Source organism: Cenococcum geophilum (assembly GCF_001692895.1).
Source record: "Cenococcum geophilum 1.58 unplaced genomic scaffold K441scaffold_90, whole genome shotgun sequence".
NCBI classification, from domain to species: domain Eukaryota; kingdom Fungi; phylum Ascomycota; class Dothideomycetes; order Gloniales; family Gloniaceae; genus Cenococcum; species Cenococcum geophilum.
This window is the reverse complement of record NW_027137648.1, coordinates 1,857-73,945: the sequence shown is the minus strand read 5'-3', so window position 1 is coordinate 73,945 and position 72,089 is coordinate 1,857. Positions and strand designations below refer to the sequence as shown.

Genomic DNA, 72,089 nt, shown 5'->3' with positions numbered 1-72,089 from the left:
GGTGTGTAATATTAATAGGAAGGGTTTCTATGGTCTTCTGGAGCTTATAAAAGCTCTATTGGGCTTATTTTAAGGGTTTCTTTGGCAGGTAATTGCATCGTATGGGTTTGTATAGTATAACAATAAAATATAGTATAAGGTTAAGTGGATAGGCTATAATAAGACTACTTAGGAGCCACTATAGAATTTAAAGAACGCTATAGGAAAGGTATAAGAGTATTAGAAAAGAACGGGTTAAGTAATATTAAAAAGGAGTTAAAGATAAAGGGATTATTTAAAGGTAATAAACGAGCTAGATTATCTAAGGGATCTACTACTAGTATATAAACTATTTCCGCCTCTTCTTAATTATAATCCTTTTTAGCCTTTTTAGCCTTAAGTTTAAATAGACCTTACTCTACTAAATATAACTCCTTTAAGCGCACCTTTTACAAACCTTTACTAGATGGCTTAGACGAGTATAAATATCTAGTTAAGCCTTTAGGGCCCGAGACGCCTTATTAAAACAACGTTAAACTTTAGTAAGGACCTTGGCTAGCTTACTCTTTAGTTTTTTAGCCGCTACTAATATATAAGATCCTAAAGTAAATTAAATAAGGAACTAGACAGTTATAAGGCATAATAAGACGTGTATACTTAGCGTTAGAGATAGATTAAATATTATAAAATAATCGCATATTCGCTTACGTATACTTAGTATATAAAGAAGGTTAGCAATTAAATAGAGCCGTAATTATAATATATACTAACTTCTTCTCCATATAACAAGAATAGGACAGCATAACTTTACTAAGTAAAAGGATAAATATTACTAGCTAATTATAATAATTAAACATAGAGGATTTAATAGGAGGTATTAGGAATAATAAAGGTTATTAAATTAAAAATAAGAATACTATACCTCTAATAGATAACTTAGAGATAGGAGAAATCTTTAAGGACGAAGATAAAGAGGAGGGGGATAGTATTATAGACCTTATATTAACAGTAGTAGCACTACTAAGGAGAGATACGTATAGGTTAGTTAAGATAGTATAGGAGGCGCTAGAACCGATTAAGCTATAGGATAAAGGGTAGCTGAGTTACGTGGCTAGTTACGTTATAAGTTCGGAACGTAGAAACGCGACATACTAATGTACTAACGTACTAACGTACTAAACCTTTACTATAGGGAGGAGTTATATATTTAAGGACACATAGTCTCTATAGATAGTTTCTCTTCTTTATAGTAAATCTTAGAATATAATTAAAGTTAATCTGTTAGGCAACCACTCTACTAGTTATATTATCGTTATTAACTTCTTATTTACCTATATACCCAGCCTATTAATAAGTCTACTGTAGTTCCTGCTATAAGGCTTTATTATAATTAACTTATATAAAGGGGATCGGTAATAGACTATATAATGTAGTTTTAGATACTAGTAGTATAAACTAAGTGAAACTAAGGGGCGTTAATAGCTTAGTATAGAAGGGGACTAAAGGCTAAAGTTTAAGCAATTATAATACTAATGGACAACTTAAGTAATATAAGAGAGCTAATTAAATAAGCTATTAAGGTGGATAACTAGCTGTACTAAAGCGATAAATTTAGTAGAATATAATAGGGACTAATATATATAAGAAAGACATAGCAGTAAGTATTTAAGCTATAGTATAGCGTAAAGCTAATAGACCTAAGTAGTACTAAGGAAACTAAAAAATAAGATAAGCAACTATAGAAACCTAGGGAGTAAGGATTAAGTAATTAAAGACCTAAGGAGTAGAGGCCAAACTAGGGATCTTAGTAGTAGAAGACGTTTAGGCGGACTCTATAGTAAGAAAAGTAGTATATAAACTATGGGAAATAGGATTATTTTACCAGAGACTATAAAAGCGGTTAGTATAACTATATAGTAAAGGGAACTAGACTAGTAGATAATAAATATACGTATAAAGGGATAATAATATACTATAAGGAATAAAAGAATATCTAATTAAAAGTTTCGCGTTTTGTTATAATAACGCATATTAAGTTTATAAAGGCGCTAAGTATAGCGTAAGCTATTAGCTATAAGAGCCCGAGTTAAGAGGACTCTAGGGTATAAGAGAGTTAGATAAAGATAAAGATTAACTCTATAAACTAGATTAGGATAAAGACGGTATATTTAGCTAATAGTTAGCAGAGAAAGTTCTCGCGTAATAGCTCTACTAAGTAATAGAATTTAAGGATTAAGATAATCGGACTATTAGTAGCAATGACAAAGAAATAAAGGCAGCTTATTAGGAGTATATAGACCTTAAGGACGCAATAATAGAGGTAGAGAAAATATACTATAGAGTGATTAATAGCGGGAGCTAAGACTCTGCTAGATATAATATTTATTACTTCGCAAGACGTAAGAGAAGTAGGATAGTAAGCCACTTTAGCACTTAATAAAGGCAAAAGGCCATAAGCTTAAAATTCTTAAAGATAAAAGATAGGACTTAAGATTTTAAGGAACGGATAAGAGTATAAGCTAGCTATTTATAAGGATAGATTAAGGCGGAAACCCGGGAAGACTAAGCTCCTATAATATAGAAAGGAACTCTAATACTAGGTAAATAAAGTATTTAGCCTTAGAGTCGAGCAACTAATACTAAAATAATAAAATTTGAGGATTTAATAAATCTAATAGCTAGATGCGAACTAGGAAAAAACTAAAAAAGATTTAAAAATTAAATTAAAATGTAGTAAGAGTAAAGAGGTTACTAGGGATTTAAGATACTAGGTAGACTAAGGGACAGAATACTTATATAAAAAATTACTAATAGGCCTAGAGTAGGCACGCCATAAGTAAAATGGCTCAAAGAACTAGAATAAGGAGAGGATTTAGGAATTCTAACTAGATTTAAAAAACGGTATATAAAAGCCTGTTATAATGTAGCAATAATAAGATACTTCTTTATAGATGGGCCGTATACGCTTATAGAATTCTACTAAAAGTAGTACGAGTAGCGGAATAATAATAACTAGGAAGACTTTTACTTATAGCTAAACTAAAGAGTTATTTAAGACTAAGCAATTACCGAAAAACGTATAAATTATATCAAAGGGGCATTAATTATAACGTTAAGAAACTTAGAAGAATAATTAGAGGACTAGAGATATAAAAAATAGATTTTAGTACATATAAATAAAAAACTAATGTTTAGGTTAAATAGACAGAAGTTTAAACCTAAGGATAAAAACAAGCTAAGAGTTAACCTAAGGCATTTAGTATATTATATATTGGTATAGATTATATATATAGATAATATATACGACATATATAGGAATCTAAAAGAAAAGAATTATAAGTACCCTATAAGAATATATTAGGCGCTAGGAGAGCAATAGTATAGAAATACTAAGTATATACACGGCTGGCATCTAGTAGAAGTTTAGGAGTTAAATAACTTAATACTTTAACTAGGAAGATTCCTTATAGAAAATGCTTAAACAGATAACAGGAGTGGGAAGGCCTAGAGAATATATATTTATAGTATATTAAGGACAAGAAACGGGCTAGGTATTAGCTATAAAAAAATAAGCTAAGTATAATAGGATTTAGCAGCTAATAGTTAGGAAAAGGCAAGGCCTATAAAACTAAAGGGAGCTTATATAATTACAGCACCTATTGTACCAAACGCGTGCTTACGCGTTCGGTACACCAGGTACGCGTTTACGCGTTTAGTGCACCAACCACTCGCTTACGCGTCTGGTGCACTTATAAAGCACTAACTAATTAGGGGGGAGGTGCATCAGTATATAGACCACGTAGTCTGCTTTATACAATTAACAGTTACTATCCAAACAAGCATATAATACTACATGTATTTCGTGCCCATGGATACGACTTACTTATGCTATTAAGTTAGTACAAACACTAATTAGCAAGCGCGCACAGATTAGCAATTACTTAATACCTCCCCCCAAGCAATATACACGACAGCGACCACCTGTTTAGACTCCTAGTACAACCTACTAAAAGGTTAGAAGTTAGGGATTATAGACTTATCTCTAACTCTATATACTTATTTAAGTCTTAGTACGGTTTACCGGAAGTTATAAATGCGAATACAGACCTATACGGAACCCCTATTCTTAACCCCCTTAAACCTTAAACCTCTTTAGACCTTTTGCGGAAACCCCTTACCCTCCTATAAACCATTACGGACCTATTAATCGATTTTACGGACTATTATAAGACCTCCCCCACCTGTTATAAGCTGCTACCACCTGCTATGCACTATACTACACTATAGTATAGCAGATATTAGCAAGCAAGTCAGTAAAGGTTAAAAGAAGTAGAGATAAGGAGTTAACGTTACGTCTATAAACGACGTTAATAACTATATTAGTTTTAAAATCCTTAAATACAAATACTTTAAGCTTATAAATGACGACCTATAGGAGTAATACTAGAAAGACTTTGCGGACTTTATGGAAGCTATTCTTAAGGCCTATAACCCTATTACTATCCGTAAACTATAAACCCTTTTATATAACCAAGGTGTATAGGTTAAAAGGAATAAATAAGTTACTATTATATAGTCCTTGTACAACATAATATATAAAAAGGACTAAACGGAATAGACTAAAGAGGAAATCCTAAACCAGTTCTAAGAAACTAAGGAACTCTTTACTTCTTCTAAACTTAATATAATCGCTAGCCTTATACCTAACCTACTTAACTAAATTCGTCCTATAAACCTAAGCGGCTTTAGACTTAACCTTATTGGCTAAAATATACCCTACTCTTAAGTTACGGATTATAACACCCCTATAAACTAAAATACGGACTAAATTACCCCCGCTATTTAAGTCATAGATCCGTAAGCTATATATCCGCAAGCTATAGATCTATAAGTTATAGATCCATAACTTACCTAAGTAAAGACTTATGGTAAGGAGCTAGCTAACCTAGCTAAGCTCTATACCAACGAATCTAAGTACAGCGGTAAAAATGATAATTTTAACTTTAAACTAACTATCTTTACGGACCTCTGCCAGAAGGCTAATATTTCTAAATAAGAGTTCAGCTAAGCCTACTCTACTATGCTGCGCGGCCTAGTACTTAACCACTACTATACCAACCTTAAAAGTAACCCCCTTAGTATTCCCTTTAATAAGCTATATAAAGCTACCCGTAACTACTTTAAAGGACCAGAATATAGGCGTAATATCCTTACCTAATAGAATGCGACTAAGCTATAGACCGTAATTAATAAGAACACCGAAAAATCAACTATAGAGTGTCTGTAAATTCTTATTAAAGACCTCCGGCACCTATAGCACGGCCTTAACGCTAAGCTTTAAACAGACGACTTCCTATATAATAAACTTATTACGGCTTACCAGGAAGTAGAGCCCTATAAGTACGCCTATTATAAGCCTATAGACACCTTAGCTGGCCTTATTAATAACCTACGCTCCTCTATTATAACGTATAAAGTCTTAAACCTACTAGGTAGCACTTAAGCCTTCGCCACAGATATTTAATATCCGTAGATAAACTTAGACGTCCACTTTACGGACCGCCGTTACTACTAGCAGCACCTATACTAACCAAGTCCCACCCGTAACCCCCGCAGTAACTCCCGTATAAAAGTATACCCCTATAGATAAATAAGCTAGAAATGCTTTGTATGTGGTAAGGAAGGATATTAGTCTATAAGGTATACCTAGGAAGAACATAACAGGTCTAAGAAGAGATTTAATAAATAGATTAGCCAGTTTATCTTAAAATATAAAAGAGAGGAAGAAGAGGAGCCCCCTAATAAGTTAATAGAAGCCCTTATAATTAACTTTAACCTAAACAACTAGGAATAGGAGACCCTAGAGATATTCCTAACTACTTTTAGACCTTTTACGGACAGCTAAGCCTTTAATATTACGACCGTATTAGCCGACTGTTCCTTTATACACTTAGTTACGCCTAAAAACTATTCCGTAAGTACCCCTATTATAAATATTATAGATTATAAGCAGGACCTATTTATATATATTACTATAGAACACTATACCCCCAAGGAATTCTATGGTGTTATAATCGATATAGGCGCCTCTAAGAAGTCTACTGTAGGCTATGGACAATACCTCGTATATAGGACCACCGCAAATAACAATATGGATATTAATATTACGTAAACTAGGGCCATAAACGTCTAATTCGGTATTAGCTTAACTGCATTAATTAAATTAGTTACAGTTAAGACCCTAATTAGCCTAGTTAACTTCCATATAGTAAAAGCAGACACCCCTTTCTTACTTTACCTTATAAACATAGATAGGTTATAGGTTTACTATAACAATATTACGGACACCTTAATTGGCCCCGCAACTGCCCTAGGAAGTAAGTATATTACCCTACTAATTATACGACGATTTAGATACCCGTTTCTTATATAGGGAGAGACTTTACAAACCTATATTTAGGAATCTTTTAACTATAACCCGTGCTACCTTACTAATACGGAGATCTACTATCTATACCGCCGTTTCGGCCACCTATTAGCCGAAAAGCTATATAGAGTCCTTAAACGCTCTAAACACAACAACGTTAACAGGAAGGCAGTTAATTACCTAACTAAATACTGCTCCTTTTGCTAGAAATACGGACGTTCCCTAGGCTGATTTAAGTTTACCCTTTATAAGGACCTTAACTTTAACCACTTAGTATACGTAAACATTATGTATATTAATGGCAGCCCAGTATTATATATAATTAACGAGGTAATCCACTACTAAGCCGCCTGTTAGTTGCAAAATATATCCGCAAAGTACACTTAGGATATTTTACGGACCTACTAGATTAACACGTACGTTAGACCTCCTAAGTATATCACCTATAACGCTAGTAGGAACTTCATTAGTAAGGAATTCCAGTAGTATGCTATAGCTATGGCTATATTAACAAAAGCTATTCTAGTTAAGGCGTATTAGTCTATTAGGCTTATTAAGCGAGCTTACCTAGCTTTATAGAGAGCTTATTAGATTATTATAGACGAGTATAAGGATATCTAAAAGGAACTAGCTTTATAGATGGCCGTAAAAGCCGTTAATAACACCGCTAGCCCTAACGGACTAGTACCCACCCTCTTGGTTTACGGAGCCTACCTAAGGATAAGCAACCTAGGCTCCCCTACCCTATTTATTATAGAACGAGCAGCTATAATATAGAAGGCAATAGCCAAAATAGTTAAATTACGGGCTAAATAAACTATTAATAATGCCTTATACTACCGCAACGGACCTAATACAACCTTAGTACACAACCTCCTACTTAACTCTAAAGTCCTTATATAGCGTAAAAGCGGTAGTTAGAATAGACCTTACTATCTACTAGCCATAGAAAACGAGACGTGCTGCGTATAGCTTCCTAGTGGGCTAACTAGCTTTAGAAGCACGTCTATAAAACCCTACTTTCGGCCTAAAAATACCTATAACATTAAGCCAAACGAACTAAAAGCAACCGCCGAACTAGATAAACTAGAAACGACTACCGAATTAAATAAACTGGAGGCACCCTTGCCTACCCCAGAGGTCCCCTAAAAACCCACTAAACCTACTAAACCTGCCGTAAAGCGTAGCCGAGGACGCCCCTATAAAAATCCTATAATGGAGAACCACCTAACCTCCGCAGGCACATCTGTAAAGTAATCTCCGCCTATAGATATATTAGTTTTAGTATAGGAAACCCCTTTTACGGATTTATGGCGTAAAGAGATTAACGGACTACTTAAAAAGGGTATCTTTGCAATTATAACGGAGAGAGATGTTTTATAAGGCGTCCGTATATTTAACTTACGCTTTATTAACGAGATTAAGCACCCTAGTACTAACAAAGCCTTTAAGAAATTAAGGCTTATTATATAAGCTTATAACGACTAGGGAAAGGACCTAGTCCTTATATAATCGCCTATAATTTAATAGGTTAGTTAACGGATTATACTCGCACTTATGCCTGGACTACAGTAAACTAAATCTATAGCCCTTTACTTACGGGATATCTTATAAGCCTATATACAGTCTAATACCTACCTAAGTAGGGATATCTTTATACAACCACCCTATAAGCTTAACCTATAACTAGGAATAATTTTATAGGTTATAAAACCTCTTTATAAAGTACCAGAAGCCAGAAACTATTGGTTTAAGATATACTACTAGCACCACATTAGTAAACTTAAAATGGAATAGTTAACCTACAACCCCTGCCTCCTATATAGCCTATTAAACGGCCTTAGTATTATTAAACTCTAAATAAACGATACCCTCTTCTTAGTAGACCGGACATTTACGGACGCTAAAGAGACTAAACTATAAGAAGCTAAGTTCCTAGTAAAGCCGCAAGAGTAGTTAACTAAGTAGACTCTAATTAAGTTTAACAGAGGCTTAATTATATAAAAGGGCAACTTAATTTAGCTAACCTAGGAACGCCAAGCTTAAAACCTAAAGCTTATTATAGTAAAGCCTACGGACCTTACTAGTTCCTATAGAGAGACCTATAAGACCGTAAATATAAAGGACTAATATGCTGTATAGTGTGTAAGAGGCGCCTATATTACTATAGTCTGCCAACCCAAATCTACCTATAACTTATCCTTTGCGGCCCAGGCAGTAGATCTATAAGAAGAAAATATTAAGCAGCTTAATAAGCGTATTTAGTGGTAAATTAATAATATAGTAAGGGAACTTACTTTCATACTACTAGACCTAAGTTTCCTTAGCTTACTAGCATTTACGGACGCCTCCTTTACCAATAATAAAGACCTATTATTATAAATTGGCTTTATAATTGTACTTACGGACCGTAATTAGGACATAAATATACTGCATTAGTCTTTAATTAAGTGCAAATAAGTAACCCGTAGTGTACTAGCTTCTAAACTATATATACTAGCTTATAGATTTAATATAGCAGCCGCAATTAAATTAACGGTCTAGAAGATTCTATAACTAAAGTAGTTACCCCTAGTTTTATATACTAATTTAAAGTCCCTTTATAGCTGCCTAGTTAAACTAGGTATAATATAAGAGAAGAGGCTTATGGTCGACCTAATATACTTATGTTAGGCCTATAAACGACATAAGATTATAAAGGTTAAATGGATCAGCAGTAGAGATAACCTAGCGGACGCTACAATTAAGGCAAAGCCGTATTAAGCCCTTAAAACCCTAATTAATACAAATAAGCTTAACCTAAAAGTTATAAAATGGGTAGAACGGGACTAACGGAGTACCTATGGTACGCCTACGGCCCGTTAAAAGGCCGTACGGCTTATTATACGGCCTATTCTACGGACCGTAAGCTATTAAGTAGAAAAACGGTGGAAAGCTATAATAGAACTTAGTGGACTTATATAACCTGCTAAATTCTGCTATATTCTGCTATAGTAGTTAAATTAACTAATTACGATTTTCCATACTAGGTATAAAAAATTGCCATTGCACTAGCGCCTTAGCGGCCCTTAAAATCTGACTTACGGCTCGTCTACTGCCTATTAAAAGGCTGTACGGTTTATTTTACGGACCGTAAGCAGGACTTACGGCTAGCTTAAGGTACCGTTTAGAAGGCAGCCTAAACGGCACCTCGGGGGAGATTTCCTATATATTTTCCTTTATATTCTATGGTTTTATTAAAGTAATTACGGAGGCTGTACACAGGTGGTTTTATTTTTTAAGTACTGCTAGTGTATAATTATAGCACCTGTTGTACCAAACGCGTGTTTATACGTTTGGTACACTAGGTACGCGTTTACGCGTTTAGTGCACCAACTACTCACTTACGCGTCTGGTACACTTATGAAGCACTAACTAATTAGGGGGGAGGTGCATTAGTATATAAACCACGTAGTCTGCTTTATACAATCGACAGTCACCATCTAAACAAGCATACGATACTACATGTATTTCGTGCCCGTGGATACGACTCACTTATACTATTAAGTTAGTACGAACAGAGCTAGTAGTAGAGCCTTAAACCCTTAAAGGAATTTAAAAACAATACCTAAACTTATAAGTTAATTGGCAAGATTAGTAATTTAAAGCATTAATAGATAGTAGAGTAATAAGGAACTATATCTTACTAATAGTAATAAAACGGATAGGATTACCTTATAGACAAAAGGAGTAACCTTATCTATTAGTTATAATTTTAGGAGACTTAATAGCCTATAGAGAAGGTATTATTAACCTTAAAACGGGACTTATTTAGATAACTATTAAAGAAAGACTAATTGTCGGGAATGAGGCAAGTTGCCATCACGTGTCGCCGCGGCACTAGCGTGGCGAGGAGCCTTACGTTCCTTGCCCTTCCTCATTCCAATTAATAAGCTTTATTAACCAATATCACTGTAACCCTACTCGAGTAGTCGTTATTAGTGAGTTACCCTATGTAACCAATACTAATTAGTGGTTAAATATATAGTTAACCACAGAGCAGCTAGGTTTTCGAACAGAAGAGATAGTCTCGTGTAGGGGTGCTATATATGCTTATATGGAATAGATCCCGGCGATACTATGCTACCTTAGACTTACGGAAAACTAGTAATAGAAGTGTTACTAAGTACTAGGAAATACTAAGTTGCGTCTATTATATAGAATAACCGCGTTTATAAAGATTTGGTCGAGTACTTTAGGTTAAAAGTATTACTAAACCTAGGGTCCTAAGTTAACGTCTAAAACGCGTTAAATAACATCTTAAATTACCTACCTCTTAACAGCAAACCTATAAGATCCTACAAAACCGAAAATCCTACCTACCTTTAACGTATAACACCCCGTCAATTCTATACCTATTATAGTATTAACCTACCTAAAGATATAAAATAAAGCTATAATTAACCTTGCAAACGCTAATAAATAAGACTTAAATGGATTTTTATTATACCGTATAGTATATTATAAGGACAGTAAATATAATAATACCGCGCTATAGGAATATATAAAGGAGGACTTTATTAGATAGATAAAGGAAATATAGGCCCCTATAAATAAGGATATTATATAGGACTTCTATAACTTTCTTTAGGAGAATAGAGTATTTATCCCTAAGGACGGGGATACTATTAGAGATAATATTTAGGAGTAGGTTATTAACGTAAAAGAAGAGCATAAATGGACTCTATAAGAGATTAAGCACTAACTACGCACTATAAGGAAGCTTAACTTATAATGGAACCTAAGTAATATACCTCTAGAGACGAACCTACCTCCGCCTTTAACTTCTCTGTATCTAATTTAACCTATAATCTTAATGTTAGATATTATACCCTAATAAGAGCAGGTATAGGATCCTATTACTTTATAATTTAATAACCTTTGGACTCTACTAACTAGACCTACGTCCCTACTACAGCCTATAATGTAACCCCTACCTCCTTTATCTTAATCTTAAATTAGAGGCAGTTTAAAATTGCTTATAAAGCTTACAAAGCTCTATTTAGATTAGGAAAAGAAGTTTAGTGGGGAATTATATAATATTCTTAATTCGAAACTATATATCTTCTATAACTATTACTAGAAGGTAGGAATAGAGTCTAATTAATACTATAACGCCTATTCCGTTATGCTTAAGGGCCGAGCTAGTACCTTCTATTATAATTATTTAGCAGAAAAAGGATATAATTTTAACCGTATAATATATAAGTTAAGATACTACTTTAAAATAGAAGAGAATAAGTAGCAGTATATATTAGAATGGAGAGAGACTACCTTTTTAAGGATTATTGCTATAAACCCAGGTGTCCCCTCGGCTTAATTGTCTTTAAAAGCTCTTTAATTAACTTTAGATAATTTAGCGTAGATTATCCAAATTATATTAAGAGGACTTTAGCCTATATAATTAAGTCATTAGCGTATATTAAGGTGTTAAAGAATATAACCTTGCTCTCTTTAATCCTGTAAATACTTATAAAGGAGTATATACTTAATTAAGATCTTTTATTAGCACCGCTCTACGCTCTTAAAAAGTATAGCAATTTAACGCCTAACTCTAACCTACTTTAATTAACCCGCCTAACTAATATAATTATAACTGGACTAATTAAACATATAGTGGCCGGGGTAGGTAATATAGTAGAGGGTATAATTAATAACTATAAGGTAAAGGTGGAGGCCCTTATAGAGGTTTATTTCAAAGTAATTACTAAAAGAAGTGCTACGTTTATAAGAAACCAAATTACTAGTTAACTAGGCATTCTTTTAATAAGCAAAAGGAGGTATATAATAAGTTTCGCCAGAGTATAAAAAACGTTAGAAATTATAAAGTTACTACGGCCTACTTTTAAAGCTTTCTAGTTTAATATAAAGGCGTAAAAGATTTTAAGGGTGAGGTTAATAAGGCTAAACAGCTCCTTATGGATATAGAAATTAAGGAGTACTTACCCAACTAATACTGTCGGTTTCACAGGGGGGTGGCCTATTAAGAGTATACTCTTGTTCTAATGGTTTGCAAATAGGTATCAAAAGCAGAGGATCGTAAGGATTGCAGTGCTTAAGTAGGGGGCTGATGAGTCACCATAAGGGTGACTAATTAGATACACGCGACCGCGCAATATACATTCCAACACTGGCAGTTCTTTCTTTGTGCGTAGAACAGCCATCCTAAGACATACAACCACGTAACCCTTGTACATACACTCCAACATAACCTCTGTCCATACATTCCGACACTAGCAGTTCTTTCTTTATNCTTGTGGCGCTATAGNAAGGCAGTAGAAGTNGATCAGCTGTAGGTAGGGCAGNAAAGGTAGGTTTGTTTACTGCGGGCAGAGCAGTAAGGTATNNGTATAGCTGCNGGTGGAGCAGCAAGTTATCNGTCGGCTGCGGGTAAGGCAGCNAGGGTAGGTCTGCTGCAGGCGGAGTAGTAACGGTCGAATGGGGGTTAGCTGCAGGCGGAGCAGCTAGAGGTCTGTTTGGGTGGTAGTACGGTACCAGCGGCGGTAGTGGTAGTGGTCAAGCATAGAGCTTGTCTATCAGTCGGTCGGTTAATCGTAGGCGTACAGGCACGATCATTTGGTCGGTAGATCGCAGGCATATCGGCGCTATCGTAGGTCAATGGATCGCAGGCGTATCGGCGCGATCGGTATCGTAATAGCAGGCATAGCGGCGCTATCAGTTTGTCGATGGTATATGGCAGTACGGTGCCATTATTGAGGGTTCGTAGCTGCCGCAAGGCGCCGGCAGATTCGAGAGGGTAGAGGATAGGAAGCGCGCTGGCGTTATAGGCGCGCTATTGACGTGATTTTCGACGTGGCAGAGCCGCTAGGGTTGTGGCAGAGTGTCAAGAATATAGGAATAGCGTGCTGGCAGAACCTTGAGAGTCTTTGACTTATTTGTAGCCGTTATCGCCGTAATCATCGCTATAGCCATCGTCATCCCAATCCTCGCCTTCTGATTGGCCATCGTCTTTGTTGTCGTCGTTGACTTCGTAGCTAAAATCAGGTTGTTCGTGGCTCTTAGAGGTCTCTTGTTGTTCTTGTTTGTTTGAAGGCCAAGACCAGTTATTATCGTCGTTGTATTAGACTGATTGTTAAGAGGCTTAAGGCTAAACTTAAGGCTGAATGAAGGGAGGTTGAATCGAGTATTGAGATTGTTGCAAAGGTCGGCCGTATGCGTCTGTATTTGGAGGTCGCAGAGAAGGTGGGATAGGTAGACCCATACGCATCTAATCTTCTAGCGTTCCTAGAGGATTCGGAGGTTAAGGCCGTAGCTGAACGTATTAAGATTGCAGGGAAGCTTAATACTGCGATTGAAGTTGCGAATATTGTTAAAGATGCGGGAAAGCTTAATTTGCAGAATTTAGAGGAGGTTTATTTGGAGGTGCTTGATTTATAGGCTGAGGCTCTAGATATAAGGTAGGTTCCTTTAGTAGTTTCTTCTCTAGGCAAGCTTGTAAAGCGTCTGCACAAGAGAGACCTCTCCTTAGTATATTAACAGGTACTCCATAGCTAACCAGAAGGTTGCGGAGATCTCGTAGAGTGACTTGGTGAGCTAACTTAAACGTATTAACAGTATATCCCTTAAATCCTTCTTGAAATCTCTTCCAAATATTATCTTATGAAGCACCCTTGAGCGCTTGTATCTGCCGCTTAATATAATTGTCGACTTCGGAGGCTTGCATCTTGTGTAAGGTTCGTAGGTCGCGGGTAAAGGGGGGGGGGGAAAGTACGCTGGCGTTTGGGACGCGCTATTGACGTAGTTTTTGATAGGTTCAGTAAAGAAGTCAAAGTTTAACGTTGCGTAAGAGTAGGAGGTAGTTGCGTAGGAAGTAAGGGGTAGTTAAGGAACGCGTAGTCTTCTTTGTGTTTATGTAAGGAAGTAAAGGTAGTAAGCTTACGGTAAGCGTAATGGACGTAGAATTAAGGGTGGGTAAGGCTGTTAATTCCTTAAATATCTTTTAGATTCTTTGCTCGTGTAAGGAGGAAAGAAAATATCTAATATTCCTTAGCATAAGGTAGTTCCGTAAGTTCGTGTAAGGAAGTCGCAGAGGCCTTATCTCTTCTGAAAAGACCTTATCAATCTATAGTGTAACCTGTAAGGTTAACCATTGATTAATGTCGGTTTCATAGGGGGGTGGCCTATTAAGAGTATACTCTTATTCTGATGGTTTGTAAATAGGTATCGAAAGCAGAGGATCATAAGGATCGCAGTGCTTAAGTAGGGGGCTGATGAGTCACTATAAGGGTGACTAATCAGATACACGCGACCGCGTAATATACATTCTAACAAATACTTTACTAAGTATAGTAAGGTAGATAGCATATAAACCGTTACTATTCTTAATAACTAATCTACGCTCTATTTTACTATAAAGTTAGATATCTTTAATAAGCTAANGGAGAGTTCTANATTCTCCTTTAATAATAGATACTCGGCAAACGTCTTTTATAGTATTATGCTAGATACTAGAGCCGCAGAAGTATCTATAGTAGGAGAACCTTAAGTTTAAGCCCTTTAGCAGCTTAATAGCTCTGTTTAGATTAACTATTTAACAGCAGGCCAATATATGATTTATTTTAGTAAGGGTACTGCGATCTTTCTTAGCACAATTAGGGTCTAAACCCCCTTAGGGTATATTACCTTTTATGTCATTTCTATAAATACCCTATTTCTATTTTGTATTAGAGATATAGATAAATTAGGCGTTAAGCTTAATAACCTTAAGGATATACTTATTTAGGGAGATAATTAGGTGCCCGTCGTGCGTAAATAGGGTTACCCTTAGTTGCTCCTTTATTAACTAGAAAAGAGTATTACTTAGAGCTACCTAACTAAGTTAGAGTTACGTTAACTATACCATTATTTTAGCCACCTATTTGTTTATTAATTGCTTAGGGTTCTTTAGTAAGTAGGCTATAAAGTTAAGGTTAAGGCAATTAAGTATCTTATAAAGTACTACTATTACTACTAAATAAACCAGAAGTCCCCTAGCCGATTTAAGTTTACCCTTAAAGATAACTATAACTTTAACTTTTGTATTATTGTTAACATTATATATCTTAGCGGCAAGCCAGTACTCTAAGTTATTAACTTCTTAACCTCCTTCTAAGCCGCATGATTCTTAAAGGATATATTAGCTAAGAACGCATAAGATACCCTTTAATTATGCTAGATTAATGTCTACCTAGGACCCCCTAATTAAATCGTCTATAATGCAGAAAAGAACTTCTTATTTATAGAGTTTTAATAATAAATAAAGGCAATAGCAATTAAGGTTAAGGAAGTCCCTATTAAGGCATATAATAGCGTTAGAAAAGTAGAGCGATATTATACGCTATTATACCGCGTATATAAGATTATCTCTTTAGAACTAGAGGATATTAGCGAAGAACTTACCTTATAAATAGCTATTAAAGCTATTAATAATTCCGCTAGCCCGGATAAACTCGTACTTATATTACTAGTCTTTAGCGCCTACCCTTAAATAACTAATAATTCTCTACTATCTCCCTCCGTTATATAATAAGCTAAGGCTATTTATAAGGTAACGAAGGAGGTATAATATCTTTACGCTATACGCTAGGTTAATAACGCACTAGAAATAAGAAATAGCCTAAATACCTTAACTACGCTTAATCTGCCACTCTAGTCTAAGGTACGCATATAGCGTAAAAAGGGAGGGTAGTTAGGCCCATATTAACTTATTATAATTAATAGTTAAACTTATACTATTTAGATGCCTTACAGACCTACTTAATTCCGTTTAACTATTATTAAGCCTTACTATAAAGATAATAGTTTTAAGCCTTTATAGGATACCCTAAAAGAGGCCCTAGAGGAGAATTACGATTAATATACTTTAGAAGGCGACTACAATTCTAATATAATTATAGTAGATGCGCTATAACTATAACGCAGTAGAGGTCGCCTAAAGGGATTATAAAATCGCTAATATCTTATTAATTTTAAAGAGCAATTTATTACCGCTATTAAGAATAGAGTTAAGCTATTAATGGCCTTTATAACAGCTAAGGAAAAGGCTAACTTTAAACTTATAAAACAGCTTTAAAAGAAAGGTCGTATTATAACTCTAGGAGCTCCTTTCTAAGTATCTAATAAGTAGAAGATCGATGGTCTTATTATAAGAGAAGTCTTTAAATTTAAGAAGTATAACCCTACTAAGTTTAATAAAGTTCGCATCTTTAAGTTAAGGATAATTAATAAAATTAAGGGCAAAGCTACTAACGCCCTATTTAAGAAATTAAGGCTTATTATCTAAGGTTATAATAATAATAGTAAAGAGATAATTCTTATATAATCTCCTATAATTTAATAAGCTAGTTAGCGAGTTATTATTATATTAGCTTCCTCCTTAATAAAAAATAAAATAGCGGTTTATTTATAAGATATTACTTAAGCCTATACCCAATTAGAGACGCACCTTTAGCGCTTAATATTAGCATACCTTCTAGAGCAAATTCGCTACCAGTATCCTAAAGATATAATTATAGTTGTGCTTAAGCCATTATATAGAATCGTAGAGGTAGGAACTTATTGGTGGGCTACCTATAGCAAGCACCATAAAAAGAAGCTTTTAATAACTACTTCTATATTTAATCCCTGCTTCCTTATTATAACCATAAAAACCCTATTTAGAATTATTAGTATATAAACTAATAATATAATTATTTTAGGAGACAACTAATTCTTAGCTCTTAAAGAGGATAAGCTAGTAAAGGTAAATCTTATAGTAAAGCCGAAGGAAAAGCTTAATTTAATAACACTATTACTTTTTAGTAGATATATCCTCTCCCTAAATAAAGATTCTATTGCTTTACGCCAGAAGGGTTAAGGTAAGAAGATTAACGTTATTAATATTAATTCCCTAAAGTAAGGATATATGGAGCAACGCGCTTACGGAGCTTATATTACTTCTATCTATTAACCTAAGGCTTTATTTAATCTCTCCGTTACTACCTAATACTAAGAACTAACTAAGGATAACGTTCTTATTCTAAATAAACGTTTTTTTTAATAAATAAACTATCTTAATCGGGGACTACTTTATATGCCTATTAATCTTCCTACTGCCAAGCTCTTTATATTTATTAATAGATTATTTATAAATAATAAAGATTTTAGCTCCTAGTTAGGATATAAGATTATTATTATAAACGAATTTATAGGAGAGAATAACTTTATAATCTATGGTAATCTTATCTATTAGAGCTTAACTAAGAGTAAGCGCGTTACCTAAAGTGTTTTAGCGTTAGAGATATATAGAATAGTTAGCGGAGTTAATATAGCAATTGCAATTAAAACTACCCTAAAGATAATTATAGATTAACTCAAACTTCCCGTTATCCCTATAATTATATACACTAACTTATATTCCCTCTACGAGTATTTAGTTAAGCTTAGTACCATAAAGGAGAAGCGCCTTATAATTAATATTATGGCACTTTAGTAATCCTATAAGCGTTAAGAACTCTTTAAGATTTAATAGATTAATAGCTAAGATAACCCGGTAAATGTAATAATAAAGGCAAACCTAAATAAGGTACTAGAGACGTTTGTTAATATAAATACTCTATATATATAAGTTAAAGGTTAGATTAAAAGGGAGTCCCTAGAAATTTCTTAGTTATATAAGGTCTTAAGATGTTTAGGAACTTTAACTAGCGGTTAAAGTTATCTAATTAGTTAGATTCTCTTACCAAGACTTTTTAGAAGGGGGGATTTTATAGACCCTAACTTAACCTAGCCAATTAGGATTTTCTATCCCCGGGATGGAAAATTGCTATTGGCTCGCTTATTACTAGCGCCTTAGCGGCCCTCTAAATAAGATACCTACCTATAACTCCTAAGCAAGAGAGCTACGTGCTAAGAGGCAAATTTTGGGACAGTGAGACTTATATTATAATGGCAATAGTAAGTAAGGAGGATTTATATTTATTACGATAGTCAAGCAGTATTTATCTATAGATGGCAATTATAAAAGAAGAGTTGCTAGTGTCGGGAATGAGGTAAGTTGCCATTATGTGTCGCCGCGGCACTAGCGTGGCGAGGAGCCTTACGTTCCTCGCCCTTCCTTATTCCAATTAATAAGCTTTATTAACTAACATCACTGTAACCCTACTCGAGTAGTCGTTATTAGTGAGTCACCCTGTGTGACCAACACTAATTAAGATATCTTTTAATATCCTACTATTATAACAGGATAAGGCAGTATTAAGCATACCTTAGTTATAAGAATATAATTTAAAAATTAATTAGGTTATAGGTTAGGTTAATATTAAAGACACTTAATAATATAAAAGGTATATAACAACTAAGTTAGTATAGTACTAGGTTAGAGTAAACTATAAAAAAAACTAAAAAAAGGTTAAGTTATATACTAAAGAGATACCGTAAATATAGTAAGAAGCTATAGAGCCTAAAAAGTAAAAAACTATTAGAGTATATAGTATAGGACTATAAGATAGAATTAGAACTAGAAATAAGTCTAAAGTTCTTTTTAATCTATAAGCTAACTAAAGAGGAGTTAAGGGCACTTAAGGAGTTTATTTAGGAAAACTTACAAATGGGATATATTAGACTATTATAGTTATTAATAGGATATATAGTATTATTCGTACTAAAGAAGAATGGGAAGCTTAGACTGTATATTAATTATAAATAGTTAAACAGTATTACCAGAGAGAATAGATATCCTTTACCCTTAATTAGTAAAATCTAGAATTAAATAAGTAACGCGTAAATCTTTATAAAGATAGATCTAAGATAGGCATACTATTAGATTAGGATTAAGGAAGGCAAAAAATAAAAGGTAGCCTTTAGGTTAAAGAAAGGACTATATAAGCTATTAATTATGCAATTCGGACTTATAAACGTACTAATAATATTCTAGAAGTGAATTAATAGTGTATTAAAAGAATACCTTAATAAGTTTGTTATATTATATCTTAATAACATTATTATCTATTTAATAAGTAAAAAAGAGTATAAAGAATATAATAAATGGTTTTTAAAGAGACTATAAAAAGAATAGATGCTAGTAGTAATTAAGAAATACAAGTTCTTTACAAGGAAGACTAATTTTATTAGATTTTATTATTAAACTAGGTTATATTAGTATAGACCTAAGGAAGATTAAAGCTATAGTAAGTTAGGAGGAACTAGAGAATATAATATAGTTAAGGTTATTCCTAGGGTTTTATAACTACTATAGGAGGTTTATAGCATAATAGTTAATAAGTATTAAACCATTTACTAGGCTTATAAAGAAAGAGGAACTATAGGTATAGAGAGATAAGTAGAAAAGGCTGTTTTAAAAACTTAAGGAAAAGTTTACCTAAGAGCTAATCTTTAAGATCTACTAACTAGGATTAGAAACGGTTATTAAAAACGGACGTATTAGACTTTATATTAGGAGTATACTTACTATAAAAGTACGAGAATACATAGCACCTAGTGGCATACTATAGTTAAAAAAAAATAACACTACTAGAGTTAAACTATAATATCTATAATAAGGAGTTATTAGGAATAGTTATAGCACTTAAAATATAGAGAGCATTCTTATAAGGCATAGAGAAACTATTTATAGTTAAGATAGATTATAAGAACTTAACGGGGTTCCTAATAATAAAGGAGCTTAATCACAGATAGGTTAGATAGGCAGAAATGCTTATAAAATACTATTTTAAGATTTAGCACACTAAGGGAACTAAAAATGTAAGAGTAGGTGCATTTAGTAGAAAAGCTAAACTATAGAATAATAAAAAAAACCATTAGGAGCAATACTACGGAGAGATAAGAATGGATTAATTAGATATAATTACCTAAAACTTATAGTAACTTAGGAATACGAGTTACTAAAAAGCAATTAAACTAAAAGAATTTAAGAAGCGTAATCTAAGGATCTAGAAGTAGATTAGTATAAAAACTAGGAAGTAATATATATCCTAAAGGGAATAGTAGAAGAGTTTATTAAGGATTTCTATAGGGGAATAATATAAGGATACAACGGAGCTATAGGCTTAGTATTAAGACTCTAGGAGGAGTATATTATATATAAAATCTAAGGCTTAGTAAGAAAAGTTATAAAGAAGTATCTAGATTGCTAAAGGAATAAGCTAATAAGGTATAAGCTATATAGGAAGCTATAGCCTATTAAAACACTAGAACGACTATAGGAGACAATATTATAGGACTTTATTATAAAGTTACTAAAGTTAAGAAACCCTATTACCGGATAGGACTATAACATAATCTTTATAATAGTGGATAAATTTACTAAGTAGGGCTATTTTATAGCATATACGGAAGAAATCTTAGTAGAAGATATTGCTAAAATCTATATTAAAGAAGTATTTATAAGATATAGAGCACTAAGTAAAATTATATTAGATAGAGATTTAAGATTTATAATAGTATTTTAGGAGGTATTCTTAGCAGAATAAGAAGTTTGCGTAGTAATATTAATAGTATACTATTTACAGGTAGACGGGTAGACATATAGAATAATTAGGTATTATTATTACTAGTTATATAGTTTATATATATTGTAACACTATAAGAAGGTATAGAGATGTTACTATTTTAGGTAAATTATGGATATAAGCCTAAAATATCGTTATTACTATAATAAGAAAAGAAAATAAGTAAAACAGTAAAATAAAGAATAGAAACTCTAATAAATCTTTATAAGGACCTCTATTTTATAATAAAGTTAGTATAAAAAAAGATAGAAAAGTACTATAATACTAGGAGATCTAAGGGACCAGATTTTAAGAAGGGGGATAAAGTATAGCTATTATATAAAAAAATTTATAAGTTAACGACTAAGTAAAAAGTTAGATTATATTAGACTAGGGCTATTTAAAATCGCAGTAAAAATTTTAGAAGTTATATATAGACTTAACTTACTAGTAAAGATAAAAATCTACTCTATATAATATATTATAATGCTAAAGCTAGCATATAGAGACGTAGAGCTATTAGTTTATAAAGTAGATATATATAAAAGATAAAAAGAAGATAAATAGTAGGTTTTAAAAATTATTAATAATAAGGACATTAATAATAAAATATAGTATAAAGTTAAGTAGGTAGGCTATAATAAGACTACTTAGGAACTACTATAGAACTTAAAAAACGCTATAGGAAAGGTATAGGAGTATTAAAAGAAAATGGGTTAGGTAATATTAAGAAGGAGCTAAAGATAAAGGGATTAGTTAAGAGTAATAAACGAGCTAGGTTATTTAAGGGATCCACTACTAGCATATAAGCTGTTTTTGCCTCTTTTTAATTAGAATTTATTTTAGCCTCCTTAGCCTTAAGCTTAAAGAGACCTTACTTTACTAAACGTAACTTCTTAGAATATACCTTCTTATAACCCTTTATAAGACGGGTTAACTAAGTATAAGTATCTATTTAAACTTTAAGAGCCTAAAATACCTTATTAAAATAACGTTAAACTTTAATAAGGGCCTTAGCTAGTTTACTCTTTAGTCTTTTAGCTGCTACTAATACGCGGGACTTTAAGGCAAATTAAATAAGAAACTAAACAGTTATATAGGATTATAAGATATATACACTTAGCGTTAAAAACAAATTAAATATTATAGAATAATTATATATTCGCTCGCGTATACTTAGTATAGAAAAAAGGTTAGTAACTATTGGGAATAAAGGCAAGTAGTTACCATATAAGGCAAATTGCCATTACGGGTGGCAAGTTGCCGTTACGTGCAGCAAGTTGCCGTTACGTGTCGCCGCGGCAGTAGCGTGGCGAGGAGCCTTAAGCTCCTCGCCCTCCCTAATATATATAAAAACAACAATTATTATACTATCTACGAACCGTAGCTATATAATATCCCCTTATATAACTAACACTAATTAGTAGTTAACTTTACTGTTATACTATAGAACAGCTAGGTATTCCACTAAAAAGAGACGAGCCACTATACTAGTGCTACTCGTGCTAGAGGAAGCTGTCTTTTAAGGTTAGAACTGGTCCTAAACCTTAAATAGAACTCTTTTATAAATCTAAGGATTTAAAGGCTAGAACTAGTCCTAAGCCTTTCTAAGATTATAAATTCTTGCGTCTATTATATAGAACAATACGCTTTATAAGTCTTCGCGATTTAAGGCTAGAACTAGTCCTAAGCCCTATAACCGTAAATATATATTATAAACGCGTACTAAATAATAAACGCGTACTAAATAATAAATATATATTATAAACGCGTACTAAATGACAATCCCTATATTAATAATACTTCCTTTCCTCTAAAAATATGGCTACGCCTACCTTAAATAACTAGAAAGACTCCTTACTACTAGGGGTAGCTAAGCACGTAAAACTTATTAATGAAGATTAGAATAAATTCGCCTTTAATATAATAACTTATACCGCAAAATAAGTTAACGGCTTTCTCCTATACTATATTATATTTTACTAAAATAGATGCTATACCAACTTATAACTATAGGAGTATTTTAGGGAGGATTTCATAGGATAGACTGCTGATACCTAGGTACTTAGCAACGTTAATATTATTAGGACTTTTAAGACTTCCTCTATAGGAATAGGGTATATATTACTAAGAACGGTAACCTAATTACTAGTAATATTTAGGCCGTTATTATTAGTATAGAAGAACTAATATAGACGGAAGCTAAGATTATACGTTAACTATAGAAACCTAAAAACAACCTATATTCCTTAGAAGGTAACTTTAATTCGTATTAAAACCCCTAGAATGCTAACCCCCTACCTAGAGCTACTCTCCCACCTAGAGGTGCTCTCCTACTTAAAGTTACTCTACCTTTACCTCCTCTACTCTAGCCAACTGGTAAGCCCTTACTATAAAAAGTTATAAATCTAATAAAGGTATATTCGGACGAAGAGAAGAAGTTTAGAGGAGAATTATATAATATGCTTAAAGCAAAACTATAGGTCTTTTATAACTGTTATAATAAGGTTAAAATTTAATACTACTAGTACTATTACGCTTTCTCTATTATATTAAAGGAATAGGCGGCAATATTCTATTATAACCATATTACGGGTAAAAACTATAACTTTAATATAATGCTTTAGCTTATTAGAGCCTACTTTAAAACTAATAAGAATCGCTAACTTTATATATTTAAATAGCGGGAGACTATATTCTAGAGAGTTATTACTTCTAACCTAATAAAGACTTATTTAGAGTGCCTTTAACTACTTTTTAATAAACTCTAGAAAATCTAACGTAGCTTTACCAAAACTTACTAAAATAAGAATAGCCTAAGGGACTAGGTTATCTTAGCATGCCGTAGCGTTCCTAAGTGTAACTTAGCGCTATATAAACCTATAGATACGTTTAAAGGAGTATATACTAAGCTACGCTCTACTATAGGTACTATAATATAAATATAAGAATCTTAATAGTTCTATACTGAAAACCCTACCTAACTAAGTATTCCTAACTAATATAATTATAACTAGACTAATTAAATATATAGTGGCCGTGGTAGGGAATATAGAAGAGGGTATAATTAATGTTGACTATAAGGTAATTATAAAGGTCCTTATAAAGGTTTATTTTAAAGTAATTACTAAAAGAAATGCTACGTTTATAAGAAGCTAAATTACTAGTTAACTAGACACTCCCTTAATAAGTGAAAAAAGGTATATAATAAGTTCTATTAGAGTATAAGAAATATTAGAAATTATAAGGTTACTATAGCCTACTTTTAAAGCTTCCTAGTTTAATATAAAGGCGTAAAAGACCTTAAGGGTAAGGTTAATAAGACTAAATAGCTCCTTATAAATATAGAAATTAAGAACTACTTACCTAACCAATACTTTACTAAGTATGGTAAGGTAAATGGCATATAAACTATTACTATCCTTAATAACTAATCTACGCTCCATTCTATTATAAAGTTAAATATCTTTAATAAGCTAAAGAAGAGCTCTATATTTTCCTTTAATAATAAATACTTAGCAAACGTCTTTTATAGTATTATACCGGATACTAGAGCTATAGGAGTATTTATAGTAGGAGAACCTTAAGTTTAAGCCCTTTAGCAGCTTAATAGCTCTGTTTAGATTAACTATTTAACGGTAGGCTAGTATACGATTTATTTTAGTAAAGGTACTACAATCTCTCTCGGCACAATTAGGGTTTAAACCCCCTTAGGGTATATTAGTTTTCACATTGTTCCTATAAACACTCCGTTTCTATTTTGCATTAAAGATATAGATAAGTTAGGCGTTAGGCTTAACAACCTTAAGAATATACTTATTTAGGGAGATAATTAGGTGCCTATTATATATAAGTAGGGTTACCCCTAGTTGCTCCTTTATTAACTAGAAAAGAGTATTACTTAAAGCCACTTAACTAAGTTAGAATTACGCCAATTATACCGTCGTTTTAGCTACCTATCTATTTATTAATTACTTAGGGTTCTTTAGCAAGTAGGCTATAAAGTTAAGATTAAGGTAATTAAGTATCTTATAAAGTATTACTATTACTACTAAATAAACTAGAAGTCCCCTAGCCAATTTAAGTTTACCCTTAAGGATAACTACAACTTTAACTTCTATATTATTATTAACGTTATATATCTTAGCGGCAAGCCAGTGCTCTAAGTTATTAATTTCTTAACCTCCTTTTAAGCCACGCGTTTCTTAAAAGATATATTAGCCAGAAACGCATAGGAGACCCTTTAGTTATACTAAATTAATATCTATTTAGGACCCCCTAATTAAATTATCCATAATATAAGAAAGAACTTCTTATCTATAAAGTTTTAATAATAGATAAAGATAATAGCAATTAAGGTTAAGGAAGTCCCTATTAAGGTATATAATAATATTAGAAAAGTAGAACAATATTACGCGCCATTACGCCGCGTATATAAGATTATCTCTTTAAAACTAAAGAATACTAGTAAAGAACTTACCTTATAAATGGCTATTAAAGCTATTAATAATTCCGCTAGCCCGGATAGACTTATACCTATATTACTAGTCTTTAGCGCCTACCCTTAAATAACTAATAATTCTCTACTATCTCCCTCTATTATATAATAAGCTGAGGCTATTTATAAGGCAATAAAGGAGGTGCGACGTCTCTACGCTATACGCTAGGTTAACGATGCACTAGGAATAAGAAATAGCCCAAATACCTTAACTACGCTCAATCTGCCACTCCAGTCTAAGGTACGCATATGGCGTAAAAAAGGAGGATAGTTAAGCCTATACCAACTTATTATAATTAATAGTTAAACTTATACGATTTAGATGCCTTATAGACCTACTTAATTCTATTTAACTATTATTAAGCCTTACTATAAAGATAACAATTCCAAGCCTTTATAGGATGCCCTAGAAGATACTCTAGAAAAAAACTATAATTAATATACTCTAGAAGGCGACTATAATCCTAATATAATTATAGTAGATGTACCATAACTATAACGCGGTAGAGGTCGCCTAAAGGGATTACAAAATCGCTAATATCTTATTAATTTTAAAAAATAATTTATTGCTGCCATTAAGAATAGAGTTAAGTTATTAATAGCCTTTATAATAGCTAAGGAGAAGGCTAACTTTAAACTCGTAAAATAGCTCTAAAAGGAAAGTTATATTATAACTTTAGGAGTTCCTTTCTAAGCATTTAATAAGTAGGAGATTAATGGTTTTATTATAAGAGGAGTTTTTAAATTCAAGAAGTATAACTGTCGGAACGTTAATCATGTAACGTGGTCACGAGACCACGTAGCGAGGTTAGCTAACCTGACCTTAGAGCAACCCCTTACTTCTAGACAACAACCAACTACTAACTTCAACACCGCATACGTACCACTATAAGTAATATTCGTGTACGTTAATAAAGCGAGTATACCGATACTAATCAGTAGACATATAGATTAGGAAATACGCAATAGCAAAGCTTAAAACCACGCATTGGCTTAACTGCTAACGCGTTAAATCGTAGAGCTATCGCCCTATTTTAGTTAAAGGAGAAAACTACGTTACCCTTAAAGCTCAAAACCACGTATTAGCTTAACTGCTAACGTGTTAAATCGCCTAGAGAACCATATCTTTACTTAAAGAGAGCTATATTATCCTTAAAGCTTAAAACCATATATTAGCTTGCTAATGCGTTAGATCGCCTAGAGGACCCTTAAAGCTTAAAACTACGTATTAACTTAACTGTTAACGCGTTAGATCACCTAGAGGACCGTATCTTTACTAAGAATTATCTATAGTATCTAAGAACTGTAGATTTGTTAATAGGACACGTATATACCTTTACACCCTCACCTTAAACCTAACAACTACCCTTACACCTACCCTTATACACCAAAACACGACAGTATGGAAATTAACTAGAAGAAAAGAATTACTAAATACGGCTACGGAATCAACTTAGAAACGGCTACAGATAATAACCTAACAGAGTATATAGAGACCAAGATATACCTATATATATAATTTAACCTTATAGACTTTACATTATAGACAGTATTTTAGGAAGACTTTAAGAACTTTATGCCGGAGACCTTTAAATAAGTATAATCTAATACTAGAATAGGAATCCGTTAATACCTAGTTAAAAAAGGAGTATATATTATTAAGTAAGATAAAAGATACTCCCTTGGTAAGGTGCTAACGGACGTTATTAATAAAGAAGAGTTTTATAAATAGACAGATAAGGAGCTTATCGCGGCCCTTATAGAGGTAAAGCTAATAATTACAACAACTCTGTAAGACTAACTTAATTCGACCTTAGACAAGCTTGCTATACCTCTAGCCCCACTACTACTACTAGCTATTCCACTAACTCCACCAGCTATTCCAGCTACTGTACCACTAGCTACTCTAGTTACGGCACCGCTAGCTACTCTAATTACTACCCCTGCTACCCCCGCTACCCCTCCTAGTTCTTAATCCTCTAATTACAACTAAATCTACGCTCTTATTAACTAACTGCTATAGCTAAGAGAGCAGCAACTGCAGCAGCTATAGCAACTGCAGCAGCTATATATATATACACTACCTAAACTAGCCGTGCCTAGTGTGGAGTAAGGACCTAGATACAGTAAGAAGGTGGCTATAATTATAAAGATCTACACAGATAACCAAAAGTACGATAGAGTTAATAACAGCTTTAACTTTAAGCTAACCATCTTCTATAATATCTGTAAGAGATCTGGCTTACCACTAAAAGGCTATATAGTGGCATTCCCTAGCATGCTAAAAGGGCTTACTTAGGACCACTACTATAACAGTAACCTTAAGTTAAGACCTTTTACGGAAGCCTATAACCACATATAATAATTCTTTAAAGGGCTAGAATACTACCGCAAAAACCTTACAAAGTAGAATAGTATAACCCTCTAAGGAGTTATAGACGAGAACCCTAATAGGTTAATCTATTAGAACTTCTAACTACTTATAGATAAGCTGCTAAAGTAACGTTATAGACTATACCTAAACTTCCGTATAAACCGCATTTTTATAAATAAGCTGGTTACTGCTTACTAGGGAGTACCAGTATACCGTATTACTGTCTCTAACCCTTTAAAAGACCTCTCTTAATTAATTAGTAAGCTATAATCCTCCATTATTACATAGGAAAAAGAATACCCCCTATAGGCCTGAATAAGATTGTCTTACTAAGCCTTTTTTACGGATTAACGTTACTACTAAAATGACCAAAATTAAGACCGAAACACCAATCGCTATGGCAGTAATCACCCCTATAGAACTAACGGCAGACTAAAGGCCAAGTGCTACGTCTGTAAGAGGGAGGACTGCCGTTTATAGAAATATATAAAGGAGGAGCGTAATTAGTCTAGAGACGACTATAAGAGACGTTTTATTAATATTAAGGGCCGTAATAAGGGCAACTTTAATAACCACTTTAAACAATACGTTGCCGCCTATAAAAGAGATAAAGAGGATAACTTAGACTTTAAAGCCTATATATATAACGCTAACAACTTTAGGAGCGATGCTGGAGAACCTAACGACAGTTCTACCTACATTACTACCTTTAGAACGCTTACTATAGAGAAAGCAACCTCTATAAGCATAGAGCTAGCTAATAAGGCTTATACGTACCTGCTTATAGCTTTAATACTTACCATAGAGTCTACTACGGAGCCTTATATGGAGACCGACCTATTTACCTATAGTACGGCTATAGCCATAGCGTCACGGTATACCTTAACGGTTTTTATAGAAATTATAATTAATATAGGTGCTTCGCGCAAGTCTATAGCTGGCTATAATTAATTCTAAGCTTTATAGGCCGTAGATAAGTTTATAAGTCTTAACACGTTAACTAAGGGCTAAGTGACTATCTAATTTAGGATTAGAGCCTCTACGTCTATCGGAACTATAGACGTTAACAGCCCCATAGGCAAGGTATAATTCCATATCGTTAAAGCAGATACTCCCTTTCTACTTTACTTAGCAGATATAGATAGACTCTATATTAAATACGATAACCTAAAGAACGTCATTATTACTCGCACCAAAAAGGTGCTAGTGGTTAGACGATTTGGCCACCCATTTCTCTTATAGAGCTTCTCCTTACAGTCCTATCTCGTCGAGTCTTTTAATACGAACCCTTGCTATTTAACCGACGTAAAACTACGACGCCTATACCGTTAATTTAGTTACCTATTAGTTAATAAACTATAAAAGCTTCTTAATAAGACTAGCTATGGCTATAACACTAATAGATCTGCTATTAAAGAGCTAACTAGACTCTGCTACTATTGCTAGAAGTTTAGCAGATCTCTAGGTAGATTTCGCTTTACCTTATAAGACAACGTTAATTTTAATTATAATATCATCGTCGACATTATATATATTAACGGCTCCCCCCTACTATACGTAGTTAACGAAGCAACTTAATTTTAAGCTGGCAGATAGCTATAAGATATTAGCGCTAAGTATACTTAGGACGTTCTACGAATATACTAGATTAACAACTATTTAGGATTACCAGACTTAATCACCACAGACGCTAGGAAGAACTTTATTAGTAAGGAGTTTAAACACTACGCTGCTACTATAGAAGCAACTATAAAGTTAGTTCTGGTCGAATTATATAATTCCATTAGAATAGTAGAACGCTACTATAGTCCGCTATAACAAGCCTACCAAATTATTACAACTAAAATCCCTAAAATTAGCAAGGAGATGGCCCTATAAATGGCCTTTAAAGCCATTAATAATACGGCTAGCCTAGAAGGCCTAGTCCCTATACTCCTAGTCTTTAGAGCCTACCCCCAAATAGTTAAATTGGACGTGCTATTACCTTCAGTTATATAGCGAGCTGCGGCTATTAAGAAAGCAATAGTGGAAATCTAGAAGTTATAAGCTAAACGATAGATCGCTAACGCTCTTAATATACAAAATGGACTACAAACTAACGCTATTTATGGCCTCCCACCTAGTTCGCCTGTCTTAGTCTAGAGAGAAGGTAATACTGGCTAAAGTGGTTATTAGGACGGACTATATATACTACTCGCCGTTAATGGCGAGACCTATACCGTAAAGCTACTAAATAGGCCTACAACCTTCCGCTTTATGGTTATAAAACCTTACCTACTAGACCTATAAGACTTAGTCGAACTATAAGAGTCTACCGAATTAGATAAACTAGTACCTTTACCAGCCGAACCTTAATTGTTACCTAAGGCTAAACCACAGCCACTGCTAAAGCGAGGTAGAGGTCGCCCCCGTAAATACCTATTGCTTACAGCCGTTGTAGATATAGCTGTTACGGATGCTATAATAGATATAGGCGCTTTCACGGGTAATATTGCGGATATTGCTGATATCGCTATCTACCTATAGGACGATGATACCACAGATACGGCTAACACCACTATTTACTTATAGAACGATAGCAACACCTAATTTAGTGCTTTATGATAAAAGGAGGTCATAGGCCTACTTAAGAAAGGCGTCTTTAAGATTATTAAGCTGTACGATATACCAAAGGGGGTTAAACTCTTTAATTCACGGTTTATTAACGAGATTAAGAATAAGGGAACTAATAAAGCCTTTAAGAAATCACGACTTGTTATATAGGCCTATAATAACTTAGAGAAAGAGCTAGTTCTTACTTAGTCACCAACAATTCAACAAGTTAGCCAGCGGCTGATTCTCTATATCGCTGCTATACTACTATAGATATAACTTTACCTCCAAGATATCTTATAAGCCTATATCTAGTCTACTACGAACCTAAACCGCGAGTTTTACGTACGACCACTATATAAGCTAAATAAACAATTAGGAATTGATACGGACTCCATTCTAAAGGTTATAAAGCTACTTTACGGAGTACCTAAAGCTGGAAACCACTAATTTAAGATATACCATTTATACCACGTTAATTAGCTACAAATAGACCAATCCATATATAACCTATGCTTACTTTATAGCGATAAGCCTTTTGGAATTGTTAGCCTATAGACTAATAATATACTATTTTTTGTAGATAATACCTTTATAGAGGCTAAATAAAGCGAACTATATAAGGCCGAATTTATAGCTAAGGAGCGAGAGTAACTAACCGCTAATATACCAATTAAGTTTAACGGAGGACTTATTTAATTAATATAAGATAGGAGTATTATACTAACGCAAAAGCGCCAGTGTAAGAACCTTAGTGTGGTTAATACTACGCTAGTAAACAGCACTAGCTCTAAAGGAGTTACGCGTGGCCTACTTACGCCAAAGGACTAGTATATCGCTTAACGCGCTAAAGAAGCCTATATTACCTTAGTCTATTAGCCAGAGGCCTTATTTAACCTATCCTTTACTACCTAGGTAATTAACCCAGTTAAAGACAATATAAAGAGTCTTAATAAGCAATTAAGCTGGTAGATTAAGAACGCAAATAGAGGCCTAAAGTTCGTTAAGCTAGACGTCAACACCTTATAACTCTTAGTATTTATAAACGCTTTCTTCGCCAATAATAAGGACCTATCTTCGCAAATTAGCTATATTATTGTACTAGCTAACGTAACTAAGAAGGCCAATATTATCTATTGGAGCTTAATTAAGTATAAGAGAGTTACTAGAAGCGTTCTAGCCTCTAAACTCTACGGAATAGCTTACGGCTTTAATATCGCCGTCGCTATTAAGTCTACGGTAGACAAGGTCCTACAGACTAACCTCCCGCTTATACTTTACACCAATTCTAAGTCGCTATATAACTGTCTTATATAACTCGGAACCACATAAGAGAAGCGATTAATAATTAATGTAATATGCCTACGATAAGCCTATAAACGTTAGCAGATTATAAAGGTTAAATAGATTAATAGCGAAGCTAACCCTACGGACGCGATGACTAAGGGGAAGCCTTATATTGCCCTACAGCAACTTATTAACATAAACTAAGTTAATATACAGGCTATAGGTTAGGTAGAACGTAAGGAGTAATAGAAGGTAGCTTACGGGTTATATAACTGGCAGAAGACGGCAAAAACTTATATAACCGGCAGAAGATAGCAGGAAGTCATATAATTAGCAAAAGTTAGGTTTAATAAAATTTAGCAGAATTCGGTAATATAATAGAATTTAGCAGAAAATCGATAAGTCGGCAGAATATGGCATATACCGTGCCCTAGCGCTATTATAGCTATTGCGTATTATGGACGGGAGAGCTAGCTATTGCGTATATACTACAAATAGTCTAGAAGTAGGCTTAACTTTAAAGTGTAGATTAGCCTTCTTTTTAGAGTTGCTTTAGTGTCGGAACGTTAATTATATAACGTGGTTACGAGACTATATAGCAAGGTTAGCTAACCTAACCTTGGAGTAACCCCTTACTTCTAGATAACAACTAACTACTAACTTTAACACCGCATACGTACCACTATAAGTGATATTCGTGCACGTTGATAAAGAGAGTTATACCGACAATAACCCTACTAAGTTCAATAGAGTTCGCATCTTTAAGTTAAGAATAGTTAATAAGATTAAGGGCAAAGCTACTAACGCCCTATTTAAGAAATTAAGGCTTATTATCTAAGGCTATAATAATAATGGTAAGGAGGTAATTCTTATATAGTCTCCTATAATTTAACAAGCTAGTTAGCAAGTTATTATTACGCTAGCTCTCTCTTTAATAAAGAATAGAATAGCGGTTTATTTATAAGATATTACTTAAGCCTACACCTAATTAGAGACGCACCTTTAGCGTTTAATATTAGCATACCTTCCAGAGCAAATTTGCTACTAGTATCCTAAAGATATAATTATAGTTATACTTAAGCCATTATATAGGATCGCAGAGGTAGGAACTTACTAGTAGGCTACCTATAGCAAGCACTATAAAGAAAAGCTTTTAATAACTACTTCTATATTTAATCCCTGCTTCCTTATTATAACTATAGGAACTCCATTTAGAATTATCGGCATATAAACTAATAATATAATTATCTTAGAAGACGACCAATTTTTAGCTCTTAAAGAAGTCGAGCTAGTAAAGGCAAATCTTATAGTAAAGCTAAAGAAAAAGCTTAGTTTAATAATACTATTACTCTTTAATAGATGCATCCTTTCCCTAAACGAGGATTCTATTGCTCTGCGCTAGAAGGGTTAAGGTAAGAAGATTAATATTATTAACGCTAATTCTCTAAAGTAAGGATATATGGAGTAACGCGCTCGCGGAGCTTATATTGCTTCTATCTATTAACCTAAGGCTTTATTTAATCTCTCTATTACCACCTAATACTAGGAACTAATTAAGGATAATATCCTTACCCTAAATAAGCGTCTTTTTTAGCAAATAAACCATCTTAATTAGGGACTACTCTATATGCCTATTAATCTTCCTACCGCTAAGCTCTTTATATTTATTAATAGATCGTTTATAAATAATAAAGATTTTAGCTCCTAGTTAGGATATAAGATTATTATTACAAANNAATTTACTAGAGAGAATNANTTTATAATTTATAGNAATNTTATNTATTAGAGCTTAANTAANAGTAAGCGCATTACCTAAAGTGTTTTAGCGTTAGAGATATATAGAATAATTAGCAGAGTTAATATAGCAATTATAATTGGAACTACCCTAAAGATAATTATAGATTAACTTAAACTTCCCGTTATCCCTATAATTATATATACCGACTTATATTCCCTTTACAAGTGTTTAATTAAGCTCGGTACTATAAAGGAAAAGCGCCTTATAATTAATATTATGGCACTTCGGCAATCCTATAAGCGTTAAAAACTCTTTAAGATTTAATGGATTAATAGCTAAAATAACCTAGTAGATATAATAATAAAGGCGAACCTAAATAAGGCACTAAAGACGTTTATTAATATAAATACTCTACGTATATAAGTTAAAGGTTAGGTTAAAAGGGAGTCCCTAGAAATTTCTTAATTATATAAGGTCTTAAGATATCTAAGAACTTTAACCGGCGGTTAAAGTTGTCTAATTAGTTAGATTCTCTTGCCAAGACTTTTTAAAGTATAATATTCTATAGACCCTAACTTAACCTAGCTAATTAGGATTTTTTATCCCTAGAATAGAAAATCGCTATTAGCTTGCTTACTACTAGCGCCTTAGCGGCCCTCTAAACAAGATATCTACCTATAACTCCTAAGTAAGAAAGCACTACGTGCTAAGAGGCAAATTTTAGGATAGCGAGACTTATATTACAATGGCAATAGTAAATAAGGAGGATTAATATTTACTACGCTAGTTAAGCGGTATATATATATATAGATAGCAACCATAAAAGAAGAGTTGCTAGTATTAGGAATAAAGGTAAGTGGTTACTATATAAGGCAAATTGCCATTATGGGTGGCAAGTTGCAGTTACATATCGCCGCGGCAGTAGCGTGGCGAGGAGCCTTAAGCTCCTCGCCCTCCCTGACATATACAAGAACAATAATTATCATACTATCTACGAACCGTAGCTACGTGATATCCCCTTATATAACCAACAGTAACTAAATAGAGCCGTAATTATAATATTTATTAACATTTTTTCCACGTAATAAGAATAGGACAGTATAACTTTACTAAATAAAAGGATAAACTTTATAAGCTAGTTATAATAATTAGACATAAAGGATCTAATAGGAGGTATTAAAAATAATAAAGGTTATTGTTGGGAATAAGGCAAATTGCCGCCACGTAAGGCAAGTTGCCGTCACGTATCGCCGCAACACTAGCGTGGCGAAGAGCCTTAAGCCCTTTATCCTTAATTATTAAGAAGAATAACAACCATTATACTACCTACAACCTATAGATACGTGATATCACCTTATAAGACTAACACTAATTAGTGGTTAACTTTACTATTATACCACAGAACAGCTAGGTATTCCACTAAGAAGAGATAAACCACTATACCAGTACTACTTGTGCTAGAGGAAGCTGTCTTTTAAGGTTAGAACTGGTCCTAAATCTTAAATAGAACTCTTCCACAAATCTAAGGATCTAAAGGCTAGAACTAGTCCTAAGCCTTTTCTAGATTATAGATTTTTACGTCTATTACGTAAAACAACACGCTTTATAAGTCTTTATAATTTAAGGCCAGAACTAGTCTTAAGCCCTATAATCGCAAATATACGTTATAAACACGTACTAAATAACAAACGCGTACTAAATAACAATCCCTACCCCAATAACACTTCCCTCCCCCTAAAAACATGGCTACGCCTACCTTAAACAACTAGGAAGACTTCTTACCACTAGAGGTAGCTTTATACGCGAAACTTATTAATAAAAATTAGAACGAATTTACTATTAATATAATAACTTATACTACAAAATAAGCTAATAGCTTTCTCCTACACTATATTATATTCTACCAAAGTAAATACTACACTAATTTACAGCTATGGGAATATTTTAGGGAGGATTTTATAGGATGGACCGCTAACACCTAGGCACTTAGCAATGTTAATATTATTTAGGATTTTTAAGACTTCCTCTGTAGGAATAGGGTATATATTACTAAAAATAGTAACCCAATTACTAGCAATATTTAGGCCGTTATTATTAATATAGAAGAACCAGTATAGACGAAAGCTAAGATTATACATTAACTACAAAAACCTAGAACCAACCTATATTCTTTAAAAGGTAACTTTAATTTGGAATAAAACCCCTAAAACGCTACTCTCCTACCTAAAGGTGCTCTCCTACCTAGAGGTACTCTCCTACCTAGAGGTACTCTTCCTCTACCTCTATTACCTCTAGCTCCTCTACTCTAGCTAACTAGTAAGCCTTTACTATAAGAAGTTACGAATCTAATAAAGGTATATTTAGACAAAGAGAAGAAGTTTAGAGGAGAATTATATAATATACTCGGAGCAAAACTATAGGTCTTCTATAACTGTTATAATAAGGTTAAAATTTAATACTACTAGTACCACTACGCTTTCTCTATTATATTAAAGGGACGGGCAGCGATATTCTATTATAACCATATTATAGGTAAAAACTATAGCTTTAATATAATACTCCAGCTTACTAGAGCCCACTTTAAAACTAATAAGAATCGCCAACTCTATATGTCTAAATAGCGGAAGACCATATTTTAGAGAGTTATTACTTTTAACCTAATAAAGACTCGTCTAAAGTGTCTTTAACTACTCTTTAATAAACTCTAAAAAATCTAATATAGTTTTACTAAAACCTACTAAAATAAGAATAGTCTAAGGGACTAGGTTATTTTAGCCTACTATAGCGTTCCTAAGTGTAACTTAGCGCTATATAAACCTATAAATATATTTAAAGGAGTATATACTAAACTACACTCCGCTATAGGTACTATAATATAAATATAAGAATCCTAATAATTTTATACTAAAAACCCTATTTAAACCGGGATTCTAAACTAATATAATTATAACTAGACTAATTAAATATATAGTAGCCGGAGTTGGGGATATAGTAGAGGGTATAATTAACGTTAACTATAAAGTAATTATAGAAGTCTTTATGGAGGTTCATTTTGGAGCAACTATTAAAAAAAAGTGCTATATTTATAAGAAGCCAAATTACTAGTTAACTAGGCACTCTCTTAATAAGCGATAGGAGGTATATAATAAGTTTTAATAGAGTGCGAGAAACATTAGAAATTATAAGGTTATTATAGCCTACTTTTAAAGCTTTCTAGTTTAATATAAAGGCGTAAAAACCCTTAAGGATAAGGTTAATGAGGCTAAACAGCTCCTTATAGATATAAAAATTAAGAACTACTCTCCTAACTAATACTTTACTGAGTATAGTAAGGTAAATAGTATATAAACCGTTACTATCCTTAATAACCAATCTATATTCCATTCTATTATAAAGTTAGATATCTTTAATAAGCTAAAGGAAAGTTCCGCGTTCTCCTTTAATAATAGATACTCGGCGAATATCTTTTATAGTATTATGCTAGATACTAGAGCTGCAGGAGTATCTATAGTAGAAGAACCTTAAGTTTAAGCCCTTTAGTAGCTTAATAGCTCTATTTAGATTAACTAATTAACGGTAGGCTAATATACAATTTGCTTTAGTAAGGGTACTATAATCTCTCTCGGCATAATTAAGGTCCAAACCCTATTAGGATATATTACTTTCTATATTATTCCCGCGAACACCCTATTCCTATTCTATATCTAAGATATAGATAAATTAGGCGTTAAGCTTAATAACCTTAAGAATATGCTCGTTTAGGGAGATAATTAGGTGCCCGTTATACGCAAATAGGGTTACCCTTAGTTGCTCCTTTAATAGCCAGAAAGGAGCGTTACTTAGAGCTACTTAACTAAGTTAGAGCTACGTTAACTACACTATTGTTTTAGCTACCTATCCGTTTACTAACTGCTTAGGGTTCTTTAGCGAGCAGGTTATAAGGTTAAGGTTAAGGCAATTAAGCATCTTATAAAGTACTACTATTACTACTAAATAAACCAGAAGTCCCCTAGCCAATTTAAGTTTACCCTTAAAGATAACTATAACTTTAACTTCTATATTATTATTAATATTATATATTTTAGCGGCAAGCCAGTACTCTAAGTTATTAACTTCTTAACCTTCTTCTAAGCCGCACGCTTTCTAAAGGATATATTAGCTAGGAATGCATAGGATACTCTCTAATTATACTAGATTAATATCTACCTAAGACCCCCTAATTAAGTTATTTATAATATAAAAAGGAACTTCTTATCTATAGAGTTTTGGTAATAGGTAAAGGCAATAGCAATTAAGGTTAAGGAAGTCCCTATTAAGGCATATAATAGTATTAGAAAAGTGGAGCAATACTATACGCTATTACGCCAAGTATATAAGATTATTTCTTTAAAACTAGAGGACGCTAGTAAAGAAATTATCTTATAGATGGCTATTAAGGCTATTAACGATTCCGCTAGCCTAGATAGGCTCATACCTATATTACTAGTCTTTAGCACCTACCCTTAAATAACTAACAATTCTCTACTATCTCCCTTTATTATGTAACGAGCTAAGGCTATTTATAAAGCAATAAAGGAGGTATAACGTCTTTACGCTATGCGCTAGGTCAATAACGCACTAGGAATAAGAAATAGCCTAAACACCTTAACTACGCATAATCTGCCGCTCTAATATAAGGTACGCGTATAGCGGGAAAAGGGAGAATAGTTAGGCCCACATAAACTTATTATAATTAATAGTTAAACTTATACTCTTTAGATACCCTATAGACCCACTTAATTCCGCTTAACCGCTATTAAGCCCTACTATAGGAATAATAGCTCTAAGCCTTTATAGGATACCCTAAAGGATACCCTAGAGGAGAACTATAATTAACGTGCCCTAGAAGGCGACTATAATCCTAATATAATTATAGTAAATATACCGCAACTATAACGCGGTAAAGGTCGCCTAAAAGGATTATAAAATTACTAACATCTTATTAATTTTAAAGAGCAGTTTGTTACCACTATTAAGAATAAAGCTAAGTTATTAATGGCCTTTATAACAGCTAAAGAGAAGGCTAACTTTAAGCTCGCAAAATAGCTTTAAAAGGAAGGCTGTATTATAACTTTAGGAGCCCCTTTCTAAGCATCTAATAAGTAGGAGATTAACGGTCTTATTATAAGAGAAGTTTTTAAATTTAAGAAGTACGACCTTACGAAGTTTAATAGAGTCCGCATCTTTAAGTTAAGAATAATTAATAAGATTAAGGGTAAAGCTACTAACGCCCTATTTAAGAAATCAAGGCTTATTATCTAAGGTTATAACAATAACGGTAAGAAAGTAATTTTTATATAATCCCCTATAATTTAACAAGCTAGTTAGCAAGTAATTATTACGCTAGCTCCCTCCTTAATAAAAAATAAAATAGCGGTTTATTTGCGAGATATTACTTAGGCCTATACCCAATTAAAGACGCGCCTTTAGCGCTTAATACTAGTATACCTTCTAGAGTAAATTCGCCACCAATATCCCAAAGATATAATTATGGTTGTACTTAAACCATTATATAAAATTGTAAAGGTAGAAACTTATTAGTAGGCTACCTATAGCAAGCACCATAAAGAGAAGCTTTTAATAACTACTTTTATGTTTAATCCCTACTTCCTTATTATAACTACGGGAACCCTATTTAGAATTATTAGCATATAAACTAATAATATAATTATCTTAGGAGACGACCAATTCTCGGTTCTTAAAGAAGATAAATTGGTAAAGGTAAATCTTATAGCAAAACTAAAGGAAAGGCTTAATTTAACAACACCATTACTATTTAATAGATGCATTCTTTCTCTAAATAAGGGTTCCATCTCTTTGCGCCAGAAGGGTTAAGGTAAGAAGATTAATATTATTAATATTAAGTCTCTAAAGTAAGGATATGTAGAGCAACGCGCTTATAGGGCTTATATTACTTTTATTTGCCAACCTAAGGCTTCTTTTAACCTCTCTGTTGCCGCGCAATATTAGGAACTAACTAAGAATAATATTCTTGCTCTAAATAAGCGCCTTTTTTAGTAAATAAATTATCTTAACCAAGGGCTACTCTACGTACCTATTAATCTCCCCACCGCTAAAATCTTCGTGTTTATTAATAGATTATTCGCTAATAATAAAGATTTTAGCTCCTAGTTAGGATATAAAATTATTATTATAAATAAATCTACCAGAGAGAATAACTTCACAATTTACGGCAATCTTATTTATTAGAGCTTAACTAAGAGTAAGCGCGTTATCTAAAGCGTTCTAGCGTTAGAGATATATAAAATAGTTAGCGGAGTTAATATAATAATTGCAATTAGAACTACCCTTAAGATAATTATAGATTGGCTTAAGCTTCCTATTATCCCTATAATCGTATACACCAACTTATATTCCCTCTATAAGTATTTAGTTAAGCTTAGTACTATAAAGGAGAAGCGCCTTATAATTAATATTATGGCACTTTAGCAATTCTATAAGCGTTAAAAACTCTTTAAAATCCGATAAATTAATAGCTAAAATAACCCGGTAAATATAATAACAAAGGTAAGCCTAAATAAGGCACTAGAGACGTTTATAGACATAAATACTCTACGTATATAAGTTAAAGGTTAGGTTAAGAGGGAAACTTAGAGAAGTTAAGATCTTATAGAACTTTAACCGCTAGTTAAAGTTATTTAATTAGTTAGATTCTTGCTAAGAGCGCCGCGCCTAATTAATTTGGGTAGCGGTGTAGAGTTTTACTAATGCTATTCGTTAAGCTAGCCAATTAGGATTTTCCATACCCGGCATAAAAAATCGCCATTAGCTCGCTTACTACTAGCGCCTTAGCGGCCACTCGTCTTCGCGTTAACCCCTAACGCCCTTCCTCTTCTCCTTCTTCTCCTTAGCTTTATATCTTTATATAGTAGCAATCTATAAGTATATATAAATGGCAACTATAAAAGAAGAGTTGCTAGTGTTGGGAATAAGGCAAATTGCCGCCACGTAAGGCAAGTTGCCGTCACGTGTCGCCGCGACACTAGCGTGGCGAAGAGCCTTAAGCCCTTCGTCCTTAATTATTAAGAAGAATAATAACCATTATACTACCTACAACCTATAGATACGTGATATCACCTTATAAGACCAACAGTTATTAAATTAAAGATAGGAATACTATACCTTTAATAAACAACTTAGAGATAGGAGATATCTTTAAAGACGAAGATAAAGAGAAGGGAGATAGTATTATAAACCTTATATTAGCAGTAGTACGACTACTAAAAAGAGATATAAATAGGTTAGTTAAGATAGTATAAAAGGCGCTAGAACTAATTAAGCTATAGAATAAAGGGTAGCTAAGTTATATAGTTAGTTATATTATAAGTACAGAATTGTTACGGGATACCCCTATAACAACTTATATACGTCCACCTATTTCTACTAACTTAGTAACTAGAGACTGACTACAAAATAGCAATCTAACGGCAATTTGCGGCAATCTAACGGTAATCTGCCATATTCTACCATATTCCGACAAGTTTTACTAAATCCTACTAGGTTCTACTAGGACTACTACCTAAATCCTATTCTGCTCCGTATACGTATTAACTAAGTAACTAAGCTAATAATATATACCCTTTCTTCTCATTTTCTTACCTTTTTTCCTTATATAACGTCTTAACTTTATTATATAGTTTATATACATAGCTTAATAATATCTACTTCGTTATATATTATCGTCGCTTATACTTACTCCGTAATAGAAATATAGGAACGTAGAAATATAGGAATGTAATATACTAATATACTAATATACTAACGTACTTAGTACATTTCTTAGGCGCAGTATTATATATTTAAAGGACTATAGTCCCTACCTAGATAGTTCTCTTCTTTATAGTAAATCTTAGAATAAAATTAGAGTTAATTTATTGGGTAACCTACTTTACTAAGTTATATTTATTATTTAACTATTCCTTAACCTATATACCTAGCCCTTTAACAAGTCCATCATGGTATTTCCTATAAGGCTTCGTTACACCCTAATATACTAGCTTATTACTTAATAGTTTAACTATATACTTATTAGTAGTAATTCTTAATTAACGTTTAATATGGATCCTATCTAGGCCTATATAGACTACTCCGTTACAGGGGGAAAACTTATAATTTACAGGAAGAAAACCCTATAGTTTGGGGGAGGAAAAACCCTATAAGCCACCTCAGTAGGATAAAAAACCCCGGTTTACTATATCCGTCTATAGCGGCGGCCCTATAGGCCTACGGCTACGTCCTGTCCTCCTTAGATATTCGAACTCCTTAGGAACCACTACTTCCTTCTCTAGCTTATCCTAGCTAGGGTTCACTACGTCCTAGCTAGGCCTTACCGTTCGATTGCTATACACTTATAGTTATATTCTATATTTTAACCACCCCCTATATACTATCTCTTGTTAACTATTACTATATACGCTATACCTTCCCCCCCCTAAGGCCTATTAAAGGCGTAAGGGGGATTTATTTATAAACTACTACTATACTAAAAGGCGAGCGGGACGTGTATGCCTGAGTATCTTTTATGCCTAGGCCCTAGTCACTAGGCCCTCGCTAAGGGTTACTACTCCTTAAGAGGAGACAGGAAAACCGTACGGTATTATCTAGGCTGCTAGGTATTTAATAGTTGATGGCGAGTGACCGTATGCTCCGCGGGCGATCGCCCTGGGGGTTAGGAGGGGCCGTATATTTGCTCGTTACTCGTTCGTTCGCAATCGCTCATTTATTAACGTAAGAGGTCGTTAATGCTCTTTACTGGGGGTCGGGGGATGTTATTAAATGCCGTGTATCCATATTGGATCGTACAGGTGCCTTAATAGGAGAATAGTATTGCTGTTATTCGTAAGGGGCACTTAGTAGTGGTTTTCGAGATCTCACCATCCCATGTGAAAACTTTTCACCACCGCCTATAATACCCACCACTACCACTAGGTCGTATCGCACGCTGTGCAACGTCTCTGCGTTGGCTCTAAGTCTGAACTTCAAAGACTTAGGTTCGTAGCCGTCACCACGTACAGGTGCAGAGTCCGTTTTCGACGGCCACTATATACTTATTATATTAGCGTAGCTACTATAGCCCTAACTATAAACTATTATTATATTTAAAATATATTTATTAATATTAATACTTATTTAATTATTTTAATTACTATTTACTATTTTAAGACTCAAAAGGGTTACTATTTAAATTATTAAAAACTTTTAGATAAGTATATATAGATTTTATATTATATAAAGTAGATAAATATAAGGGGTATTTTACCCTTACTTAAGTATATTGCCTAAGGGCTAGTTAGGGGTAGCTAAGGCCTAGCCAAAGGCTAGGCGTTATACCTCCTTATAAGCACCTTAAGCTTATAGCCCTTTCCTCCTTATTAGTTCGTCTTTATATAAGGCTATTACTATACTCTTTACTATATCGTCCTCTTTTCTATCAAGTCTTTTATAACTTATACTTAGCTTACCTACTCCCTATAATATGCCTAGGAAATATACCTTATAGTAATGGCAATAACTATATAACCATAATTAGCCCTATAATTCCAATTATTATATAATTAAAGAAAGTGATTCTGATTTGGTTATATAGTTATATTGATTACGTCTTTTAGGCACGAGCCTCCACGCGATGTTATCTACACGTGAGATAGCACGTGTAGATAACACACTTGCCCAGAGCTCCCGCCCAGGGCTCTACACAAAGCTTTACCCCCGCCCCCCCTTATTTCCGTAGTATATCCGGGTTGGTTATGTAGTTATATATAAGTAACATAATCACTAGGTGCGATTATGATTAGGTTAGTTATGTTCCTGATAACATAATATAATTATAACTAACTAACTGATTATTGCCATCACTGATGCCTTATAATAAGCTAATTATAATTATAAGCTTTTATATAATTACTTAATAAAACAAGTAAACTAAAGTAGATAAATTAGTTTACGTCAAACTATTATAGCTAGGCGTCTACTTGGCACCAGAATGCAAGCATACGTTGTGATATTAGTCGGGAAGGATGGTCTTCTTTTAAAACCCTCCGTTTTACCGCGACGACATAGTTCAGCAGCTCGACCGCCTTCCGCACCTGCCCGTCTGCTTGGTATGCCATTGCGAGCACGTACTGCGACGCCAGTCGGTCTGGGTGCTCCTCGACGAGTGCCTTCTTTCGTACAGCGACGACGCGCGACAGCAGCTCGACCGCCTTCCGAACCTGTCCGTCTGCTTGGTATGCCATTGCGAGCACGTGCTGCGACGCCAGTCGAGAAGGGTGCTCCTCGACGAGCACCTCCTTTCGTATGGCGACGACGTGCTCCAACAGCTCGACCGCCTTCGAACCTGTCCGTCTGCTTGGTATGCCATTGCGAGCACGTGCTGCGACGTCAGTCGGTCCGGATGCTCCTCAACGAGCACCTTCTCTTCTACCGCGACGACGTGCTCTAGCATCTCGACCGCCTTCCGCACCTGCCCGTCTGCTTGGTATGCCGATGCGAGCACGTGCTGCGACGCTAGTCGGTCTGGTGGCTCCTCGACGAGTGCCTTCTTTCGTGCGGCGACGACGCGCGACAGTAGCTCGATCGCCTTCTGCACCTGGTCCGTCTGCTTGGTATGCCATTGCGAGCACGTGCTGCGACGCCAGTCGAGAGGGGTGCTCCTCGACGAACACCTCCTTTCGTACGGCAACGACGTGCTCCAACAGCTCGACCGCCTTCCGAACCTGTCCGTCTGCTTGGTATGCCATTGCGAGCACGTGCTGCGACGCCAGTCGGGAAGGGTGCTCCTGGACGAGCACCTCCTTTCGTATGGCGACAACGTGCTCCAACAACTCGACCGCCTTCCGAACCTGTCCGTCTGCTTGGTATACCACTGCGAGCTCGTGCTGCGACGCCAGTCGGTCTGGGTGCTCCTCGACGAGCATCTCCTTTCGTATGGCGACGACGTGCTCCAGCAGCTCGACCGCCTTCCGAACCTGTCCGTCTGCATGGTATGCCGCTGCGAGCTCGTGCTGCGATAATAGCCGGCCTGGGCTGTCCTCTGCGAGATGGCTCTTTCTCCAATAATATGACTCCTCGAGCCATGCGACAGCTTCCCGAACCCTCCCATCGACCCACAAGCACTGTCCAACCTTTAGACATAACTCGTATCTCACTTCGAGGCCTTCTTGCTCTTTATCATTACATAGTCGTATCGCATGTGGCAAGTACTCCCTCCACAACTCGCGGTTCGCGTAGTCGTCGGATGGAAAAACCTGCGTAAGATGGACAACTGCCATTTCTCTCGTTTCTGCCATAGACCCACGTTGATCAACCCAAATTCTGGTCGCCAGGTGCACAAGCCTGTGAACGTCGTACGTGTCCTCGTTTTCTCGTTTGACCACAAACTGATACGCACAGAGCGTGCCGATGGCGCCCATCATCCGCGCTTCTGGCTGGACTATGGGTAAAATCGAGCGCGGAATTGCTTTCCATTCAATACAGCATATGTATGCTAAAAGGTCTGCCGCAACCGCATCATACTTGCGAATCTGACCAAACGATACCATCCATGTCGTTGCGACTGCGCTCGCTGTGTTTTTGTATCGCGTGCTATCACGGAACTCCTTGCTCATGATGCTAATAATATCCTGCTCTGTGCTTCCTAAGAGTCGTAAGTATTCTGATATAGATGTTTTGTTTGTATTGATATAGGCTGCTGCCTGTGCAATTGCTAACGGAAGATAGTCCAGTTCTACTAAAAGCTTGGTCGTGATCGCATCGTCGCGAAGCAGATCCTTCCGAATTAGCGACTTCTCGAGAAAGTCGACCGCTTCCTTGCCATCCATCTTCTCTAGCTCGACCACATCGCTGCCTGTCAATGACACCGCTACCTCTTGATGTCGTGTCGTGAACACGATTAGACTGTCCTCCTTCTCTGGCAAATAGTCGGCCACACCTTTCGACCTCCCCGCTCCAAAAACTATTTCCATGTCGTCGGCATTGTCGACGACCAACAGCCATTTTCCCGCTCTCTTCGCGCTAAGGTACTGCCTTACGAGCTCTTTCACGTCCTCTTTGTCTCCCGCCGCTAGAGGTATTCGGAGTGTCCTTGCAATCTCGCCGCACGCTTGTTCAAAACTCTCCAAGCTCAAAGCCGGTACCCAAAAGATAGAGTACTCTGGCCGGCTGTCTTTCACGGAGTACGCAAACTTCAGCGCGACTTGCGTTTTGCCGATCCCACCAAGGCCAACGAGCGTCACCTTCTGACTCTCCTTGTTCACAAAGAGCTTTTGCGTCAGTGCGTCGAGCTCTGCGATCCGACCGACAAAGCGTGGGTTTCTGGAGAACGGAATGTAATACGAGGGTGCACGCAGACGTTCTACTCTGGCCTTAGCGCCATTTGATTTATAGAAAAATGCGATAGCTCGACTAACCACTTGTTGGTGCAATTGCTTCCTGTACCGTACGTGTCTTTGCCACCTCCCCCGGCGGTATAACCAACAGCACTTCCTTCGCGCACGCTGCCGCCGTCCCAGCTGCATATGCCTGCCACTTCTTGTTCTTGTGCGAGTCGGCGTAGTCGCAGATGCCGCGGATGACGAGGCAGGGAAAATTGTTCATCAGGCCCCCTGCCTCCATCTCGAAACAGAGGACGCCGCCGAGCTCTGCACTTACTGTGTCCCTCGTGGTCCCATATCTCATGACTTGGTTGCCCGATGCAATTGTCCCGCAGTGGATAACAACATCTTCACTCTCTCGTGGCTGCCGTGTCACCCTCTGATCCGCACTACACGTTTCACATAGCCGTCCTCCAGCATGGTCGTATGCTGCTTTGAATAGCATGTCAGGCCCAGCACTGGCGCGCGTAAACTCTGGGATGCGGCTAAACTTGGAGAGGTGTTTAGAGAGATTGCTTCGTCGCCGGAGGTGGTTCGCCCGCATTTTAGCAACTGCACTGAGCAATATCGGCGGCGGGGCACTGAGAGATCCCGTCCGTTCAAAGCCACTTGGGGTGGCCTTTCCAGAGTCGTATTGGACCACGCCGCCAAAAGCCTGGACTGGCTGGCTAATCACGACATCCCCGAGTCGGATATCCACCTCTTCGCTGGGGACACCACCTCCAATACCGACCATCAGCCCAAACCGGATCCCTTTGAAGGTGGCCTTCATTTGCATGGCCACTACCGCAGCTGAGTTTGTGCCAGTTTGGCCCGCTGGCAGGCAGGCGAGCACGACCTTGTGTCCGCCGATCGACCCTAGAGAGTATAGATTGCCATCGTTCTCATCCTGCTCGAGGTCCTCGTGTTCTTCGTCGAGCATCTCCTGTGCCGCGGCGAGCTCGATAGGGAGCGCGCACACCCATCCTACCGTATATGCTTCGCGTTGAAAGCGGCGCGCCATCTCGGTGATGGGTTTGAGGCCCAAAGATTAGAAAGGAGCGATAGAGAAATCATGATGGATGAAGAGCTGCTCAGCGGCAGGATTCTCAATCCTCATGGCTCAGCCTTACTGCGCTGCAACGTAGTGGCGGCCAGCAACCGGGCCCGTGCGCACAATCAGGATTCCTGACATCGCCCTCAGCTGCTTGAGGTGCTGCTGCGGGATACAATACATGAAAAGTCAAATCACAACGGAAGCAGTATTTCAAACTATCTTCTCACAGAATAGCCTGCAAATGGCATCAGCAACTACCTTGGCACTAATTGAGTGAAATTGTCTCTACTTCGAAGAGACTGAACTTAGTATCCCATGCAACGGTAGCGTCCTACCATCAAGTGATCCGTGCACTGGCAAAATAAAACAATTGGGCATCCCAACTTAATCCGATTGGTTCTATTGGGCGGGATCTTATCGATACTATAGGGCGGAAGGCGATTGGTAAATTTAGATATACTTATTTAGTGTCTCTGTTATACAGCCGTTCTAAGATCCTACAGCTAGAGACCCTAAAATAGCACCTTATAATATATTTAAGCAATTCTCTAAGATTAAGTAGAACAGTAAGCAGGCAGACGGACTCCCGAGTTCACGAAGATGCTAACGGACTGAAGTTGACACAGCCCGCCCAAGACCATCACTTTGCTTAGTCCATCCCTGAAACATAAAGTCTCGTGTAGACATCGCAAGCCAGATCAACCCGCTGGAGTTTACGAAAATTGATGTGTAGGAAAAGGCAAAGGGGACCATTTCCTCCCTCGGATCCTACCAGCCGCGGCTAGATCGCTTAGAGCAAGAGATTAGATAGATAATACATTTAGCGCAAACATGAATTGCAGCAGCGAAGACCTTCATCCGCTCTTCAACATCTAGCCAACCTTTCTACCTTCTCAGTCCCACACCAGTCACATAATCCAATCTCACAATTCTCTGTTAAGGCTACAACTCTCAAATTCTCAACTAATCGCTTTCAAACGGAGCAATCATGTTCATGGCCTGTATACACAAACTCAATCCCAATCTCCCACCGCCCAGAATCAGAACATCAACTACTTCCGAACCGGTCCACAGGCCTTCTACCTCTCCTTCCCTCCGTCCCTCCAACCCCATCCACCTCCCCTACCACCCCGCCCCGCCAACTCACCTCCTCACTTCCCCCCACACCCCTTCAACATCGCCTCGGGATCCCTAATCCCCGCATTCTGCCCCTCCCGCACCCTCTTCAACGTCAGCGCCGCAATCAGCGCCGCCCCCACCCCACTCCCGTCCTCCGCGGGCAAAATCTCAATCGGATCCTTCCTCCCCGTCCAGCCCAGAATCTCCCTCAGCGCGACAGCGCCACGCGCCTTGAAGTGCGGGTACTTGTTGAACACGGAGCCGTCGGCGCCGACGTGGCAGGATTCCCAGCCCTTCTTCTTGCAGATGGCGGCGACGCCGCAGGCGGAGAGGCGGGCGGCGCGCGTGCCGATTAGCTCGGCGAGGCGGCGGCAGAGCTCGAGTTCGGGCTGCGTGGCGGTTAGGGAGAGCTTGTTGGCGAAGAGGTCGGCGGTTTCCGAGAGGTTCTCGAAGGGGTCTCTGGGGAGGGGTGTTAGTCGGCGTTTTCCAACCGGGTTTTTTTTGGGGGGACGAGGGCGGGAGTGGGAGGAGGGTGGGGAGGAAGTGAGTAAAGAGGAAGAGAAAAGAGGGGGAGATCGGGCGGGATAGCTGGACTTACTCCTCGATTGCGGCTAGGAATGAGGCGTCGAGGCTGTATGCTTTCTTGAGCTTGCCAATGTCCTGGCCTTCGAAGATGCAGACGTCGGGATTGCCGTGCAGGTCGGCGAGGACGAGGCGGAAGATTTCGCCGAGGTAGAGACCCGCGATCATTTTCTCGAAGGCTTGTTGGCCGGGCCGCGGAGATTCTTTGTCGATGATGATGTCGTACGGCGTGCGTGGTAGGACTTTGTGCTCGTTGTCGAAGGCACCCCATTCGCAGTTGATGGCCATATGGAGCTTGGGATCGAGTTTCATGTGTGCGAGTTTAGGGACCGAGCCGCAGTCTTCCATGTATGCGGCGTTGCAGCCAGTGCCGAAGATGCAGCCAATCTTCATTTGGTCGTCCGTGTATGCTGAGGCGATCAGGGTTCCGGTGGTGTCGTTGACTAAGGCGGTAAGCTTGATGGGTACTCCCTGAGAAATAGGGGTTAGCTATGACCTCTGCGAGTTGCTAACGGTAGGATTTACCCTTTCCGCAAGAGCCGCCTCGAATGGAGGAACAACATCCTTGCCCTCCACTCCATCAATATCGAAGCCCTTAGTCCATCTCTGTAAGACGCCATGATCGATGTAGTCCTGAGAAGCAGGGTAGGAGAAGGTGAAACCGAGCGGCAGCCGGCCCAATTCTTCACCTTCGTGGTGATACTCGATAAATTGCTGCAGGCAGTCGGCGACGTAGTCCCACAATTCCTGAGCTGTACCCGTCTTCAACTCTTCCGGCATGCGGTATTTGGATTGTATGATATCAAACTCTCCCTTCTCTTCCGGCAAGCTGATCTCGCAAACTCGGAGGTTCGTACCACCCATATCGAGGGCAAGGAAAGTGCCGGTTTCATAGCCAGTCGGGAATCCCATACACCATGTTGGGTTCATAGGCTGCAGGTCGTCAGTGCTTGGCCGGGTGTTCTCCAACGAGACGGAAACGTACGATGGAACCACCCTCAACGGTGAGGCCTAATAGATAATTAATCTCAATGGATATATGCTAGCATGAGGGGCACAATACCTTTGGTCAATTCGGCCTTGAAGTGTTCCGTTATCTGCTTGAGCTTCTCTTGAGGGACGGTGAAAAGCTCCTCAAGCCGGTTGATCTGGTCCAGGAGATCCTTCGGCACACCGGCCATGGAACCTATCTCGATCAGTCCCATCAACCCCATTGTTGGTTCTCTTGTAAAGTGATGTATGGCGTACCCTTTCGCGAAGGAGGTTTTCGGGGACCGAGACCAACCATCTTGCCGGTTGTTTGCTGGCCTTATCTAGGAAGGAGCAGGTGGTGGAATGTTTGCTAGGACGAAGGACCGAAGGCCGTTGTCGTGATGTTTCGAAAAGGATGTTACTACCAAGGAGCGGTCACTCCAGGTATGAGGTGTAGCAATGTCTTAGACGGTGTCAGTAGGTGATTGGAGCTTAATAGAATAAGAATTTTTGCCAAGATATTCGGATGCGGTATGAGGGGGAAAAAGATGAAGGGTCAGGTGTGAGCTGCGTGTTTGATAAACTGCCCAAGGCTATTGGGAAGGGAATTGCTTTTAAGTTACACGGGAGTTCCTGGGCATGCCCACATAAAGCTACCTAGTATCAAGTACAGGGTCGTGGGCTTACCAAGCCCATGTGGTAATGCTGAAGAACGAAAAGCCCCGCCATCCCCGCCGCCGAGAAAAAGCATTGCGGGCAGACGACTTACAAGTGATGAAGCTGGGTAGGGGTCAATTAGGGTGTCTCTGGATAGGAAATTGAGGTATACACAGCAGTTGCGTTTGCCAGGCAGCGGAAAGATATTCACAACAGGAATAGTCGCTGTTGAGGATTCTGGCGGGACAACGCCTCGCAGCAGAGGGGCATGCGGCTGGCATGATGAGCGCCGCAGGGATCGAAAGCCTAGCCTTGCCCTGCCGCCACGGAGCTATGCAAGAGCACGGCCCCCAGTGCACCCAGAGGACAGGCACAGTACTGCCAATCCGTCTCCGACCTCCCACCTACAGTACTCTTCAGTAACTACCTTTATCTCCACAAACAACGCACACGTCGCCGAGGTTGCATCATGGCACCTGGTGATCGGAGCAGGCACTGGACACGTCCCGATCCACGCCGCGTGCATGTCAGCCTTGCAAAGTCGCAAAGGTCACCAAGGGTGTTAGGCTGCGAGCCCTGGACACCAACAACCTCGTCTAAAGTTTAGGGTACGCGCGGTACGTACGACTCGTAGCCTGTAAAGACAATCATGGGGCTTTTCCATGGAACATTCCACGCCTTTCTTGTGCAACACAGCCTTACCGCCCTCCATGTCGTGTCAGGCGAGTGCAGGTTCCTGCGCTAGGTGAACACAAAATCCCTGTTTGGGTAGTCCCTTCATGCAAACTCTACTGCCTATTTCAGAATCCTCATAACCAAGTGAGGCTGCGCAGAGACAAATACCATCGATAACTACGCCGTTGCGGAACCATCACTTCTTCCCCGAAACTTGGTGGGTGAATACCCTATCATTGCCCTTCTGACTCACGCCATGGTGCCGACACCCTCACCATATTTCAGTTCAAATGATAGTCTTTAAATTATGAACGCGGAACCCTGCGTCGCCGAATCCGTCCGCCCACATCTACTCCTTCCCTTCTTTTCTCACTTCATCCTTTCTACGCACTCTAACCGTCACTCATTCAGCACTGTTAAGAACTACACAAGCCGTCATGCACACAGCTCAAGAGCAGTCTTTGCTCGGCAGCCCCTCGGCCATGCTCCCTAACCCTGTGCCATCTCGCCTTGAGGACCTACTTGATAGGAGCCGCCATGCTATTCCGATGAACCTGAGACAGCACTATCCTGATTTCGATCCCAATCTTCCGTCAAAGTTACTGAAGTCCCTGATGTCGCCGGCCGACTTCGTTCAGCTGCGCGCCGTATCGAAGAAGTTCAATGAATGGGTGCCCTACAACAGTGCTCTGAAAACCGAAATGTTCAAGACACTCTATGTCACGGGCGTCCACAGGACCACAGACCGAGAATCCTCGCTTACGGCCTTGAGGAAGATAGGCAAATCCTGCAAACATCTCATCATACGAATGAAGGAAGGTACCCTGAAGCCAGCAATAGTCTTTGGAGATAGCACTCACAAGCATACCACGGTATTTGCCGCATACTCACGCAGTGCCGCAGACCGTACCACATCTAGAACTGAAAGTAGCTGTGTTCGAGCACACACTCTTGCTGCTCCCATCCAGCAACCGTACGATTGGACAAGAGTCGCCGGACTTGGAACTTCGGCTCCATCAGCCTCACACTCACACGCAGATTATGGGTCTGACTGGGCCCTGATCTTGAAGGAACTTAGGAATGTTAACACAATCACTATTTCAGCAAAAGGAGAACGCAAATGGAGCCATTTCACCCAGTTCGAAGCTACTCTCATTTCAATCCGCCTTGCCATCGAAAAGGCGGACTTACCATCGTTTCACACAATTCGACTTTCTCCTATACATGCCTATGATATATTGTATTGCCGCTGGGAGGGGTCGGGAATATTTGGCGACGCGAGCTTCATGAACGACTGCATCTGGACTCGTCTCGACACCCTCGAGGTCCAAATATACTACCCATTCAATGATTTGCCAGCACCGGAAGCCAAGACGTTCGTCAAAGTCTTGCATAGTTGGTTGAAGAGCTTCAGCGCACGCTTGAGAGTCCTCAAGTTCAACTGGGTTGGTGGACACAACCCTGATGCCGACCCAGACTACGACCGTCGCTACAACCCACTCCTCCTCGATATGGTGTATCCGAGAAAGGAGTTCAGCGCACCACCCATCATTTGGGAGAACCTTAGGGAATTGTGGCTTGGCAACGTGAAGCCGTTCGATGTGGACCTGATGAGTCTAATGAAGTCTAGGAGCCCAAGCTTGCAGAAGTTCAACGTTCTTCATGATCTCACGCGCTATGACGATGCTGATATGATCACTGATTTTAACGATGCGAGCTTGTGGGAGACCTTGCGGTACTATCCCGACCCGACTGAAGCAGACAGCCCGAAGCGTAAGAAGATGAAGTATGGGTCCATCGTCGGCAGCACTGCATCTAGCCGCCCGGTTCCGATTCCACGTCCTCGCGAAGGTATATCATTCGATGATCCAGAGGATTTGAAGCTAGAAGAGTCGAAGAACAGCCAATCGACTGCCAGACACTCCGCGAAGGCAACCAATGATCCTGATGCTGAGGATGGGGTGTTCCCGTTCGTAATTGAGGAATTGTAATAGCGGCAGACTTTGCTGGTAAGGAATTTACGGAATATGCGAAGCATTCATCCATTCTCGAAAACATGTTAGCGTTGCAGTGTTGCACATGTCTCTTTTGATTTGTTGGCTCTCCTACCGAGTAGGGCCTGACGGGAATAGAATGGAGTGGACATGTGAATTGGCTGGTACCTGAATACTGCAATGCTGGATGAATGCTCATTGGACTCTTGCTTGGGTCTGACAGGGATTTTGTAAATTATATTTTATTCATATAAACTAACCTAATGAAATCGAACTACCTGTTCCATGACTGTCGCTTGTCGGGCATAGAAGCGGTTGTACGCGATCCTGAATTAAGTGTTGGCTTAACCACCGTCTTCCCAAGGTACAACGCATGGAGCGGACCGCATCCCTTTGGGTTCCATCAATAAAATAACAGCAGTAAGAGACATTTCAAAAAATGCGACAAGAAATTTATTCAGGTAGAGCATGGGTACCGTGGCCATAACGGCAGAAAGAAAGATATAACAAGCGCCTCTTAAGCAAATTCTTGTCAGGTCCGGGGGCTGAAACGCGTCCATCGAAGGGTGGCTTATAGGGCTGGGATACGGATCCGTGCGCCATCGGCAATCTGGAGCAAGAGAGGGGCGAGAATTACGCCTCAAAAAACATCCTTTTCATTGTTGTAAATCGCCAGAAATAGTAAGAAAGGCTTTCCGGAAAACTCTCTAAGCCAATAATGTCGTTCCTCCGTAACTTTCCCCCCGAACAGCAATAGACCTCGCGCGTTTTGAATGTGTTTTTCAACACGGCTCCCCTCCCGGACAACTGCCGCCCGGTGACTTCGCCAGGCCGACATCACAAATCCCCGCTGCGGAGCAAACCATGCCGGACTTACTCCACAATGCACGACATATATAGCAATGGCTCGCAGCGTTATGGCTTCCACACAAGCATCTGCGAATTCTTCCCAACTTGGCTACCATCATATCATATAGCCCAAGAAATATATACATTCAGCAAATATGGCAGCTCCGGGCAACCAGTTCTTTATTCAGAGTAATATCAAGAAGACAGCTCCCCACCATGAATCGTTCAAGCAGCTATGGGAGACCAAGTGGAAGAAGCCCGTATGCACAACTCGCACTACGCACAATCCCATAACGCGAACGTTCGTGGTTCACTAACGCACACACTTATCTACAGGCCGAGATGGGCGTATACCCATTCATGTTCGGCACCGCCAAAGACTTCCAGCCGATTGTCGACGAGCTCGTAAAGGTATAGTCGCAGTGAATAGCTCTCCCACCCAAATCAGAGCTGACAGCACCCCCAGCAAGATTTCCGCGAGCCCTACGACTGGGACGCGTACGCGCCGATGTACTTCCCCAAGGCCGAGGAGCTCACCAAGATCGCGGAAGAAGCTGAGAAGGCCGGCGAGAAGGAGAAGGCGTCCGAGTACTACCTGTACGGCCTCAGCCACCCCGCTCCCCCAAATTGCCGCAACAGAAACCCAGACTGACGAACTGAACCCAGCCGCGCCTCGGCCGTCTACCGCATCTCGCGCTTCCCAGCTCCCCGCTCCGAGAAGCAGCGATACGCGTGGAAGGTCGGCAAGGAAGTCTGCCTCAAGGGGCTGCAGTACGGCCCTCCCCGCTCCCCCGCACTCTCCCCGCCGAAGCCGCACCCCGAACTAACCGCTCCTCCCGCAGACTACGCGAGCACCCGGTCCAAGAGATCCTAGTCCCGCACATCCACGCCATCGAGGGCGAGGGCGCCCACATCCCCATCTACCACTTGCTGCCCGAGACCGCGTCCGCCGCCACCCCCGCGCCCGTCGTCATCATCATGACGGGCCTGGACGGCTACCGCACCGAGCTGGCCGTGTGGATGGAAGGCTGGCGCCAGAAGGGCGTCGGCACCATCGTCCTCGAGATCCCCGGGACCGGCGACTCCCCCGCGCTGCCGAACGACCCGAAGAGCCCGGACCGGCAGTGCTCGAGCCTGCTCGACTGGATCGATACGCAGGAGCGGATCGACAGCAAGAAGCTGGTTGTGTGGGCGTTTTCGACCGGGGGGTACTATGCGATTCGGTTGGCGCATACGCATCCGGATCGGCTTGCGGGCGTGGTGGCGTTGGGGGGTGGGTGCCATTATATGTTTGAGCCGGAGTGGTTGGGGGAGGTTAATCATTTGGAGTATCCGTTTGAGTGAGTGCTTTGGCTGGTCCAGACCCCTTTCCCCGGGCTCTTGTTGCTCGCTTCTCTGGGGTGGGAGAGGTGGCTGGTTTGGGTTTTACGTCGCTGTGGCTGACAGGTGTAGTCTTTGCAATACGCTGGCGTATAAGTTCGGGTATGGGACGGATATCGAGAAGTTCAAGAAGGAGGCGTCGGATAAGTTCTCGTTGCTGAAGGACGGCACGCTGGATATGCCGCGCTGCGCGAGGCTGTTCCTCGTGAATGTAGGTTCCCCCCTATCTCCCATCCTCCATCTCTCATTTCTCTAGAAGTCGCGCTGACACGCTCTCCAGGGCACCGAAGACGAGATCTTCCCCATCGACGACTACTATCTTGCGCTGCAGCACGGCGCGCCGAAGGAGGCGCGGTAAGCCTGGCCTTTTTCCCTGCTCTATCTACCCTGTTAATCTATTTTTGTCGTGCTGATGTCTCGCGCAGCTTTGTTCCGGACCGCAAGCACATGGGCGAGCCAGAGTCGTTCTTCATCATCTTGAAGTGGATCTATGCGCTACTTGGCATCGACGCGAATCCTATCTCGCAGCTGCAGACGATGCCGTTTAAGCCGAAATATTAGGACGATGTCTTGGGAGATGCCGGTGGGTGGAATGGGATTATGTAAGACGAGGAATGAGTGATGAGGGGTAAGGGATAAGGATATCTGGGTCTGGGATCTGCACAAGATAAAATCAAGGCATGGAGAGTGAGAAAAAGGGCCTTTTTGTGGGTATGTGTATTAATGGAATACTAGTTAAGGCTTTCAATGATGCGGGAGGTGAAGTTATGGGTGAAAGATTAGAAGGGGATTTCGGGAAGTAGGGGCGCCGAAGACCTGAGCAGCGTCAGCTAAAGCAAAAGGTAGATTTCGAAATATGCCGTGTCGAAATTAGTGATAAACGTAGTTAGTAGATGATGTTATCTAGTTAGATCTAAGCCTGTTGGCTATGTTTGTGCGACGAGAGATTATTGGGTTTGAGTAATGATATGAACAAAGCCTTGGTACACTGATGTTGATTTGTACGGTTTAAAGTAATGAAGGCTTTCTGCACGCACCCTGCCTCGCCCAATTGGTATGGGAGGCTGCTGGGTATGCAGAGTAAGATGGTTTGGATGAAGTGTGCAGAGGTAGGAGAGACAGTCTTTGAATGTATCACTTATAGGGTTCTAGATCTGTTCCATTTGCATAGAATCAATAACTCTGGCTTTCATTTCTTTATCTCAGGACCATCTATTCACCAAGTTTTAAGCTCCTTTAAAAGGTTCCACTCTGATAATAGAACTATATAAATCCAAACCCCTTCCTCCCCTCCTCCTTCTAGACTAAGTCCACACCATGTCAGCATCTACCTTTCCCCTCTTCCAGCAGCTCCCAACTGAGCTCCGACTATAGATATGGAAATTGGCCATGCCAGACTCTAAACGCTACCTCGGGCTGCAGCAATAAAAAAACCCCAACGGAACACCTTTGGTTCTCGCAAACCAGCCCGCGACCTTCCTCGCCAACAAAGAACCCAGACATGAAGCCTTCAGGCTCTCAAAAAGCCCACCCCTTACAACCTAAGGACAGCCAATTTCAACACGGATCTCCTCTGCACCAATAAGACTCTACGGACGTGGGAAGATGGCACTGGTGACCATGAGGCAGTCTCAGCTCAAGTCTTAGACTTGACATCACTTCTTTCAACGGCGAGCCTCTCCCGAATTCAGACCCTAGCTGTCTTTTCAAACGCAGGGATCAAGCGCCATTTGTTCCCAGCGACCAACACCTTCGAAACCTCAATAACCAAGTTTAGAAGCCTAAAGAACTTTGTTACCCTTTCATCCCTACCATGTGGTGTCTCAAGCGCTATTCCAAACCCGCTAAATGATCGCACCGAATGGTGAGAGATTTCGAGAAGGATTTCGCCACTGGCTTCTGGAATGTTAGCGATCGGGACCTGGAGGGGTGCAAGCCGCATCTGCCCTGTCCAAGGATCTTGACAACCTGATGGATTTGACGGCTACCATGATCCATTGGCCCTTTTTCAGCCTAGCTATGCATATAAGCTTGCCGCAAGCAAAGCGCTGTGTTTCGTTACTTCACCGGACAAAGTGATACCATTTTTGCGCAGGAATTTCCTTCCGGATATTTAGAAAATCTCTTGGGCTAGAATGCAAGATGACTGATGTTATTGATTGTTACTGTTGTTCTTTAGAGAGACATGCATTCATGGAGGTCCTTTTTTTTCCTTCTTTCTTCGAGCTTCCTAACACTTTGGGTGCATGGAGGTCCTTTTTTTTCCTTCTTTCTTCGAGCTTCCTAACACTTTGGGTGCATGGAGGTCCTTTTTTTTCCTTCTTTCTTCGAGCTTCCTAACACTTTGGGTGCATGGAGGTCCTTTTTTTTCCTTCTTTCTTCGAGCTTCCTAACACTTTGGGTGGTTTAAGTGTCGGGGGTTATTTTATAATTTACATAAACGTTCTAGCTCTAGGATTCTTTACCGAACTCGGTGCTGACGAATATCTTAAGTTTAAAGATCCGAGCTGGGGACTTCAGCATTAAAGACATTCAATGTCCTAGTCTTTTCGACGAACCTATACTTAGTGACTTTAGTAGCATTGTCAATACATATACATTTGAGAATATTTTGAACCCCCCAAAAAGAGCGACCAGAAAGAAAGAGATACGGGGGCTCTATCGCCTAAGAAACGAGATTTTAAGCGGTCTCTGCCTATAAGACCTGCCAAAGGCCCCTAAGCACAGCGACCTGATGGGCGACCATATGGGGGGAAAACCACTAATCCCAAAAAGGAAGGGGAAATCCATTTTCGCACGGTCCTCCGTATTAGGACGAGCGCTTCCACCCTGAGCTCGCTTAGATCACGTGATTGCGTCCACTGTGTTGCGTAACCTTGATCAGACACTAACTTTTTCCTTAGAGTACCCTTCACCGGTAGCCGTCCGCCCACACACTCTCTCGCCCGTGGTTATCCATCAGTTAATGACCCGAGTGACTCGTCACGAGTCGCACTAAGTGATAAAATATCAATCACTCACAGTACGTTCTCTTCATCAACCTTCATCTTCAACTTACATCTTGTCACGAATCCATTAAAGAAACCCTCGAACATTTCATCAGATTTCTTCAACCTCACATCTTGTCACAAGTCCATTAAAGAAACTTTCGAACATTTCATCAGATTTCTTCAGATTTCTTCAACCTCACACCTTGTCACAAGTCCAATTAAAGAAACTTTCGAACGTTTCATTAGATTTCTTCAACCTCACATCTTGTCATAAGTCCATTAAAGAAACTTTCGAACATTTCATCAGATTTCAATAACAATGACTACTTACGTCGGTGAATCCAGTAGCGATTCTCGCTATTATTTCCCCCCTTCCACCATGTCCGTCCCCGCCAGAGCCTCGGCCTCCGCCCAAGCCTCCACCCGAGCCTCTGACGAAGCGATTGATATTACCCCTATCACATCGTCCCAGCTTTTAGAGGGGTTTGAAAACGAAATTCGGACGTTTTCCTCAATTGCTGGACTGCGAAGCGCTGTCAACACGCTTTCCAAGCGGCTGTATCAGGGTACAACAACAAATCAATATCTAGTGCTTCAGCCTGTTACAGAAGACGACCTTGCCGAAATTGAGGAAAAGCGCCACATAATCGGGAGGGGCCTACGGTTCACTCACTGCGCGGACATTAACATCCTAATAATTAAAGTCCCCACACCAGAGCATGAAGCAGTGACTAGGACTTTCTCATACAACTTCATAGATCAGATCCGCCCGATGGGATTGACAGAGCTTGACGACCTTAAGGATATGGGTGCAACAAAATATAGGGGAACTTCAACGTCCAAGGAACCCGACTCATGCTGGAGACCTCTTGCTGTCCGACCAAATCGGCTGGATTGGCCAACACTTATCTTTGAGGTCGGCGTGTCAGAAACATTGCGCAAGCTCAGAATGGATGCGCGATGGTGGCTGGCCAATTCCCGGGGCGACGTAAAGATTGTTCTTCTTTTTAAGGTTAATCGAGCGGCAAGAACGATACATATTGAGAAGTGGGAGTGTAGACCAGCGGCTCTCACACGCGCTACTCGGTCAAATCTGCCGCCCCTACAAGTCCCCGCCCAAATACAAACTATTGACATTGACGCAAATGGTGTTGTTACCGGAAGTCCTCCTGCAACGACGCCGCCCCTTGTCCTGCACTTTCAGAACCTCCTTCTCCGACCACCTGTCCCACCAGAACAGAACGTGATATACACTGCACAAAACTTTCAAAGATTGGCAAATGGTATCTGGGCTGCTTTACCGTAGAAGACGGATGACCTGGCGGTTACATCTTTCTTAAAATGGCTTTCATTAAGCGGACTAAGAGTAAATCAGGACTTTTGAGCTAGTACCACTATAGTTATGCAAAAGTTTACTTCAACCTATACTATCAAATATTTTGCCTATGCCAGAAGCCAGTTCCTGAACTTCTAACAATTGCTACCTAGATTTGGATTATGGAGAGATAGGTGACTAACCGCACTGTAGGTCCCAGGATCATATAACGGAATAAATGGGGCGACAAGAGGTAAAGGGCATTTTATCCTATGTACGAGAAAAGGAGCCCTTTTTTGGGAAGACATCCGTAATAAGTACTCCACTAAGGCTTTCTCTTCCGGAGGTGTGAGGTACTGTTGGCGCTCCGCCTTTTATTGTCTCGAGCCGTCGAGCGTCGTCCATGTACATGTACACGGTGCCACACGGTAGAGAGAGGAACGTTGCTAGATTCTGATAGGGCAGCATATGTTTTGGGCTTCAAGGGATCAAGGCCTTCAGATAGCACGGCACTGGCGGGATCCATTCTACAGTGGCGATGGGGAAGGGAAATGAATGACGAGCTACGCTAGGCAGCAGGCTTAGAGAACACGTCGTCGAATCCTATCGATATTTCTAGAATCTCACCATAATGTAATTTACACGTAGATAACAAAGACTCGAAAGAATATTATGAGTAGCATAACGTAAGCGATAATAATAAAACCTCGTCACGGGTACACGAACGATGTACCTGCTCCCTCTCGGCCAAACTCCCGGAATACTAGTTATTGAGGTCTGAGTGCTGATAAAGCCTGATGCGATAATCATTCTATGTAGAGTTTTTATTCTCTGGTCCCGAAAATCGAAGATCTTCCGATATCCATGATGTAGCAGGGGAGCACAGCTCTAGCATTATCTCATAAATCAGACCGATAAGAAACATTGGCCAAAAAAAGTCAGTTGGGAAAAAGGGAGGCCCACAGGACCAGAGGGAGCCAGTAGTAGAACCCTTAAACCCTTAAAGGAATTATAAGACAACACCTTAATTTAAGAGCTAAATAGCAGAATTAAAGGTTTAAAGCATTAAGGGATCGTTCGGTTGCAACTTCATATTGAATATGGAGGCTCCATATTGTAACCGAAATGGAGCTCAAATCTGAATATGAGGTGGTCGTTCGGTAGATCTGACGACTTTTAAATATGGAGCTCCTCCATATCGGTAAGCGCGGCAAACTTGCAAGCTATACCGTATACAGTAGTTGAAATGGAGCTCTTGGCACCGTTTTAATATGTTGCCTCAAGCTCCTGCCCCATATTCCATATTGATTCTGGAGCTCTCATATACACGCTAAGGGATCGTTCGGTTGCAAATGAGGTCCACATTATAATCTGTTCCATCTGTGCGCCTTTTAGTGTCGCCCATTTTGTAATTAGTGGCGGCTACTACCGTGGCTTAGTTGAATCTGTAATTAAGTTAATTGTTTAGTAAGCCTCCATATAAGGCTCTAGATTCGACTTCGCATAATATCTTATCGCGATTTAAGTAACCCCTTCTACTACTAGGCCTTTATCGCGACTCCCTACCCTAGTATAGTAATAGAGCCTCCTTTTTAGCTAACGCCCTTTTCTAAATTAATATTTTCTATACTTTTATCGCAATTATAAAGGTTAAAATAATAATATTTTTAGCTAGGTAGGTATTATAAATAATATAAGCTAGCTAGTAGGTAGAGACATAGAATTATATAAGTAATCTCCTTTATTTAAGGTAGCTTTAAGAGCCCTAATATATATAAGAGAATTAACCCCCTATAGGGGTCCCTAGAGAGTAATAATATACGTTAAAACTGACGTTAAACAGCACCTGTCGCACCTCTATAGTAGGGCTACCTCCGTAGCCAACAATATTTATATAAAGCTTACAAATGCGACAGTAGTATCGCAATTAGGGTGTGTAGAGTCGTCACTTTAGCGTGTATATAAGAGCTCCAGAATTAATATGGAATATAGGGCAAGAGCTTAAGGCAACATATTAAAACGGTGCTAAGAGCTCCATTTTAACTACTGTATATAGTATAGCTTGTAAGTTTACCGCGCTTACCGATATAGAGGAGCTCTATATTTAAAAGTCGTCAGATCTACCAAATGACCACCTTATATTTAGATTTAAGCTCCATTTCGGTTATAATATAGAGCCTCTATATTCAATATAAAGTTGCAACTGAACAATCCCTAAAGTGACGACTCTACACACCCTAATTGCGATACTACTGTTGTATTTGTAAGCTTTATATAAATATTGTTGGCTATAGAGGTAGCCCTACTACAGAGGTGCGACGGGTGCTATTTAATATTAGTTTTAACGTATATCATTACTCTCTAGGGACCTCTATAGGGGGTTAATTCTCTTATATATATTAGGGCTCTTAGAGCCACCTTAAATAAAGGAGATTACTTATATAATTCTATATCTCTACCTACCAGCTAGCTTATATTATTTGTAATACCTACCTAGCTAAAAAATATTATTATTTTAACCTTTATAATTACGATAAAAGTATAAAAAATATTAATTTAGGAAAGGGCATTAGCTGAGGAGGAGGCTTTATTACTACACTAGGGTAGGGAGTCACGATAAAGGCCTAGTAGTAGAAGGGGTCACTTAAATTATAATAAGATATTATGCGAAGTTAAATCTAGAGCCTTATATAGAGGCTTACTAAACAATTAACTTAATTATAGATTTAACTAAGCTATGGTAGTAGCCGCCACTAATTATAAAATGGGCGATATTAAAAGGCGTATAGATGGAATAGATTATAATGTAGACCTTATTTGCAACCGAACGATCCCTTAGTAGATAATAAAGCAATTAGGAATTACATATTGCTAGTAGCAATTAAAAAAATAAAATTACCCTATAAGTAGGAGCAGGATCTATATCTATTAGTTACTATTTTAGGAGATTTTATATTATATAGAGATGGTATAATACATTTTAAAACAGGACCGTTATAGTTAAAATTAAAGAATAAAAGGTTATAGTATTATTTAATATTTTACCCTTAGGCAAAAATAAAGCAGTTTTAAGAATACTATTTTTATAAAAGTATAATTTAAGGATTGATTGGATTATAAGGGATATGGAAATTAGGGATACTAAAAGTTATAAAACCTAATAGCAGACTAAGTTAATATAGTATTAAATTAAAGCAATTTATAAAGAAACTAAAAAAGAAGTTAGCTATATACTAAAAAGGTACTATAAATATAAAAAGCTATAGAATAAGTAGTTTGGTAAAAGGCTAACAGAATATACACTATAGGATTATGTAATTAATTTAGAATTAGGAATAAGTCTAAAGTTCTTCCCTATATATAAGCTGACTAAAGTAAAGAATTAGGCTTTAAAAGAGTTTGTTTAAAAAAACTTATAATTAAAGAGAATTAAACCGTTATAGTTATTAGTAGGATATCTAGTGTTGTTTATACCTAAAAAAAAAACGGAAGGTTTTAAGCTATATATTAATTATAAATAGTTAAATAGTATATAAAAGGCCAGCCTAATTAGAACATATAATTATCTAATTAATAGTGTTATAGGTAAGTTAAAGGTAAGTTAAAGGTAGAATAGGTTTTACGTATTAAAGGATAAATACTTCTAACCGCTTCTATTTAGAGACTAATTGTTAGTTCTTCTCTAGAGGAGAACTAGCTTCCTATATATCCCTCTAAGATACTAGTAAAACCTTTTACCCCTTATCTATTTGGCCGTGTTTTCTCTAGGATATAGATAGGATATTAATAAAACCTCCTACCGTCTTATCGGATATATACCTCCCAGGGGATTCTATTATAATTACCTCCCCTTTAAAAGTCTTGGTCCTCTAAGACTTCGCCTCTACTAAGCTTTTATAGAGTTCTGGCTAAAACAACTAAGGAAACCCTTAGTAGAAAGGTACTCTATAATGCGGCTTATTGCTAGCTCTTTACTAGCGCGGAACTTTACTTTATCTTTTATTTCTCTGCTCTTCTCCTACCCTAGCTTTTTATAGTGCTTTTATAATAGAATTTTAATAATAATAATAAAAATTTAGTGTGATTTACCCTTCTAATTCTAGGAGTTTATTATAAATAAATCTAGAGGTTATCTAGTGTAACACGTTAACTAACTATTATCCCTATTTACCTAAAATGGGTTTTAATAATAACGTCTTTATTTTAATTTCTTTCTATTTATAAGCCATTATCTCTTACTTATCCTTCTATTAATAATACTATTTGTCTTATTCTTAAATAGACTATTTCCATTATATCTTGTCTTTTAGTTTCTATATCTCTAGCTATACTTCTATTACTACTCTATTATCTTTTTATAACGCGTTTATAAGTAATAGGATCCCTACCTTATCTCTTATAACGATACTAACTTCCTAGAGTTTTCTCTTATAATGGCTCGTGGTTATACTACACGTCCCCAGACTAGCGGTAGTATCATTTCTCTCTTAATGGCGCCTTAGACCACATCTGTTACTCCTATAGTAGTTTCCCTAAAGTGCTGTTATTACTACGTTTACACGCTTATATTAGACCTGCCCTACTCCTATAAGATACCGCGCTCTAGTAAAAATAAATTTAAATATTCCTATTATTGTAGCTAGAGGGGGACCTACCTTCTAGTATTTCCTATTCTATCCTATTTTAGATCCCGCTAATTATATTAGATTCCTACTATCTATACGTATAAGACTTATAGGCTCTAGCGCGCTATCTAGGATTTTTACTAGTATCTAAATAGTAATAGACGGGGGTAAAAGGTGTCTTTTATTGCTTATAGACTCTTTAACTTAATAAGGGTTTCTACTGCTATAGAGACGCAATAATCTCGGATATATAGTGTCTAGGAGCGTATCTGCGAGCAGCTTACCCTTATAAATAATAACATTCGCACTCTTACGCGGGCCTTTCTGGCTAGGTAAGTTTCTCTAGTAACGCGTTTTAGGAACTATACTAACTCTTTTAGCTAATAGCTTTTAGATCCCTACTTAGACGCTAATTTAGAACCTAGGGATAATACCGAGGATAGCGACGAAAGTTAAGATAGACGTTCTCCTCGCCAGTCCCCTGCCTGTGCTAGTCCTTTTAGTTCCTACCGCCTTAAAAAGAATATTAGTGGGAGTGCTAATACTTCTAGGGATGGAAGTGCTAATAATACCGCTAATAATAACGTTAAGATAGATAAGGAGGCTCCTATTACTGCTGCTGGTATTTAAGTTATTATCTAGTTCTTTCCTTCTTTTTATAGAACAGCTTTATATAGTGCTTCTTAGGTGCCTTTAGGATGCCCTATTATTAGGTATTAACTTTATACTTTAGGGATACCTTTATTCTAAGCTTTAGTAATAATCTATATAAAAGTAGTATACTACTATAATCCCTATATATAATAAACGGGCAGTATTCCTATAGGTGCTTTATAATTTCTTAAATTTTTTAATTCTTTATAGGCTGTCCTTTTACTCCTCTTTATACTATTAACTCTATTATATATCTCTAGTGCTAGACTAGATACTCTCCTTTTATCCCTAGGGGATCTTTTTAAATCCCTAAGACCTCTTTTTATAGTGCTACTACTTATTCTTAAACAGCATCTTCTTTAAATAGTATCCCTAGTAGTTCTCCTATAGATTCCTATAGTCTTCCTCTTATAGGGTTCTAGGATCCCTATTATAATAGCGAAATATTTCTATTCTTAATACCTGTGCTTAACCTTATAGTTTTAATTTACGGGGTCTTTCCTATTATCTCGTCTATAGTATATCCAGAACCGTTGCCGAATCTTTACCTTTAGTCCTTAGGAGGGTTTTAATTACTATATCGCATCCTAGCTAAAGGTGCTCCTTAAGTTCCTAACTATTATACGCCTAGGAGTATCCTTCCTAATAAACTAAAAATTTACGCTTTTTTTAGCGCTATCTTTAGTTTAGAATATCTTCTATATTCTATTTTAGTTCCCTATTAATTTCGCTAAGTAGGGGCGGTTCCGCACTATCTCTTCTCTAGTATAGCTCTAGTAAGGAAATATAAAACATAGAATATATTAGATATAATTTTAGCAATTCTGATTTATAGGCTTAATTTCCTTTAGTTTTCCTAACTATCTTAAAGGGTTTAAGCTACCGGTAATCTAGCTTCTTCTTAATACGTTTTATTTAGATATTTTTTATAGATAGTAAGACTTTATCTCCTATCTCAAATTCTTTTAGTATATATATTTTATTATAGTACCTTTTTTATACGGCCTGGGTATCTAGTAAGTGCTTTTTAAGTTCTTCTCTGTAAATTCTTATTTATTTAATTCTCTTAGACGCCACTAGTGCCTCCCTTTTAGGAATAATATCTTTAATATTCCAGGGGTTATTTACTTTTACCCTAAATAGTACTTTATAAGGGGTCATTTTTATACTACTATAGACGCTTATATTATATACGTGCTACGCTAAAGCTAACTATAATATCTAATTATCCTATTAATAATTAATATAGTAGCGGAGGTAGTATTCTAATAACGCATTTAGGCGCTCTATTAGTCTATCTATTTATAGGTAAAAGGTAGTGCTTATCTTTTACTATATTTTTAATAAAAGATAGAATAAAGACTAAAATATACTGTTAAATACGGTACCTCTATTAGATATAATTCTCCTTAGCGTACTAAATAAGAGCTACCGTTCTAAAAACAGGTCTGCTAGTTCTGCTATTGTAATTATTATTATAATAGCAAAGTATCCTAAAAACTTTATATATCTATTAATAATTACTAGGATAGCGTTAGTAACCTCTCTAGTTCTTATTTTAGTAGGGGGTAAGCCTATTATAAAATCTATTATTAATTCTAATATAGGTCCCTATAAAATAGGAAGTACTAATAACTCGCTATATAGGCGATGCCTAGATATCTATACTCTTTAGCATGTATTATATCTTAATATATAGTCCTTAACCTCTTTAAACATTCCATCCTAAAAGTATTTCCTTTAAACGGCCTTAAAGGTTCTGTTGGTACTATAGTAACCCCTAAGAGGGTCGTTATAAAAGACCTTTAGAATTTTATCTTAAACCGCTTAGTCCTTTAGGATATATATAGCACCCTTAAAGCGTAACAGACCCTTTTAGTCTTGCTACTATAGCTTCTTAATAACTTCAGCTAAGCCGGTCTCTACTATATCTTTCTACCTCTCCCTAGAAGTAAAGGTTTCTCTCTACTATACTTAAAGAAGAAGATCTAGAAAGGGTTTGTATATCTTACTTACTTCTATTTTGCCTGCTACTATTATAGACTTAAGGCGTAGTATAAGACGTTTTAAACTATTAGTGCTAGTAGATTCCCCTACTATTATATAGTGTGCCAAGCTATAGATAGGTATCTCGCCTATCCCCTTTAGATCCGGAAACTTGTAGCTAATACGCCATTAAGTTAAAGGTGCCGCGACACCCCTAGTATATCCCGTAGAATTCTCTCTAATTTTAGGGTACGCCAACTTTATAATATCTGCCTAGTCTATAACCTAGTCTATAACTATATCCTACGGCTCTATAATTATAGCGCTTTATAGCTATATTATTGGGACCTTTACCCTACTATAAAATTTAATAGTTCTAGGGAAAGAGTCTTCTTTCTTTTTAAGCAAATTTTATAATATAGAAATTATTTCCCCTATGCTATTCTAGATACTCTCTATCTTATAATCTAGACGTCTTAATAACCTATTAGCGGGATTTATCTTTCCTAGGCGGTACGTAATTTTAAAGTTATACTATAATAGCGCCTCTGCCCATCTAGCTTGTTAACTACTTAATACCTTTATAGTTATAAAGTATTCTAGGTTATTATAGTCTATAAGGACTTTAATAGGATAATTACTTCCTATATAATAATATCGCTAGTGCTTTATTGCTATAACTATTATAAGCAGCTCCTAGTTATGCGTTATATAACGCTATTCTATAGGGGTTATTTTCCTTAACTAAAACGCTACAGGATACTATTCTCCGTCTTTTAATTAAGATATAATTACCCCTAGGGTAAAGCCGGATATATCTATTTTAAGGTGTATATATAGCTTCTAGTAGAAGTATATTAGGATAGGCACCGACGTAAATAAGTCCTTTAACCGGTCTATAGCCTACTTAGTAGCTTCCCTAAATACTAAGGGTCCTAACTTCTTACTATTCTTAAAACCTTTTAGTAGATTGGTAATTAGAAGTATTACTTATAAATAGTAAATAATAAACCTCTAGTAGAAGTTCGCTATACCTAAAAAAAACCTATACTTCTCTAAACGTTATAGGGTATAGCTATTCTTTAATAGCGTCTACCTAGCTTTTCTCTATTAATACTTTATTAATATTAATAATAAAGCCTAGAAAATTAATGCTAGTAATATAGAATAAGTATTTTTTTAGGTTTATATAGAGCTTATATTCCCGTAGTCTTTCTAGTACTATTTATACGTAGTATATATATACTTTATAGTTATTAGAGTAGACTATAATATTATTAAGATAGACTATATATATTATATCTAATAGGCCTAACAATACCTTATTATATAGGCCTAAAATATTACTAGTATATTAGTAAGCCCAAATAGCATTACTAGGTACTTAAAGTGGCCGTACTATATTTGGAACGCCGTTTTTTACTTATCGCTGGCTTTAATCCGGATTTAATAGTATATATCTTATAGATCCAATTTTATAAATATCTTTACGCCTAATAGCCTATTAATAAGCTCCCCAATTAAGAGTAGTAGGTAGTAAATCTTTATAGTAATCCTATTAAGCGCCTAATAGTTAATATAGAGGTAAAGGGTCTTATCCTTCTTAGGTATAAATATAATTAGTACCCTTACCCGGCTTATAAAAGGCTAAATCTATCCTCTCTAAAGATTATCTACTATATACTAATATAATACTACTAGCTCGTTTTCTAATAGGTTATATAGTGGTCTAAAAGGAGGTTCCTTATCTTCTATATCTATCTTATACTTAACTAATATAGGGTTAGGTAAGGTATGTGCAGCCTCTTTACTAGCAACCTCCTCTAGGTCCGTATATTCTTATAAAATCTCTAGTTTCTTAACTATATATAGCTGGATATCTAAAAATAAATACCCTATATCTTTATTCTTAGGGTTAAGAGTAGCATATATGGTATATACCTACTATTCTTCTTATATATAACTTAGGAAAGTCTCTTAATCTTTAACTATAATACGCGGTTAAGACTTCCGATATTAATACGAGGCTAAAGGCCAATTAATATCTGGATTAACTTGGTAAAGCCATAGGTATCCTAAAATAAGGTTATACCCCTTAATTTCTACGGCGTAGAAGCGTATCTCCTATATATCCTATAGACTATTACGGTCTTAGCTAGCTATAGAAAAAGTTTACTCCCTATAGCACGGAATCTGGTGGCCTTTAATACTTTAAATGGTGTGCACCTATAAGTCGCTAAGGTCTAAATCTAACTCTTTTACTAGTAATTAAGAAATAAACCCTATACTCGCGCTACTATCTATAAGGCAGTCTTGCGTTACCTATTTATTATTAACTTAAATAGAGACAGGAATAACCACGCGATAGCTTACTCCCTCCTTCTCTTATTAGCCTAGTATAAGGGAGTAAAGATCTACTAGGCTCTCTCTTTTCCTAATTAAGCCAAATCTTATTTCTTTTACTGGTAGAAGCGCTTTATATAGCCCTTCTTACTACAGTTATAATAGATATATAACTCCTAGTTTTACTTATTTGGATTAGGTTTCTACCTATTATTATTTTAGGGTTAACCAGCGTTACTCTAGAGCTATAACGCCTGCTTACATTATCCTTCTATAGAGTAGTTAGGTCGAAATCTGCCCCTATTATTAAAGCTAGGTCTAGCCCTACGCTCTTTATTATAGGCTTCTCGTTCCTTTCACTTACCCTAGTTATCTCTTTTAGCATTCTTAATCTAAGTAGCTTTAAAGATAAGCTTTTCTTAAGAGGTAGGAATTTCGCCCTTCTCCTATATAGCCTGTTAAATTTTAGGTTATAGCTTAGCAAGTAGCTAGTAAAGTTATATAGCATTATCCTATAGGTCCAAGTAGGGTATATTATCTTCTAGTTCTTCTAAGTAGTTTATAAACTAGACTATAGTCTAGCCATCTCGCTATTTGGCGTTATAGTATTGCTAGTTATAATCTATCCCTTAATTAGTAGGGTCTTAAACCTAATTAACTAACTAAGACTTAAATTCGCTAAATTTAAGGGGTATAGTAAGTTTCTTCTTAAAGCGTGTTTATAAACTTTTAATGGTGCTACATAGGAAGTAAACCTTCAAACCGGAAAAGTAACAGTCTGACGTCCAAGCGGGCTTAGACCGCCCAGGCCACGCGTGCTTAGGCCAAATCTCAACGTTGCCACCAAAGATAAGCCCCTTTCTCGGAAAAGTTAGCAAAATTCTATATACGGCTTAGTTAATGCCTAGAAATACCTAGTACGCCTTAATATAAGATAGGGCGCGGAGTTAGACTTACTCTAAAAGTATAAGATAATATATCGCATTTTATATATTTTCTAAGAAAAAATATATATTTAGTCCTTTTTCTAGTACTTAACGGACTATTATAATAGAACCTAGCGCTAGGTTTCCAAAGGCATATAATTACCAGTAAAATTAGCTTAAAGCTTCTTTAAGACCGAAAAGTAACCGTCCGGTAACCGTCCGGTAATAGTCCAGTAGAGGTTTAGATATAGTCTTAAGGGGTACTACTAGAAATTTGGCCTTATCTACTAAATTTTTTAAGAAAATCTTAAAAGCGGGCATGCGCCGTAAGCACGAATTTTTTAATATAGTAGATACTAAGTCTTATTATAAATTCTAAATACGCACTTATAATTTATCGGAAAAAACAAAAGGAAAAACCATAAAAAAGTTTTATTATTTTATTGCACTAATTAAGATTATTATTATCCCAAGGCCGAAATTCCCCTTTAAGTTCTTAGTATTTCCGAGCAATTTAGTAATTACTCTTATATACCTCCACCTTTAAACCTTTTTAATACACAAAAACTTCATTAAAACCTAGCAATTTTCCTTAATATTTAGCTCTTGCCCTTACAACATCCTTGGTATTAATTATTTAACGTTTTAACTAAGCTTTTAATACTATTTCTATCCATTTTATACGCCTACTTTACTTAGAGCTCTTATTAACTATAGAAAAGTCCTCCTAAAAAGTAGTTTTACTAGAATACATGCTATATATTGATATAATAGTCTATAAAATAAAGTATAATTAGTAAATATAGGTAGGGCTTTTAATATAAATTAGATATATTAATACCTTTTACTCTAAATAGCCCTTTTTTAAGGTTTCCTAAAACTCTTTTACTACGCTACGGTATAATTAAGCCTAATATTTTAATAGAATTGGAACACCTTTTACTTTTATAAGTAAAGAGTAGTACCAATTATAAAATAATTAAGAAATATTATTAGTATAACTAATAATTCCGTGCGGCTATATAATATCCTTATTTAAGAACTTTAGTAGTGTTCCGTTTATAGTAATTTCCCTAAATAGGTAATAGTTTTCTTAGAGTAGCAGAGAAAATTTAAGGGTATTTAACTAGAAAATTGAGGTTAATACTTAAGGTTGGTTAAGGTGCTAAACGGCATTAGATTAATATAGATTTTACATAAGTTCTATAAAAGTCTCTTAAAGACCTTACTACACTAAAGTAAAATCTCCAGTAGTCTTAATATTTAAGTTAAAATTAAATAAATTCTGCCTTTAAATAGTAACCTCTACTTAGAGAGGTAAAGCGTAATCTCTTTCTTAATACAGCTAAGATATATTAGAGGAATTCTCGGAGACTAAAAGAGTATAAAAGTGGGTCTCAGAGGGACTAAAAAGTAAAGGTATTTTTCGGTATTTTTAAAGATCATTTAACGGTATAGGTGAATTCTTAAAGGATTAATATCCTTTATATCGGATTCTTTAAGAAACCGCACTATTTCTCCTTTATCTTACCTAAAGAAATTAATTATATTTTTCTATTAAGGATATACTCTTATTACGGTTATACTAACATTTCCTTATAAATTGTAATCTCTTTATATATTCTTCTTCTAGATTAAATAAATTCCTTAGTAAACCCAAGAAGCTGTTTATTTTAAACGGCAACTATAGCATCTTAAGCTTTATTTCTTATTAAACCTAAGGTTCCTCCTATACCCTAATTAAGCTACTGCTTTTTTCTTTTTAATAGAGCCATATTAAGGGAAATAATTACAATAATAGAACTTTTAGAGATTTTATTAAAAATATCTCAAAATTTTAGATATTTAATTTTAGATTTGTATAGCGAAAATAGCTACATTAGCGGTTTTTTCTATAAACGCTAATTATTTTTTAGATTTCTTTAATAAAGGACTTACCCCGCACCTTATTTTTACTAAAAACCTTCTAATTATTTTCCACGCATATAAGCCTTAGAAAAATTAAGAATTACTTTCTCTCTTCTTAGAAAATGTCTTATCTCTCTTAAATTAACTCTTTTCTTTTGTTATTAGACACTAAAACTCCCTTAAATCCTATATAGAAAGCTATAGAAGATACCGAAATTAATAAGAAA

At 37.3% G+C, this 72,089-nt stretch overlaps 6 protein-coding genes across 6 annotated transcripts; 3 read left to right on the top strand and 3 right to left on the bottom strand.

The window, feature by feature from the left end:
- Nucleotides 1-43,330: 43,330 nt before the first annotated feature.
- K441DRAFT_648935 (kinesin light chain) lies at nucleotides 43,331-46,854 on the bottom strand (the record flags this gene model as incomplete). The annotated part of the gene is made up of 4 exons (XM_067646918.1): nucleotides 43,331-43,691; nucleotides 43,817-43,978; nucleotides 44,103-45,832; nucleotides 45,891-46,854. 4 exons carry the CDS (start codon nucleotides 46,852-46,854, stop codon nucleotides 43,440-43,442), a joined length of 3,108 nt encoding a protein of 1,035 aa, XP_067496689.1. The 3' UTR covers nucleotides 43,331-43,439.
- Nucleotides 46,855-47,716: 862 nt separating this feature from the next.
- K441DRAFT_671111 (uncharacterized protein) lies at nucleotides 47,717-50,285 on the bottom strand. The gene is made up of 6 exons (XM_067650381.1): nucleotides 49,837-50,285; nucleotides 49,652-49,774; nucleotides 49,574-49,599; nucleotides 49,114-49,521; nucleotides 48,605-49,059; nucleotides 47,717-48,465 (listed from the first exon to the last, which is right to left on the bottom strand). Exons 1-6 carry the CDS (start codon nucleotides 49,874-49,876, stop codon nucleotides 48,039-48,041), a joined length of 1,479 nt encoding a protein of 492 aa, XP_067496688.1. The 5' UTR covers nucleotides 49,877-50,285; the 3' UTR covers nucleotides 47,717-48,038.
- Nucleotides 50,286-51,030: 745 nt separating this feature from the next.
- Nucleotides 51,031-53,176, top strand: K441DRAFT_671110 (uncharacterized protein). The gene has a single exon (XM_067650380.1). It carries the CDS (start codon nucleotides 51,330-51,332, stop codon nucleotides 52,881-52,883), a length of 1,554 nt encoding a protein of 517 aa, XP_067496687.1. The 5' UTR covers nucleotides 51,031-51,329; the 3' UTR covers nucleotides 52,884-53,176.
- A 714-nt stretch (nucleotides 53,177-53,890) lies between these two features.
- On the top strand, nucleotides 53,891-56,099 carry K441DRAFT_648929 (alpha/beta-hydrolase; the record flags this gene model as incomplete). Its single annotated transcript, XM_067646917.1, has 8 exons — nucleotides 53,891-53,995; nucleotides 54,072-54,146; nucleotides 54,202-54,332; nucleotides 54,402-54,506; nucleotides 54,578-55,075; nucleotides 55,188-55,326; nucleotides 55,396-55,469; nucleotides 55,541-56,099. 8 exons carry the CDS (start codon nucleotides 53,891-53,893, stop codon nucleotides 55,674-55,676), a joined length of 1,263 nt encoding a protein of 420 aa, XP_067496686.1. The 3' UTR covers nucleotides 55,677-56,099.
- Nucleotides 56,100-58,055: 1,956 nt separating this feature from the next.
- On the top strand, nucleotides 58,056-59,555 carry K441DRAFT_671108 (uncharacterized protein). Its single transcript, XM_067650379.1, has 2 exons — nucleotides 58,056-58,137; nucleotides 58,451-59,555. The coding sequence occupies exon 2, from the start codon at nucleotides 58,485-58,487 to the stop codon at nucleotides 59,409-59,411; it is 927 nt and encodes a 308-aa protein (XP_067496685.1). The 5' UTR covers nucleotides 58,056-58,137; nucleotides 58,451-58,484; the 3' UTR covers nucleotides 59,412-59,555.
- A 16-nt stretch (nucleotides 59,556-59,571) lies between these two features.
- On the bottom strand, nucleotides 59,572-59,946 carry K441DRAFT_743830 (uncharacterized protein; the record flags this gene model as incomplete). Its single annotated transcript, XM_067654411.1, has 1 exon — nucleotides 59,572-59,946. The coding sequence occupies one exon, from the start codon at nucleotides 59,944-59,946 to the stop codon at nucleotides 59,746-59,748; it is 201 nt and encodes a 66-aa protein (XP_067496684.1). The 3' UTR covers nucleotides 59,572-59,745.
- Between the last annotated feature and the right edge of the window lie 12,143 nt (nucleotides 59,947-72,089).

Bases quoted from the DNA above. Each gene is read 5' to 3' on its own strand.
- K441DRAFT_671111 (XM_067650381.1), bottom strand. From the start codon at position 49,876: ATGGTTGGTCTCGGTCCCCGAAAACCTCCTTCGCGAAAGG. The intron at 49,775-49,836 runs GTACGCCATACA...TGATCGAGATAG, and splicing joins AAAACCTCCTTCGCGAAAGG to GTTCCATGGCCGGTGTGCCG. The intron at 48,466-48,604 runs GTAAGTCCAGCT...ACCCCTCCCCAG, and splicing joins TTCCTAGCCGCAATCGAGGA to AGACCCCTTCGAGAACCTCT.
- K441DRAFT_671110 (XM_067650380.1), top strand. From the start codon at position 51,330: ATGCACACAGCTCAAGAGCAGTCTTTGCTCGGCAGCCCCTCGGCCATG.
- K441DRAFT_671108 (XM_067650379.1), top strand. From the start codon at position 58,485: ATGTCCGTCCCCGCCAGAGCCTCGGCCTCCGCCCAAGCCTCCACCCGA.